The sequence below is a fragment of the Thunnus thynnus genome, chromosome 16 (genome assembly GCF_963924715.1).
Source record: "Thunnus thynnus chromosome 16, fThuThy2.1, whole genome shotgun sequence".
In the NCBI taxonomy this organism is placed as follows: Eukaryota; Metazoa; Chordata; class Actinopteri; order Scombriformes; family Scombridae; genus Thunnus; species Thunnus thynnus.
The window spans coordinates 11,477,732-11,541,542 of NC_089532.1; the positions used below are offsets into that span (position 1 = coordinate 11,477,732).

Below are 63,811 nucleotides of genomic sequence, written 5' to 3' on the forward strand. Positions count from 1 at the left end.
AAATACGATCCAGCAAGTCCATTTAGAGTAACAGATTATTGTGTTTAAAGGCTGATCAGAAAAACACTGCACAATGGTTTGTAATACTCACAGAGTGGATTTTACAACTCTGGAGAGTTATCACACTGCAACCCTGTTTACTACTACACATATGTGGAACGTGTCTGTGTCGGCGGACCCCTGATTGAAGTATGAATGGAACCTTGTGCACGTCTGCGGTCCCCTGTCTACATGCAAGTCCACAGTTGTCCACAGACATGGAACAAAGAAAGCATGAATTGGCCTTAAGTCCCCCTTCCTGATGAGCCTACTCTGTTCAGTGAAAAGTGAAAAATGAAAGTCTAGTGTTGGCCAGCTCCCGGAAGCAGCCACTTGGCAGACTTCCTCCGACTCAGTATTTTGCTTCTTTTTCTCATTCTTTACTTGAAATACACACTTCTCAATACATCCGTATGTTTGAGCCCAAATCCAATCCAAAATAGAGTGGACAACACCAACAGCCTGTGGAACAACCTTAGCAGCAAAGACTATGGAACAGATGGCCATTTGCAGGCATGAGTAAATGATCTGATGTCAGTTCGATAAAGAAGTAGAGGTAACTTTGCAGTGTTCAGAACAGGCTGAAACCTGGGCTTTTGACTTGAAGACTGCATTTTTCCACACATGCAGGGTTTAAATCACAGGGGAGCTAAGGGGAGCTTGGCTCCCGTGAAAAGAACATGAACTACCCTGAAGGCCTACTATGAGGAAGTTTAGAGGGAGCTATAACCTGTGTCATAGGTTATAGATTTTGATTTTCTGTACATTAAGGTTCTTGAAATAAATGATAATAGTGAAAATATGTCAACGTTGTGGTTATTAGCTCATTACATTACAATTTCCGAACATTTGTCTCCACTATAAAAAACACAATGCTGTGGCCATCCATGTGTGGCAGTGCACTCAAATCACTACTTTTACGTTGCCACGTAGTGAATAGTGATGTTGCCTCCAGGATGTTTTACTATGCAATAGCAGTGCTGTCAAGCGGCTAGCTCCAGGTCTGAAAAGTGGAGCCAATGCGGAAGTGCCTTATACCTGAATTCTTTCTAATGGCCAGCAGGGGGCGACTCCACTGGCTGCAAAAAGAAGTCCAATAGTATAGAAGTCTATGAGAAAATGACCCTACTTGATTATTACATCAGTAAACATTTTCCAAATGAGTTTATAGTCTCAATCCCCAGTTTCCTTGAAGTCTTCTTCAATACAGCATGATGTTAATTTTGTAAATGATAGTCCCATTCAGAGTAAAATAGACGACAAAGCAGGGTATGCTTTAGAGCGTTGCTACCTTGTGATCGATTCACCTTGTGATCGCTACCATGGCAATGTTGGTTATGTATCGTAACCCCAGAGTATAGGCATAGCACTCTAAGAGCTGTCGCTATTTCAGTGTGTTTTCAGTTCATGAAAGTTAATTGTAACATTTTGGTTGCCTAAAAAAGTCTTGTTCAGTGTTGTAATAAATAGACTGTTGTAATAAAAGACCCTCTAAGAAGGCAGCTGTTCAGTTTTTCTGATAAGTACATTTTGTTTTAAGCCAGTTTTTCGCTAGCCAAAATTAGCATCCCAATTAACATTGAATCTTGAATTAATAGTGAATTACGGATGCACCTTGCTAACAAAGCTAGCTGACTAGCGCTAGCATTGGGGTTAGCTCCACCTTCTTGTCCAAAACAGTAGTGTTTTTTGCAGTAACCCTGCAACTGACCACGCATGTCCATGTATGTTCATGAATGTGTTAGTAGCGCACTAGAAAATAGGGTTCTCCCAAAAGCCACTGTGTAGTTTGAACCCTGCACACATTCATATTAAGTTTTGGAACTTTGATCATGTTTAACATAGACACCCAACTTTACAGTATATAAATGGCAGAAAATCACAAAAAGCATGATATGTCCCCTTTAAGTTGTCAGACAGATTATACAGATTAGCTTACATTATTAGTGCTGCTGCTTATTATTGGTCACCTGAATGTATTTAAATTGCCTGCTGAGATCTACTGAAGATCTACTGAGACTGATGATTCTGCTGATTTTATTATGTCTTGATATGACCAAGATGAAAAAAGCTAGTCCTTTGTTTTTGCTAATCAAATGCTGGTTAAAAAAAAAATCATGGATTTCCCACTTTATAATAACCCATTACACATGTCATAAATAAGTTCTTAAAGAGTTTTTACAAAAATCCATCATATTGATGAATTGAAGAGCTAAAAAAACAAAAACAAGCTGCTGTACAGCGATCAAGAACAGAAAAAGGTTTTTTTGTTGGTTTTTTTTGGGGGGGGGGGTTACATTTATATTTACAACTTATAGCTACAACTAAAGATTAGACAGTGGCACATATTTTGTCTGTCTTTGTTAGCCCTGTACATATTCAGTATCTTATTTTTGAATATCATGAGTGCTTTAAAAAACATTTTAAAATAAATAACAAGGTAGCTGCACACCAAAAAATTAAAAATATTGTTAAATGCTGGCTTGTCAGTTAGAAGAGCAAATTACAGGTCTTCATTTCTGATTTTTCTTCACAGCCAGTGCCTCATGGAATAATACTACTGTGCTTCAGATTTTAACATTGTTTATTGTGTTTTTGTTCCATTTTAAAATTGTACTGTGCTTTAAAGTGGTTGTAATTGTGCTTCATATTAAGCCTGATTAATTATTAAAAGGATATATTTTTCTGCAGGGAAATTTCATGAGATAGTCACACAGTTAAGCCCAAACCATTATGAAAACTTAAGACATGACTTAGATCTCTGTTTTGTACACAAACTGCACATAAACTAAACCAGGGCAACTGCTATAAACACTCATCCACTTACAATGTGATCCTTTAGAAGAGGTAATTCCCTTTTTGTGCGACAAGACAAAAAACATTTTTAATGCCAATGAGGATATAAACACATTCCAGCAACAGCAAACATCAGAGGTCAACAAGAGTCTTGCCAAAACAGTTCATACTGGAAAATGAAAATGTTCCAGTTGCCACATCATTCTGCTCCTCAGTCAGTGCTTCCAAATAGCATATTGGCATGGACATAATTTCTGTGCGTAAAATGTACACAGTGGAACTGAGATGATGTTTAATACTAAGATGCTTTCTGGAAACTGAGCCAAGGACTGTGAGGAAACCAGAAGTTGTGCCGCTAAGTGGATTATCACGGTCAGTTAAAGAAAATGAAAGTCCAGTCTGGTGCAGGCGAAACTGAGCTTGCCACAGAGATCGAATGCAAACAGGTGCTCGGTGTCCAATCCAGTGTTTTTGATACGCTGTTTGATCTTGAGCGAAAGAGAGTAAGAGAACGACTTCAAATGTGCGCCTTGAAAGAGGGTGAGGTAAATAGAGTGAGGCTGATGGAAAGAGGGAGAATGAGAATGTATGATTCAGTGTTTCTACGAGGCTGAAATGAGAGAAGGAGAAAAAGAGCTTCACAACAGTCAGGTGTAATACAGCAATAATCAAACCAGAGGGAAGAGAAGTACAAGTTGAGCAGGTAAAACTGAGAGATCTTGGAAGCAAAGGAAGCTGCTAGAATGATCAATGTGCACATGTCAACTGGTAAAAAAGAGGTGCTGTATGTGTATGTGTGTGTGTTTTATAACTAGCCCATTATTTGAATAACAGAAGGCACAGACACAGAAGGTCTAAATGCAGATCTCTGGAGGTGCTAATGCTGCATTTGCATTGCAACATTTAAAAAACCCTTCTGGGTTGGAATGACTTGAACAGAGCAGCACATTCTGCTCTGCTGAGTGTGCTCAGCTGTGCAGTTTTCGGGTAGTTTGCTGCGTATTTATTTAATTCAACAATTGGGTATCGCAGCCTTCTAACCTCTTGCGAAGTTGCAGGGTAATCTTTCTTATAATTGCAAATTCACTGTCATAAGAAGTTTTGTCGAGCTTGAAAAATGCAGAATAGTGCATTTAGTTCAGATCTGGATGGCTTAATATATTGAAATGATTTACCGCAGCACCTTCAACTGCTGCAGTCAACATCAGCAGTGCCCCAGTGTCCCACTGTCTCTCATCATCGTGTGAATGAGTGAAATTCATTTTGCCATCAACTGTCCACATGTGGCTGAAGTATGCGAGAGCTGTTTCTATTGAGGAAGAAACAGTGGGGGAGAGGCAGAAGAAGAATGTCCTGTGGAGTGACGGAATGAAAGAGGAAAATAAAAATGAGGGCAAACACAGCAGACACTGAAGAGCATTTCAAACAGCGGTTTTACACCTTCCAAAAACACCTACGGCACCACTCTTAATTCCTCTTTACTCATTTAAAAAAAAAAAAACCCCACTGTAATCAAGACTTACACAATCTGTTACACTCTTAAGTCTGTAGTGCTGAAACAATTAGTCAATACATCAGTTGGTCAATCAACAGAACATTAATTGCTAATAATTTTGATAATCAATTAATTATGTCATTTATTCAGTAACAATCGCTGGTTCCAGTTTCTCAAATATAAGGATTTGCAGATTTTCTGTTTCATCACTGTAACTCAATATTGTTGGGTTTTGGACTGTTTGTTGGACAAAACAAGCAGGTTGAGCTCTGTCGATACTTTCTGACACTGTATAAACTAAACTCAAACTGTGAGGCGCATCCCCCGTGTCCCGTGTCAGGCGGAGAGGCACTGCGGGGGAACCATGACAACCAGGACGTGTAGTGGGACTAAAGTTGGAGGAATCCATTTCACACGCTTCAACGCTAGCAAAGCAGTTTTCGGATTAGCAAGCATCATTCAGACAGCCCAAAGACATGTTAAGTACAAGATGATGTTATGTGAGTAGGAAGAGAAGAGAAACAGGTGACGCTCATCATGCAAAAATGCTGTAAGAAGGTCAAAACCAAAGTCAAGAAATTGTGATGAAGTCTATGTTGCTAACGGGTTCCTATGACAACACATTACACCCAAGTTAAGCCAATAAGCCACTTAAAGATCCCCTCCAGACATGTATTAAGACATACAAAAGTACTTGGAACAATAATGTGTATCTGATATGTTTTTTCCTTAATAAAAGTATAATTACTACGTTAAAATGGCATCTTTTCCCTCTCCCTCATTACAAATTCCAAAATCTCCACAAATATATTTATTCTCAGGAGCAGCTGGACACAAGATGAATATTGGACCAGGACTGGCTTCAAAACTAATTGTGATATCACAAATCATACTTGAAGGCCCGTTGCTTAAAATCCGATTTACAATGAGAAACTTTCCCTCTTCAGCAGATGAATGTGAAAACATCCTTCTAGTGTTAAACTCTGCACATACATCATTCTGCACAGTAAAGATCAAACATCCAACTGTAGAAACAAGAGGAAAACACATTTTTGGGTGGAAGGGTACTTTAAGCTTTTGCAGAGAAAACTTCATAATACTGTGAGCAGGAGCCAGTTGCACCAGCTGTTCGCCACACAGACCAGTTCAGACATAGAGATGAATTGTTATGAAATATATATTCACACCTATGAACTGCCAAGTGGAACTGTTGCACAAGCTCGCTGAACAAACCAACTGACAAAGCTAACATTAGTCTGCTAATGTTAGATTGATCCGTTTACATTGAAGAGTAAAAGTAAGAGAGGGTAAGAATATGTTTGATATAACTGTCCTGTCCACTTACTTACTGACTTATACCAGTAACGTCAGACTAGCTTAAATGACCAAATAATGTCAGTTAGCTTAACATAATTGGATAGTAAACTGCATGAATACTACTAATTCTAAAACACTCCAGGTATATAGATATAAATAAAATAAAGTCATACCAACATTTGCAAAGGACTGGAAGTTACGTTTATTTTATCTTTTAGACCCTAAAACTGATTTTTGGAAGTTTTGATGCTTCAGTGACTTGGTTCCTTCTTATTGGACGGAGCTTAAGATGTTTCCTAGCAAACGATTTACACATTACTAAAGTGTTTATTAGCTAAGATATTTCTTACATTTTAACCTGATTCAGTAAATCACTAGTTTGAAACTAGCTTGTAGTTACTAAGAACTTAGTTATGGAGCAGTGCAACCCAGTCCTTGAAACTCGCTTTTTAAAAACTGCATCAGCTGATTATTTTTGAAAAACTTGAAACGGGCAAGGTTTAACTTATTTCATTTGCACAACAGAAATAGAAACTGAACTTAATCTTTACTCATTTTGATACTAATTTCCACAATATGAATGGTTGATAAATCTTAAATTAGTATGGTGGGATGGTGAGGTGCTTCCAGAAGGTGGGCGTGACAGAAAAACCAACCATTGGAAAAAATAAAAAACAGAAAATAATTAACAGATTAATCAATTATGAAAACGTTTGTTGCAGCCTTGCTGCTCGCTTGTCAAGAAACGGACAAAAAGTACTTCAATAGTCACATTGAGGGTGTAATCAAGTCATCAAATTAAATTGATCGCATTTTTGCAAGTGTGTTGGCAGGAAAGAATTGGTAGCCTGAGGAGGAAATCTGCAGCAGCAGCAGCAGCAGCACTAAAACACGAAACACTCAGCTCATGAACTGTGAACACTCCCAGCCTCTGGGTTGTGTTTGCTATTGTGGCCCCCGATCCCATTGTCCCACCATTGTTAATGATAATGTCAGCAGTGACGGGTGCAAGGTGTGTGTGTGTGTGTGTGCTTTACAGTGTGTTTGCAAAGTGTGCAAGCCTTTGTGTGCACTGTGTCGGTGTGTATCGGAGCAGAGAGAGAGAGTGTGTGTGTGTCTGTGTGTGTGTGTGTGTGACCAGAGGTGACCCAGTGGTGTCCCTGCTGGTCCGGAGCAGGGATAACACCCTCTGGAGGCGACGCTCATTAATCATCACATTCAAACACGCAGAATGCAATCCATCCTCCCATCCTCTCCTCCTCCTGCTCCTCCTTCCCTCTCCTCCTCTTCCTCCTCCGTTCCGCAGCACCAACACTCCGTAATGGGGTCACTGCTCCCATTTAACAGAGACAGACAGAGGAGAGAGAAAGGAAAAGGGATGGGATGGAGTGAAGGGATGGTGGGGTGTAGTAAAAACGAAGTGAGATTAAATAAGAAGTAACAAAGGGGGATGGACGGCGAGGGAGGCAGATATAATAAAAAGAGGGGAAGGCAGGGAGGGAGGGGGGGTGAAGATGGGGGGGAAAGAGGAAGGAAATAATTACAGAGGGAGGTGTTTGAAAGTGGGAGCGATTAAGAAGAGAGGGAGGGAGAATAAGTAAAGAGGGAGGAAAGGGGGAGTTAAAAAAATGTGCTGGAAAACAGTAAAGTCTTTTCCCCTGATTAATGTCGCGCAAGAGAGAAGCAAAACATTGTGTTCTTTGGAAATGTGGAGAAGAACCTTTATAATATGCCACTGTGGGGACCCAGCACTAATTATATGACTCTGTGTGTGTGTGTGTGATTCATTCTAGTGCTGGAGGACAAGCATGTGTACATAACCAGCACACATAGAGATGCTCAAAAGCTGGTAGACGTGCACAAACACACACTAGCTAGCAAGCAACGCCAGGGGACCTCAGTGGAACTAGGTTCCTCCTCCTGCTGCATTATTCTCTTTGGAATGTTGTTTTTATTTCCTGGTTCGAAACTGCGGTGCATCGCCCCCGGTTATCCTGCATCTCTGTCTCTCTTTCACACACACACACACACACACACACACACACACACACACGCAAACACACACACAGACTAGAGCGCTTCACTCATCCTCGTCCCAGAACCACTTTCGAGAAAACAGCCTCTGACAGATGCCCCAAACAAAAGAGGAAACTAGAGGCCACAAAAACATCAGAGCCTGACAAAAAGCGTCACTTTCCCTCCCTCCCCCCGCGCGTGAACTCGAAATAACAAGTTCATTCTGTTTTCCTGGTGGACAAAGGCCCCGGAGATGTCGATGATGTTGTCCCTCTGCAGTTTAAAGCGCATCGGCCGAAGAAAAGATCACGGCTGTTTCATGTAGTCGCAGCGATTCCACCCATTTGAGAGCGGAGAGAGGTCTAGGCCTTTGGTGTCGACTCAGGAAGCTCCGTCTGCCAGAGACGAGGAAGCTAATTTATATAAGAATGGGATGGAGATTAAGACCTCTGAGGGTATTATGGATTTGGGGAATTAAGCATAATGGATTTCATGTAGGGCTTTCTTTTACGAGTCCCCGTTGGAGAGAGGTACGCAGTCTTGAGAGCAGATCTGATTCATTCCACGGCTGGAGAACTGGCACGTGCACGAACCAACCGGCTCTCATTCAGTAAAGCACACACACATGCACGCCTTTTCTTACGCCCGCATTCATATAAACAGAAGCTCCCCAGGATGAGCCAGGGTTCCTAAACTGTCTGAACTGAAATGCCTTTTGTCATCCTCAAGTGTATATTTATGAAGATTTTACACTTCTATTTCACACTGCTCTGGTTTTTGAAACATGGATTGGTGGAAATCATCGAAAGCGCAAACAAATAAAACGCACGACACAGCAAGTGTTGTGTTGTGTGAGACAAAGTGGAACCACCAGGAGTAAAATCAGGCAAGGTTTTTTCTTTGTGAACAGCCTTAAAATTGTCTCCCCATCAACAGGTTTTGACGACTAACTGTTAAAAGTACAGCGGGGTGGACACAATAATATGGACACCTGTGATGTTTAATGCTACCAAGTGCAGCAACAACACAAAGAATGGCTTCAGAAATTACCATAGAAATGAATTTACTGAATGCTGCAGGTTTCGGCCGAGTATGAGTCTAACATATAAATATTACTATTAAACATTAAGTGTTACTATTAATTATTGCTTTCAGTTGTATTAAAATTGCAATTAAACCATGTGTACAAGGAATACTGATTTGTACTGTTTTTGTTCCTGTCTTGCTTTATCTCACACACACAAACACACACACACACACTCTACTCTGTAAAATACATAAGGGTAAACTTGTTTTGGAGATCTTGTTCTTTCTGAATTTCTCTGTTTGGTGAAAACTTGGATAATGCAAACTAGCATTTCTTTTCATCATCTTCTCACATCAAGGCTAATCCATGAGTCAGTTTTGATTAGTAAACAACTGATTACCATTTTCTTGTATTGATTATTTTATGGTGTTCCTTCTCTATGATGTTTAATCCATTATTAAGTGGTAATTGGGGTTTTTGGCCACTTGGAGAGAGCACTTGGCTCTTTAGCTGTCTGCTGTAGCTGGAAACAAGCTTGATGAGAGCAGTGAGAGTGATCTAGAACAGTAAAGCCACAGCCAGCAAACCAAAACAATGAGCTGAAAGGCACTAAAACACTCTGTAGAGCTGAGAGGAACTGCAGAGTTGGGTGATGTTTCTATGTGAGTTTGTTAGTACAAGTAACCACTTCCACATCACACATTTGACCAACTGTTGCTAGTGCAGATTTAAATGTCTTGATATATGTGATGGTTTACAAGAAAAGGTTGGTGAGGGCTGCATATATATATCATGTTGATGTAGATATTTACAACCAGTTCACTAGTTATTTCATAATGATGGATAGATAGATAAAGTAGCAGCAGATGTTCTTATTGCACTGTTGCACTGAATGCATATATATATCACAAGCGAACCCAGCATTTGTGTGCATGAGAGAGAAAGTTTTTGACATTAAAAAGGTTACATTTAAAGTATAACAGTGGGATAGCGGTCCATGATACATAACACATAACTACAACATCCTCAAGAGTTCAAATCTAGCCTGAGCCCCTTTCATTTTTTCTCTGTCCCGCAGTTTTTCCGTCTGGTTTCCTGGTTGGTTCGGGTTAAAATTTCAGCACCCGTCTGTACCCGTTTGAGGAAAACATTAAGCTTCACAAAAGTTTATATTTATAAAGTTTATACTGCTATTCATTTCAGGATTATCAAATTACATAGTATTGATCTGCATGTTATCGTTTTCACCCCCCGTATGACCTTAACAGGGTAGCAAGCAAAACCAAGGAAGTTTCTAGAACTGATCAGTAAATCAAAATGTGAATTTTGCATTGCGGCTGGGTGCTTTTAGATGTCTGATGTGCACAGGACCCATAAATCACTGTTACGCCCTTGCACCCAGACACATAAACACAATCACGCTCCCAGTTTCAGAGCGGCACTGGGAGGGAGAGAGGCAAAGATATTCTGGGTTATCTCTGTGAACGAGTGCCTTCCCCTGGCTCCCACTCCACTCGCCTTCCCCGCCAGATAAACATGTTGTTCCAAACACTGGTTCAACACACGGCGACGGGCGGAGATTAATGCCGACTTAAGTTTATCATAAATGAAGTGCAAAGTCGACAGTTGTGTGGCCCACTGCTTCTCAATACTAAAACTACCAGCTGGGGTATTTAGAAGGTGATGGGAGCTGTGCGTTAGCAGCCATCAGGCATTCCAATGCTGAGGTAGGCTCTAATCCTCTGCTCCTGGCTCCCTCCTGACAGGGGAGGAAACAAGTCGAAACAGCAGGGAGACACGTTCCTAAATCAGAATTTATGGAGCGATTAATGCGGTCTTATAGTTGTTTCAGAGAGATACTGATCCACAGTCTTTGTGTTTTTTTTTTTTGTTTTTTTTTGGTAGGTCTAAATCCAGTGAATAATCGGCATATAGTGAATATTAAAAAAGGGTAAAATTGGATTTAAAAAAAACAATAATACCAATGTCTGAGTGAAAATCACATTTTGAAAATACATTTGTAGCAAAAACATCTGTAGTTTAACTATTTATTGCTTTTTTATTACTTTCAGGGATGTATGATCAGCAGGTTCACATTTCCTCCAGATTTTCTCTTCACTTTCTATCAGTGGGAATATTTTCTGAATGTGGCAATAAAGCTGAGGTGAACAGTGTCATCTTGCAGCAGGAAACACGACACCTTTATGGATGTGTGGGGACTTAAAATGCGGGCGAAAGGATCCCCTCTTTCGAAAAAAAAATGTTGCTATTTTTCTGTGAAAATTGAAAAAGAAACACCCTGTTTGCCATTCTCTCATCCATTTTTCTTATTCTGTGTTTCTTTCCTTTCACTCATAAACCCTAAAATTCACAGAAACATGCACACAGACATAAAAGCGCACACACACACATTATCTGAATACTGCCGCACAAGGCCTGTGATGTTCATGTGATGTTTTCAACGTCAACCTGGCCCGGTCCCTGCCATCTTAGTGTCTCCACACCAGCTTACTGCAACAGCAGAATGACACAGTAACAGACACATATCAGCTTACTATAATAACACCTAGCCAGCACGCTGAATAATCCACCATTTTGCCTCAAAACACTATAAATAAGTATTGTCATGTTACACTAGGAGGCACAGAAATCTTCATCCTCTGACCGTAACTGTTTGGCAGACACGTAATTGAGTCTGAAGTCTTTTCAGAGATCATGTGGGTGGCGTCGCATGCCGGAGAGCAGACACAAAGCGAAAGGCGGCAAGAAATGTGTGGAATCACACTGGCAAATATGGTATCTGTCTCTGTTTCACATGTACTGTAAGTGCTTTTTCCTTCTCTGTCTCTCTACCTACAGTACAGTAACTCTCATCTCGCACACAAATTAACAAGTCTTCCAGCAGCCTTAAGCCTGGAAACACCCGCTCGCTGATCTTTCTCCCCTTCTTTTCATCTCCTCCCATCCTCCCTCAAATCTCCTTCTGTCCTCTTTAGTCCCTCTTTCCCTCCCTACCTTCTCATCATCCTCTTCCTTCCAGCATCCTCCTAACCCTCCCTTTCTCCGTCTCCCTCCCTCTCTCTCTCTCTCTCACTCTCTCTCCATGTCTCTTGCTCTCTTTGTAGGTATTTCCCTTGCTGATGTTGTCCATTGAGAGCCAGTGATTGTCTGTGGGTGAGAGCAGAGGAGAAGAGTGGAGCCGATTACTGCAATGCAGAGCAACCAAACAACACCATGGCGCTGCAGCAGACACCGTGTGTTTGCATGTGCGTTTGTATGTACAGTTTGTGTACATATTTATGTGGACTTTTGCTTACTTGTGCATTCGTATTTGTATATAGAAAGTGTGCACACATTTGCAGCACTGATACAATAATGTAAATGTTTACGTGTGTGTCTGCGTGTGTGTGTGTTTGTAAGCGATGACCAGCTCTACCACAACTATTTGTCATGCCCAAACACCAAAGCTTCTGCAGCTATGCACCATGACTTTTAAATAGATCTCTTTTCACTGACATCAAACCATGCCCAACTGTGCATTTTTAATACCCTGCATGTTTATGCAGAGAAGAATATAGTTTCATGCCTTCACACACACACACACACACACACACACACACACAAACATACACACACACAAGCTCAGAAAGGATCCGCCTATCGCAGCTCAGCCTAAATCTATTATGCAAAATGACAGTGTTTTAATCAGGCTAATTGTCCAGCTCCTCGCCATGTCTCTGCCATCTCTACTTAACCGATGCCACAGCCGTACTGTTTTTTTAAAGGAATAAATGACACAGCGGTGGAGGAAGAGCGAGAGGCAATCTAAGCCACAGAGGCCCACAGGCGTTTGAAGTCTAAAGACTCTTTCATCCTCGACTCTGGGAAATGAATGATTTTTTTCACACAGTGACAGGACAGCTCTGACAGGACCCAAACACATGAACCATGGCAAAACTGTCAGATAGTCAAACACACGCGCATACACGCGCATACAGGGAAACACAAGTGCAAAACACATACACACACACATACAGCTGGAACAAGTCCAGAACTGTAAGTGTTGCAAAAATCAGGCAGCGAGAGGGAGTGAGAAGTGAGCGTTAAAAAGTGAGAAAGACAGAAAGAATAGGACAGAGAGAATGATGCTATAATTAGTCGTTTGTTGCTTTAACTGGCATTTAGTTTTAACGGGGCTTCTTTGTCTGGAGACACAATGGGGCTGATGTGGCACGAGTGAACTACACAGCTTAGAGGATTAAGGCTGGACTGAGGCTGTGGCGCCGCACTCACTCTCTCAGCCTCGCACACACACACACAGACAACACACACACACACAGACAACACACACACACACACTCATCGAGCTGCACAAACACCTAGGTTCACACACTTTTCTTAAACACACACACCTACAAACAAAGGCACACCCCTCTGTATACACACACAGTCCCGTGTGTGCGCACACACAAGCGCGCCCACAGGGGGATTATCTGTGCAACAGAGTTCTGAACACTGTGAGTGAGGAGGCGTCTGAAGAACTGTACTCATCACCGAAGGATGGAAAGAGCACAGCCGAAAAAAACAAAACACGTACACACACGCACGCACACACACACACACACACTTCAGTGTGAGCTACCTGTGTGTTGAGCAGCATATAGAACAGCATCTCCCCGTGTCTGTCCTGTGAGGCTGAGCTGACAGCCAGAGCAATGAGAGAGAAAGAGGGAAGGAGAAATAGAGGAGAGAAGAAAGAACAAAAGAGAAAGGTGAGGAGGGGAGGAGAGGAATAAAGCGCCGCAAAAAAAAGAGGAGAGACAGGAGGGAGCAAATCAAACGGAGAGATGAAAAGAGATCAGAGAGGGAAGATGGAGGAAATCATTTAGAAAGAAACAGACAGAGAGAGAGAGAGATGGAGCAATTCACGACCTTGGCCTCAGGGCCATCAGCGTTACATGTCCTTATTTCACAAATAGATTGTATTGATTTTATACCGTTAATGTGGTAGATTTCACACTATTAGCTTCTATCGTCATCCTTTAGTGTGAGGAACCCTGGAGGCTCTCAGCTTTGCTCAACTCTCATCTGATCTCTCCAACATGCTGCGTGGACGAGCTTACAGGCTTAGTATACCTCGAGCCGTTGCTTTCATGCACCATTATGGTGATGGTGACAGAGAGAGTGAGTGTGCATTTATGGGGGTTAGGGCATATGTGCTTGTGTGTGTATGTGTACGTGAATTTGTCACACAGTAGCTCCCATCGCAAGGTTTTTACGTAGCACCCTTTATTGTATTTCGTGGGTCGGCGGTAAGAAGGCTGAACCAGATGCAGAATCATCCTATACATTAATATAACATGATCCCTTACAGGAGAGCTTCAACACGCAAAAACTAAGAATAAATATATTCACAACTGCCTCTACTATTGGTAGGAGATGAAAGCATAAAAAGGTACCTCTGTAAAAGATAATAATCGATAGTTGATAGAAGTGTCTGTCTCTTTTTTTTTGACAAAAAAAAAAAAATGCCTTCGTCCTGGTTTTTGTCCATTGTTTTTTTTTTTTTTTTCTTTTTTTGCCATTCAATTTTCCTCTGAGAAATACTTAAAAATCAATACAATAACCTCGGCGCCTTTGTCCGATCAAAGAAAACGTGGAGCAGAGGTCCTCGTGGCCTCATTAAGTCTGGGTGAAGAAATCCAAAATGCATCCATTGCCACTATGTCCTTCTGTATGTTGGCCTTCCTTTGTTTTGTCTTGCATTCAAAAAAAATAATTTCTATATCCTTTGCTCCATAAAAGCAGAACCTTTTTTTCTTTCATTTCACACAACTCACCAACCATTCCTGAATAAGTCAGAAAATGTCCTTCATCTAGCCCTGTAAAAAAAACAACTTGATGTACGTAAGCAAATTAAGTTAACTGGATGAGATGAAAATGAACTGAACTGCATACAAACAACTCCAATATTGACTGGGTATATTATTATTTTTGGCTCATCCAGGGAATGCAATTATTCGGCGGCTTTGATTGGTTTTAGTCTCAGTCGTCCATCAGCGTCCCATCCGTTGGTAGTCAAACCTCTTTGTTTAGATAAATAGATCTGTATTCATAGAAAAATAAGCATTGACCACACTGCTGGCTGTTCATTGCTAAGGCACTTGGCTGTTTTCAGTCATCTCGTTCTCTCCCTCTCGCTTTGTCTCTGTCGTTTCTCCATCTTACGTGTCCGCCCAGCTCGTTCCACGCCTTCCGGCTGTCACAGTTTATGACTCTGTGTTTGATGTTGCAAAGAGCTGGTGTATTTCACCTCCACGCAGGTCTTTTGAGAGTGATAATATGAACATTTACGCCCACCACCACCACCAACACCACCAACACCAACACCAACACGCCGTCTCTCCCTCATTGTGGCGCTGAGTAGAAAAACGGAGCCCATAGCCTCAGAGCTTTATGATTGTGAGGCATAATGGAGGAAAAAGTACTGTAGTAGCTGCAGCTGAAGTTTCGCCTCCAGGCAAAGATCTGGGATCAACTAACCCTTGCCAAATACCAACCTATACGCCAGTAGTGGGGAAAATACAAAAACTGACCTCAGCCCGTTATCCAGGAATAAACATAGTGTGTAGTGTAGTCCCGCTCCCCCACAGGCTCCTCTCAAAGCCATGCCAGCCTCTGTACAGGAGTCATTGTTACTGTATGATTCATCACCAGAGAGGGAGATGATGAGACAAGAGAAGAGGGGTAGCAGAAGGAGGAGGAGGATGGAAAGGAGGAAGAGGAGTGTTAAAACTGGTATGAGCGGTCCAGCACCTCCATGTAGTCTGGTGTGGTCCTCAGTCTGGCTCTCTGCTCTCCTGCTCCCTGCTCACTCTGGCTGCTACTACTGCCTGCTGTGGAGCTGGCAGTGGTGACCACGAGCGTTTGGTCTGGTCTTGCTTCCTGTTTGGAGTCTTGGGGGTGAGGGTAGCGGGGCGGCGGCCTCGCATACATGTCTGGCAGGTCTCTGAACTCAGGGGCAGGGAGTCTGAAGAGGCAGTCCACCAGTTCGACCTTAGGCGTGGGGCCCTGGCTGTCGATCACTGTGGGGCAGAGGATGCCATTTCTGTGCAGGCCGGCGAGCGGTCCCATCGCCTCCGTGACAGTGCTGATGGGTGACGAGGTCACCTCCAGAGTCCATTCCCTCTCCTTCTCTGCTGCAGAGCAGTATCCAGCCTCGCTCTCATTGGAAGCTGCAAATGTTTGCTGCTGCTGCTGCTGCTGCTGCTGCTGTGGTCGCTGTTTCACGGCTGCATCCTGCTCCTCTTTGTAGATGGCGTTGCTACACATGTGCGAGGTTGCAGCGGGGTCGGGACCTTTGGACGCCGCCTCCGGGGGCGAGATGGTGTCATAGACGTGGTTGTGTTCAGGTGGAGGTAGAGGCGGCGTCTCTGGGAGGCCGTGGTGATGGTGGTGGTGATGGTGGTGGTGGTGCGTCTGCTCGGTGAAGATTCCACACTCCATCTGGATGCCGGCCAAGTCTACCTCTCCCTGGCGACGGAACGGCAGCTTGTCCCTCCTCCTCAGGGCGTAGGCGATTAGTGCCGCTGCTGCGAAGAATGCTGCGACAAATAACACCAGCAGGCTGAGCACTAACACAGACAGAGGGATTGAATCCTTCCCCGGAGGGATCACGGGGCCCAGGCCTGAGTCGGGGTAGCCAACCGATACGCCTCTGTCTGGGGCTGTGGAGGTGGCCGTCTGTTCCTCCTGCTCCTGGTCCTCCTGGGGCTCCAGCTCAGGGCAGAGTAGCTCCATGGAGAGGGAGCGGAGATCTACGCCTTTGGTCTTTTCCGGGGAATGACAGACCACCTCTCCCACCACCACCACCGCACTGAGCCCCTCCAGCCAACGCTTCAGTGGAGCTGCTTCACAGTTGCACTCCCACGGGTTCTGCTGCAGGTCCACCTGGAGAAATACATAACACCACAGCACGTTGTCATCGTGTAATAGTACACTAATTACTGGTCTGCCATGCAATAAAAATTCATGAATCACTTTGTGGAATGTAAACACAAAATAGATAATTTTCTGACATCCTTGTGGTGTATATTAGTAACTTTGTCTCTTGTGTTGAAGAATAAGCCAGTAGCTAGCACTCTAATAAGGTGACAACAAGAAAAATGATGTTTTCTCTGCTAACTTTGCCTTTCATGAGCAAGATTATATGCAAAATGAGTTTTTGAGCATTAGCATAATATAATATAGCTTTCCACGCTGGCCAGTGTCACTATACATTTTTTTTTTTAAATATGCAGGAGATGAAGAGCTCTGATTACAGTAAATAATGCAATTATAGGATCAAAATACTGAAGTGCTTACATTAACTGAATGGCTGTGCAAAAAGCACGATATCATCTCAATAGTAGCTAAAGATCTGAGCAGTGACCAATTCAACTTCCACCACCCACAAGTGCTCTCTTTAGAACCTGTTCACACATGTACTACAGCAGGTTATAGGAATATTTTAGTTTACAATAAAGACCACTCAGAGTTTACATAAGTGGTTATTCACAAAACTCACCGGCAGGTTTGTGCGACGAGCATGTGAGAATAATACAGCACTTTGTTTTTAACAATAGACGGGATGTGATATAATTCTCCCTTCTGCTATAATCCAATAGGTAGGTGCATAAATCCATTTTCTCATTGCCAACTATTGATTGCGTGTCCTAAAACAAACTAAAATATTCAGTTTGTCAAACTTCAAAAAGGCTAAAGCTGATTATGCACAAAAGGAATCACTTATATCACATTGTATTGTCTGCAGAACTGATCTGTTCCATATTTTTAGCGATGATGTACAGTGATGAAAGCTGATATTCTCTCTGTCACACTTCCAAGGAGCTTGCACAAATGTTGTCATGCTAATTTGGTTAGGCCATCTCCCTGGCCTGCAGTAATAGATGGATGCTTTTTTTTTTTTTTTTTAAGAGAGATGATTCAGCATTGCTGTTGTGGGAGCCATAGTACGACAACTTCCCCCTGTCTCACACTGAACAACAGGATGCTCCTTCACTTTACTGAAGTTAGCCCACTGTGGGCTTTTTGTGTGGCTTTGATAATGACATAATTGCAGCTGGAGGGTGAGTAGAAACAACACTCAGTTTGAGCATTTCCACTGTATTAAAATTTAGTGTTCTATGTTTCAGCATGATTGAGCCACGCTGAACATTAAAACTCGAGATTTGTGACATTTTAAATAAACACAGCGTGACCACAATGTCAGCTTGTTTTTGTAGTTTCATAACATTTATTGCTACAATCTTACATCTGCTTGAAATTCTTGAAGCATTTTATTCCCAGCTATTGTTTGCTTTCACACAGATCCCAAGGGCTCTATCCCCTTCTCTTTTGTGAGCATCTATCCTAACATGTCTAACACCGTTTACAATTTATACACCTGGACACCAAGTGTTTGATTTGCTGTCAACTTGTCTATCAAGGCTCTGTTGTGAGGGGAAATTACAGACCCTCAGTTAGCCCGACAGGTGCTAGTGTCAGGGAAAATGCAAGCACATGAAACTATTATATATTTTTTTGGGAACATGGAGGCTTTTAGTAAATTCATTGTACTTGAAAAGTCACATACAGGATGTTAATGTTGAAAAGTGGAGTAGTGACAAAACCGACAATCTTGAATCTTGTTTAAATGTTACAGTTTTGAGTGTAATATTCACTGTTTCGATGCAACTTGTGAACAGATTCAGGAAGAAATCTGTAAGAAGCACAGAAACCCCTTTTGTCAGAAAATATACTAAGCTTAACTTAAATGATGGCATCAATTTTAGATGGAAACTACCATGCCTGAGCCGCAGAAGAGTAAATTTGCTCTTGTGGGTTTTATCACTATTATGGAGATCAAGGATCAAGCAATAATTGTCCAGATTTTATTTGGGAGCTATAAAAAAATCACATCAGGGGAGAAATTTAGGATGTTCTCACTGAGCTATGTGTGAGAGGATCGTCACAGAGTCTAATAATTGATCACTTTGCCCAAACAGCAATATCCTGTCAGTCATCAGAACAGCTCCAGTTAGTTCACAGAAATATAGTCAATACAAGCAGGTTTTTGGAAGTTCTGATTGCAGGGATTTTGCTGTAGTCTCTGGTGACGTGACACCCCTGAGCTTCAGCTTGCCGAGCATTCTCCATACTGATGAATGCGTCTTTTGAATAATACACAGAGTGAAAAAAGTGTATTTGAAGAAGAATCTGCAGCATATGCAAATTACACTGTTGTTTTTTTCCCTGAAAAATACTTATATCACATATAATGTAGCCATGAAGACTGGCTACATTATATGTGAAATGTTATACACATAGAGCCATAGAAATGCATCAAAGGAATTCACTCTTTCACTGTTAGATTTCATTGGTCTATGATGTTGAGTACATTCCAGAAGAGTTTTTTTTTAAGTTTTGTAATTTACTTTCATAGTGTACTCACGCTCTCCTTGCCTGCCTCGTCGACTTCTACCTCAGATAGTGATTTCCCATATTTCCCAGAGCGACTTCAACAACCCCTTGAGAAGGGGCATGAACTTGTTCTATCCAGCAGTTTGTGTTTCATGTAGGTGGAGAGAGAGAGCGATAGTAATAGCAAAGAGCAAAGAGCAAGAGTTTCTGGTCCATTGAGGCTACTGTCAGTGGAGAAATTGGCATCTCTGCCTCTGTGTGATTGCTGAACATCAGTGCAACATGGTGAGTCTTGAAGGAAGCCCTTGATCCTTTATTCTGAGGGAAAACAAACACTGACTTTTAATAGATTTCTTTTAGATATCTGGATTTTTTGTGTTCAAAATGTGCCGCAACTGCTATGGAAGTATGTAGACATGACATGAGGACTATGTTTAGCCTGTTACCTGGAGAAAAGTATACTACTAAACAACAAAACATCCAGAAATTTAGTTACTGTATCTTTTTTTTCTTATAGTTTGGTCATTTTTAATGGACTGTACAAACTGGAAAGAACATCAAAAAAGAATCTTACTTTTTCACAATTGCTATTAATAATTTAGGACTCAACAACAATCCAATATTATCGTTTATTACCTCTCTATACATAATCATACCATGGAAAAATTCTAATTTTAAATTCAAAGTTTTCATGTTTAAATAAATGTTAACAACTGACCAGAATCTGTGTTATATCTTAAATACTTGAAGATATAAATTTGTGTAAATTTCACATAATTTTGTTCTTTTAAAAACAGAATAACACCAGAAAAAAAACATTTGACTCAGCTGGATAACAATTACCTTTTTACTATGTGATTGAGAATACTAATAAATACCATAACATGATGATATAATAATGATACTAATTATGTCAGGACATACCATCCATCCCTTCGGATAATTGAATACAAGTGGTTGTTCTGTGCACCTCAATACTAAATTACTATTTTCTTCCAATAATGATTAATTACAGCACAGTAAACTGGTTTTAATGGCATTTAATGTTAAATCATACTGAGACAGTTGATGAGATTAAAGGCCATCTCCTGCCCTTAAACAGAAAACACATTTGTATGCTTGCCAGATGACTGCTCAAACTGCTAAAAGCCTGATATTTTCCAGGTGGTTTTATTGAGATACTGTATTTATGTCTCAAACACCTGTCGTGGTTTTTGCTGTGCTGTGCAAATTCAAGAGAAATCTTGGCTCATACTCATAAGAAAATATAACTTGTTTTCAGTACATAAAAAGGTGGAGAGTTTGCACCTGTATGGTCAGAATGACCACAATTATTAGAATAATACCCAGGTTGAAAATACCATAATTTACCCTTTACACTGCTTAAATAGTACAACTCCTCCTTAAATAGCAAACAAGTATAACATACAGTTTACTGTAATGCACAATATCCCTGATTCTATCATAAGTGTGTATGTAACAGGTTGATGATGTATTAACACCAATTCAAGCTATGTTGGGCATTAAATGCAATTTTTTCTTGTCAAACCTGCCATCTGAGAATGCTGTGTTGTTTTTGTATCTGACAGTGCACAAGGTGAGACGTGGCTGTGGGCAAGTTTCTTGATTGCAGTTGGCAACGATGAGAGAGTGCTGCCCTACTACACAACATTTCCTTTGCGTTTACTGAGAAAGACATATGTATTCCTGAACTGTACATATTTCTGGCATCTACTCAGATGCTGAGTCACCTGAGATGATTTCTTTTAAAGGGGACCTATCATTTCCAGCTCTATATTTTTATTCTGAGACTCCACTAGAGTAGCTTTGCATGATACACAGTTTAAGGAACTCCTTATTAATCCTACAGTAGCCCTTTATGCAGCTCCTCAGTTCAGCCTCTGTCTCTTAACAGGCAGTCTTAGCTCCTGTCTCTTTAAGGCCCACCTCACAATGAGCCAACTCTGATCTCAGCTTCCATTAACGGTGCTAAAAACCGGTCAACACAACATATGGAGATATTTGGAGCTATTTGTTCAGTGGATAAGTTAGAAATAATGCAGGGAGGAATAGTACAAGCAGACACAGCCACAGTGAGATGTTTGATTAAGAACTGCAGACGAACAGCATACTTACAACAGGTAAACAACGTATTTTACTTTACCGTACTGTGTAATGGAAAAACACTCACAGCGTGCCAGCTCGACATAAGTCATAGCTCAGCAAGACTACCCCCAAAACAAGGGAAAAATGCCATAATGTTAGCAGAGCGGAGCAGTGAATTTGTGCACTGTGCGTGGTGCAGATGACCATATAAAGAAATCCGTCACAAGCTGATGTCAGCTCAGGCTGAAAGTAGGCTTGCCGTGGTAGTCAGTGTCACCAGTGTTACACAGTGTTCAGGTATACACCGATTACATTACTTGCTCACTGCCAATGCCGTCGGTTTGCTATTTTTTATAGAAATAAAACTAATTTAATTCATTCATCAGTGCCCACATTCACCAAATAAAAAAACTCTAATTCATAAAATACTTAGCATGTTATCAGTACTTAGTCGGACAACGGATGCTACAATTATAAACTCAAAGTTTCTGCTCCGTTCACAACAGCAGCAGCAGCAGTCTTGCAGCACAGAGTAGTGGAGTGAGATGTCTGTCCTCCCTCCTGCTCTCTGCTGTAAACACACGTAGCTGTTAGCGAGCAGCTGCTCTCATGTCTCGCCGGGTCTCGGTGCTTGTTTTTGGCAGAAACTCTCCCGCTCTCTGCCTGCTCAGCCTGCTCTCGGTGTGTCTCTCTCCAGATGGCAGGCGGGTTGCTCCGGTTCTGGTTCTAAGCGGCGGTCGTCCTTTGGCTCGTCCCCGCATCTGTTTTCAGCTCAGACCGGCTGTACATGGAGAGGACAACCCGCTGGCAGCAGCCTGAAGCCCACTGTCACTAACTTTTAAGTAAGGGGAAGATCTAGACTAAAAATCTAACGTTAAAGATCAACGTAAGCGCTCTACAGATATTCAGTGTCACTTACTTGTAAAATGTCCAGTGTAACCGCTAACACCAGTGTTGTTACAAGTTTTTTAGCCAGTGGGAAAATTTCCTCACTGTGGCATCCCTAGCTTAAAGTAGAAAAAAACGTTGGAAACCGAGCATTCAGAGCAGTCTGATGCCAGTGCTTTTTGCTCACAGGGATTATGTCTCCATACATTAAACTCATTATTTGACACTTTGGTCACGTTTAATATGAACATCCGACATTGTAACATTATATATATGACTGAAAATATGAAAAAAGCATAAGAAGTCCCCTTTAATATTTCTTTTTTCAGTGGCTTTTATTTGGACCACTCTTTAGTACTTGTGGTGCTATTAAGAAATTATAGAGACAATAAGTATTTTACTTTTTTGTTTAATGTCTCACTAATTATTACCTTTTAAATAACAGGGAGTTATTTTTCATAAATACTGTATCAGTACATGTAAGTGGGTGTAGCTCTATAATCCTGTTCTTGATGGTGACAATGACTCTAAGCTATACATGCTGCTGCTTTATGATTATCAAAATGGACTTCTTTTTACAGCAGCTGCGAGCTTCACCCTGCTTCCATCTGTGTTACCCTTTGATTTTACTGTGCAAACCCTGGCTCCGAAAACACACGCCAGCGCCCAGACATCACACTTCCTGGGCTTCAAACAGGCCAGCAATAAGTTAACAGGTGATATCATTGTCACATTATTTTCTGCAGTCCATGGGCAGCACTAATGTGGCTTTGTCAGAGTAATAACAGCCCTGGTAAATGAATGAATTCAATTACTGTGCCACAGATTTTGAGCACTACAATGGTGATACCGCTGGGCTTTATGAATATGGCCCACAGTGTACTTCCATTTGGTGAATGCTTTAATGCTCTTGGACATCAGAGGCGTATAACAGCACAAAAACATAATATACTTCTACATGGTTCCTCCAGCTCCATAAACCACTGTCGTCCTTCCCCCCTGAGCAAACATTTAGAAACAGCCTCTGAACTGCCAGCCTCACCCACACTACCTAGGATCAGGAATTTTCCATGGAGCAAAGTAAAACAGAAATTCACAATGACATTCGGGCTAATCCACACCCACCTTACCTCATTCTACTCCGGCTGTCTAAGAAAAGCCTGGTACTCTAAATTTGCTGAAGTGAGAGGAGGCAGGATGGAGGAATGTAATACCTCGGGTATCAGTGCATTGTGTACAGCACCCAGTCACATAATGCTGCAGTCAAATGTGTGAGGTAAGGTCTAACGCTAACTGTGCATTCAACACATACTTTAGTTTATACAGTCTGTTTACCTAGCGGTTTGCTGATTACAACCATGCCCAAAAACTCGAGGGGTTCAGCTTTCTCCAGTTTAGCTCCTGATTTATTAAGACCACTTATGCAAATCGAGTCAATTGCAATTTCCCAATTAGAATACCTGAGGCGCAACCATAGTCCCACATGCCACAGCAGAGCTCTCAAAACAACAGACGATGCAGATGACGGGGAAAACTGCAGCTGTGCTAGAGGCCAGGAGATCAGGGTCTGCCAGAAGTTTTAACTGCGGGTATCGTTTCATCCAAGATTTCGGCTTGTTTTGTTTATTTCATCAAGCTGTGATAATATAATGTGTCTTGGCAATCTATTAGTTCTTTTAATCTCAGCCTCGGCTGACATTTGAAATAAATATATTCTCTGTAATTATGCACATTTTCGTTTAGTAAATCAACAGGGGTGATCCAATTCAATAATCCCTGTTTTTCACCCTGCCACTGTCACTCAACAAAATGCATGTTATTTGGCCTAAATTTGCTAAAAGCTTCTTGCCAAGTATCTGACTCATTTACACACACGCAGGTTATCAGATCACAGTTTTTTTGAGCATCCACCACCTGCATAGAAACAACTACAATTCATTCAGTGAGTACAGTCCTCAGTTTGTGCACCGACCTGTACCAGTCCGGTGAGGTGCTCCAGTACGCCCTCCATAGGAAGATGCAGAAGGTGGTTGTTTCTCAGATTGAGGCGTGCCAGGTTAACTCCAGAAAACACACCGAGAGGGAGGCTCCGCAGCAGATTGGCATTGAGGAACAACAGCTGGAGGGACGGCATGGAGTCAAAAGTCCCACGGTCTACCTCGCGGATCTCGTTGTATTCAAAGTAAAGGTACCTAAAGGAGAGGAGAGGCCAGTGTTACAGTGTCTTTGTACACGTGCAAACTGATAGGGCACTATGGAAATAGAGGTGTTCAAGGAAACTATTAGTATTTAGTGACATTTGACAGCAAAGAAACATGAAATACAACATTAAAAAAGCCGATTCAGTCTTTGTTTTAATCTTGTATAAATAAGTAAGACTTGCCTCTTGGTTAGAACCCAGCATGCATTTTCCCATTTAAAAATGACTAAGTTTGAAGTATTAAGTAGGTAATTTATTTCTCCTGCATCCCAGCTCGATAATTACATAAATTAATATATATGTAAAGACGTCATGACATAAATTTAATTTACTCTGCACTTTTGCTGTTCACAGCCGATTAGTTGATCAGTATCAGATGATACTGTGTGATTTCACTCAGATGACTACTTACCCTTGCTACGGCATGCCCGATCATCGTGTTAAATTTAAGAGGCTTTGAATTTTTAAGGTTTTTTTTTCAATAATAGAAATCAGTGTGAACTTAGGGAAGAAAAGTATTAATCGAGAGTTTTCCTTGCATCCAAGTCATCCAATATGCTTCCATCGCTGAAATAAGTAATAGGTCTGGTTTAAATTACTTAACACTCACTTGCCCTAGAGTCACTAACAAAGGCTAAAGAGAGGTTAAGAGGAAAGATTTTTTTGAATGTCCTGAGAGAATCTTTATTATTGATTTATAGTCAAATTAATGGGTCTGTGGATTTTCCGAGCCTTATCTCAAAATACAGACAGTGGACCTGAGAACTAAGGGCAAAATTATACTCTGAATTTGATGGCAACGTGTCAGATTTTGTCACTTTTCTGTTCTCATTCTCTATACAGCGAAACATGAAAGATGAGCCGCTGCCTTCATCAAACACCACAATGTTTAATTCAGTGAATAAATACAATTATTGACTGTAGATACTTGCTAAGATTTGTATACATTATTTGCAGAATTATCTGTGTAAGCTTAATCTGACAATGATACATATGTATCATTGCGACAACTGTTTTTTTCATAATAAGCCTTTCCCCAAAAGCAAATTTCTGGCTTCATGCAGATGTCTCACTGCCTTATCAACACCTCTGTATGCACATGCAAAAAAACATTAATTTTCACGTTGTCACTCATACCAGGCTCACACCTCAACTGAAGCATGCCATCAGGCAGCGTGACTAACAGATGACACTCCTGGAAGAGAATGGGCACTTTTCATTTCAATCAAACTCCAGCAAAATGGTAATCAAAATGTTCTGCTCTGTGCTACGCCAGTATTACGGTGAAATTAATTTCCACATACTTAAAAACGAATGTCTAAATACCCGAGCTGACATGTGGTTTCAGTTTATGAATTTGCTTGAAGTGCAGCGAAAGCAACGTGCTTGAAATGCTGTCAGTGATCCAAAAATCCAAGATGATCCGAAATATTCTACCTTAGATTCTGCAGCCCCAGGAACATGTCAGGGCTGAGCCTCTCCAGGTTGTTCCCGTTCAGGTAGAGGCTCCTCAGGCTTGTCAGGCTGGAGAAAGCCCCCTCCTGCAGGTAAGAGATGCGGTTGTTTCCCAGGTGAAGAAGATCAAGGCTGGAGAAATTCCAGAAGTCTGTGCGGTAGATCCTCTGGATTAAATTTCCACTAAGGTACAGCTTACGGCCATTGAGCGGCCGCGGTGTGAGCTGAGACACGTTGTAGAAGCCGTTCTCCTTGCAGTTGACGGTCAGGCCCAGGTCTGTGATGTGCAGGTTGCAAGTGCAGCCCAGGGGACAGATGATGGGAATGGGGGGTCGTGTCTGGTAACCAGCCACGGGGGGATTCTGGTTTGGCATCAGACTGCGAGATGTGGGGGATGTTCTGGAGGGTCGAGGTCTCTTTGTCGGCCTCGGGTGCCTCTCCCTGTCTTTACGCTCTGCAGAGGAAGAGGAGGATGAAGTGGAGGAGGTGTGAGTATTCTGGCGGGAGCCGTGGACCATGGAGGAGGGTTTAGTTGGCCTGACACGCCCAGGGTGGGAATTGGGTTTAGCGTTAGGGGGCAAATGTTGGGGCTGTAACCCCCCTGATGGGCCACCTCCTTCTGCTTGTAACTCTTTATCTGGGAGGTCAGCGCATAGCTCTTTGCGGGGGATTTCCCTCAGGTCCTTGCCGTGAAGGTGGAAGGGATATTCGCAGGTAACATCCCCGACTACAGCGGTGTAGGGGATCTGACCCAGCCACTGTTGTAGCTGCACTGCTTCGCAGCCACAGTTCCAGGGATTCTCCTCCAGCTGTAGCTCCATCAGGGAGCGACCAACATACTCCAGGGTCCCAGCATATGCAAGGCTCTTCAGACGGTTTCCCCGCAGGTCCAGATGAGTCAGAGACACAGATCTGGAGCAGGAGAAACAGAAGGGGAGATAGTTAGCTAGGTTAAATGGAAGGACAACGTGATAGTAAGCGAAAATAAAGTTTCACACATTCCATTGCTGAGAAATCTGCTTTTTTTTATCTGATGATTAATCCGTCTTTTACGATATGAAATAGTATGCCATAGACACATTAATTCGACAACAGTTCAGACTGGTTAATTGTGTCTGACACTGATATTCCTGCAGATCAGCCCCAACATAATTCAAAAGCTTTGCAGTGCAATAATCAGATTCTAACCTGAACAGATGAGCAGGCAAGACAGGGATCAGGTTGTCGTTTAAGATGAGAACTCGGAGCTTGTAGAGGAACCTCAGAGCACCGCTGTCTATTCGTTTGATCACATTGTAGTCAGCCTGCAGGTAGGAAAGGGAAAATCTGATGAACATATAATTGCTGCAATTGGAAAATAGACTTAACTCGGCAGGAAAACTGCAGCACTTGCCAACTCCATTTGAAAACACACAGAGATCTTGAGAAGGGTCCCTCACTGGGGCCGCCTGCTAGCCATTGACTATTTTTGTCACAGCTTTCTACTGTAATCTTAAACAAATTTCTCAATAATCCTGTCAATCAGGGATAATCAGCATGGATTAATCCTACCTGGAGGTATTCCAGAGCCTCTAAGCCAGTGAAGGTATCATTTCTGAAGACCTCCAGCTTGTTCTCATGGAGGTACAGACGTCTCAGTTTGGCCAGCCCGTGGAAAGCTCCCACTCGGATGTCCTGGAGTGCATTGTTGCCAAGGTTTATCGACACTGCGTTGCCAAGGTGCTGAAACCCGTTGCTATAGAGACGCCTCAGAGAGTTCCTCTGGAGGTTGAGTTTGAAAGGGCGGACCCACGACTGTGACACCTGAATGATTAATTAGTGGTCTGATTAGTTATCTTATTAATTACATGAATTTAACAGTTAGAAACACCCATAAGGCACATTAGAGACAGGATATTAGACTTGGAGATACAGATCACCTGCCATGACAGCGCAATAAAGTGCAGTTCCACGTGCACAGCCAGATAAATGAACAGGAATGATACCTGGCTGACATTAGTGAAGCCCCGCCTATCGCAGTGCACGTGCAGCACGCCTTCTTTGACCTCGCACGTGCACGGCTCAAAGCACGGCTCGTCCACTTCCTCCTCGGAGTTGTCCACCAGAGGGGTGTGTGTGGAGGTTGGGGTAGGGGTGGGGGTGTGCGACGGCCGGGACAGACACACACACCCCAGGGCCACTGCCAGAGTGACCCACTGCATCCTCCTGCTTCTCCCTCTCAGCTCAGCAGCCTGGGGCTACAGCCCAGCATTGGCCCTTCTCCGCACTGCATGGAAAGACACAGCACATGCACGCATACATTCAGACAGACGTGTGCCACACACACACACACACACACACACACACACACACACACACACACACAGACACACACACGGTTAAAAGAGGGCAAACAGCCAGGGAAGCAACAGAAAAAGTTCAGGATGAATCAGATTGATGATACATCACAAGCATACTAAAACAGACAGAAAATAAAAGTTAAATCACACAGACTGGAGTGCCATGGGGACAGAATTACATTATATCGGAATAATGATGTACAGGCTAGGAACTGGAGGCTATAATATTCAGTGATATGATTAGGATCATGGTAAACATATGTAAGATGTGCTCAGCAAAGGAAAACACAGCTTGGGATTTACAGGGTTTACAAAAGCCTGAAATATTGACTTAAAAACAGCAAGCTGGATAATCTCTCAACTGCTACAATGTTGCTTTTGAATTAAAAAAAAAAAAAATCAAATACTGACATTAAAAATGCAAAACAAAGGTAAGCAGGGGGGCTAGTTCACCTGCGAATCACATTTTATCATTTTCAGAGTGGCTTTTTGGACAAGTGGATAGTGAAAGGGGGGGGGGACTTTTGATGAATATATTCATCTGTTTTCTCAAAAGCCCGGTGAAGCTGAAATGTCACGCATGTGTTGTTTTAATGCATGCAATATGAATATGGCTAAATGCAAATCAGATTCATAATGCTTCTGTCTAATGAACTACTCCATTTAATAAGATGAATGGCAATCAGAGAACAGAAGGATGAAGTACGAAATACCTCATATTATAAATCAGCAGAATATTCTGAGGTTATCAACAGCCATCGAGTCCTGTCATACTCATTATTGTGATAATGACAGTGGAGTGAAAGCATCGCCGCAAATCAAAACTTCAAATTTTTCAAAAGCGCTGATGTGAAGGCAGTGAGATGACAGACAGAAACATGAAATGATGGTGATAGTGATGGTGGTGATGATGATGAGAACGGCGCTGCAATAACAACAGATTGAGAAGGGTGTTCGTTGACAGTTGCAGTAGTCCTGGAAACAAAACCAACAAAAAAATAAATAAAAAAAAAAACCAGCTGAGATGTGAGTCTTGCATGGGGATATTTCCTCTCAAGTCTTAATGAGATCTAAATTGGATAAAGCATCTCGATCTGCTCATACAGTGTTGAACACTGCCATGCGAAATGCAATAATGATCATGATGGTATGGTAGCTGTAATCATACAGCAATAATCTAGCATCAGCGAGTTAGACAAGGAGGCAGAAGTGAAAACATCACCGCCCGGGAGAGGAAGAGCAATCACAGAGATGATTATGACGGGGAAGATGAAGGGAGAGGTGGAAACGAGAGGAGGAGGAGGAGGAGGAGGAGGAGGAGGATGAAAATGGGAACAAGGCGAAGGAATGGAGTAAAGGAGCGACAGACAGATAAAGGAAGAGTAATGGGCAGAGAGTAGGTACAAAAGAAGAGGAAACGGGTGAGGTGGGAGAGAGAGGAGTGGGATTGCATAAGCGGTAAGAAGTCAGTCAAGGCTGCCACTCAGTGAAACAGCTGAAATCTGATATTGATTACATCAAAGCCCTCCTCTCGCCCTGCACACAATGTACGCCTTCCTCGCAGAGAAACAGCGCTGGAGCCAAGTTACATGCGTGAAAACAATGTGAGGAAAGGTCAAACCATATCCAAAAAGAATGCTTTTATAGCCTGCCAAGTAAAGAAACAGGTAGCTAGACACGTGTAGATGAGTGTGTGCTTTCATAACAAACCAGTGTAATGCAGCAGCACTTGTTGGACAAGCCTACAATTCTTATAAAGCGTGAACAGAAGTGAAAAAACATGTTTTTTTTCCCCCGTACGATGGGGAAAATTCACCCATTCAACTGGATTTTCTACAGAGCATGTATGCTTCACATAAAAACCCGCAGGACAATCTAGGCCAGCATGCTCAATAGTGTTTGACAAATTGGAATACTATACAGAATACAACCCTTTCAGTGTCCCAGTAGGTCTTTGGTGGAGAGTTACGCAGTCGTCCAAGAAAATGCATTGTTTATCACTGGGCCCGAAGCCCCCCTGTATAGAGGAGATCAATACTGAGTCCAGATAGACCACTGGGATCCCTCCTGTTAGATTCTGCTTTGGTGGACGGCCATCTCTCCTTAATAAGAAGAAACACAGTCAACACTCAAGCTCTTTCCTCCAATCAGCAGAGTGGACTAGTCAGCAGTCGGCATAGCTCTGCATCATTATGTTAACAAGAAACGAAAGGACTTATGTGTTGACTGGTGACAGCACAGCAGAATTTAAAACTCTGTCTGCCTGACCATCTATCTATCCATCTATCTAACTATCTATCTATCTATCTATCCATCTATCTGTCTATCTGTCTATCTCTCTTCACATCCAGTCCATCTGAAAACAGGCCTGACACAGGTGTGGCTTCCCTCCCTGTCTTTCTTGATTCTTTCTGGCTCTAAGTTCCCCCCCCCCCCCTCCTCTCTCTCCTCTAGACCTGCACACTGACGCAAGCGAACTAGAGATGACGGTCACTGCTTATTCTTCACCATATTATTCATGTCACATAATTCCCGTGTCTACCTCTCCGTCCTCTCCGTCCGTCAAGACTACAGAGAGCCTCACCAAGCTTCACACTGGCTTTTACATGGGCCCCTGCTCCCCAGCACAGACCCGCACTATCAGGCAAGCAGCAGCATCACAGATCAAATGTATGGGACTATCAGCCTGGATAGCCCATAGCACTCCAAGAAAATCAATTAGCCCCCAACATTACAGCACACACATTGTAATAGTTAGCAGAATTAAAGCATGACCAATTAAACAGCCTAGTCATTAACAGAACCTATTAAGACATTTACCAGGCTATGTATGAAAATCCTTGGCAGAGTAACGCAATCCAATTGCATTCCCCATTGTCTGTCTCTCCCCACCAGCCTCTCTGATCCACACAGCGACGCTTAGCAGAGCAGGGATGCGGGTAATACTCACTCAGTCCGCCGCCAAAGAATTAGGGAACGACCGAGAAAACACTTTAGAGGCTGACTGTCGACATGTCGTTCACATTCAGCCGCACTCTTCTCCCTCTCTCTCCTCTCCTGTAGCGGCTGAGGCGGATGGGGAGGGAGGCAGGGGGGTGGTGGTGGAGGGGGGGACCAGAGCAAGGGAGGGGGGTGAGGTGGGGGGGGACGTGATAAGACTGCAATGAGGTGGAGGATAAAAAAAACGGAGGGAGAGAGAGAGAGAGAGAGAAAGAGAGAGAGAGAAAGAGGGAAAAAAAACCGATTGGCTTTAGGATGCAGGTCCGCTTCTCCACAGTGCAGCCCGTGGGAGCTGCGGCACTGGACCGCTGGACAGGCGTGCAATGCGCGGAGTTGTAGCCTGCGTAATGATGGAGAATCCTCTCTTCATCTCAAACACAACTGAGTAATTCATAGAGGAGAAAAAGGAGGAACGGAGGCGCCGGAATTAATCATGCAATAAGACGGCGTGCAACTGTTAGTTTGTATATGAAGCATAAAGCGCGCAGGGTGGGTTTCTCCTCGCCAAAGAAGCCAATTCAGTTCCTCATCATAAACAGATTACTGAAGACACAACAGAGTCACAGACAATGGGCCCCATAAACTTTCTCCTCACGTTGCCCGCGTTGCAGTCTGGTAAAAATACCCCGACTGTTCAGCTATACCGACAATAATTTATAATCTCATTAGTTTATTCATCTCTCCTCTTGCCCTTAAGCACCGACGGGTTTCGTGAAAACGGTGTGTGTTGTTACCATGGCGACTCGTGCCAGCTGGCTTCGTCGCGCACATTCACACTCTCGCGCGCGCCCGCGAGCACGCACACAAGCATCAGTCGGGAAAACTCGGGTGTCTTTTATTGAGGGGAACAGCGGAGATTACAGGGAGGCCTGGAAGTTGGCATGGCCTACATCAAAACACCTGTCTTGCCAAATGGAGGTGGTGGGCGCAACAGATGCCGCAAAGATTGAGCGCGATGAAGCCCCCACCACCACCGCCACCACTGAATTTAGCTTCCCACGCCGGCTAACACCGTACAGTCTGCTAGGTTGCTGCTGCTCCATCGATGATGCCTCTAAGTAACAGGTACAGGCCCCTTGTGAGGCCCTGGGTCCCCGGTGGACCAACGGCCCCAAGGACACCGCGGTGCCACGATGTTGAAAACAAGCATTCAAATATCAGTCAGCCGGTTTCATGGCTATAGGAAAAGATTTAATAACAACATGTCTTCCACATTACTGAGCTGAAAGTTCAATTTTCAGTTCAATTTCACATTGATTTCAGCGTGCATTAAGGTGAATCACCTTGAGGAAATGGAGAGGTGAATCTCTCCCTCGCACGTCTCTTTCCTTCCTCTCTCTCCGTACCTCTCCCTACAGCAATGGAGAGGAGAGCTCTCCCTGGAGATTCCTATCAGAAACAGTAACAGAGACGGTTCCAGTAATATCAGGAAGATGTAGATGATGGTTATAGATTTCAGGGCTCTCAGGTGCATTAGGCTGTATTACAGCTTCCCCACAAGGCTACTTACCGCTCTGCTTGCAATGGAAAAAGGCTGGCATATATGCAGAAGCAACATGAACACATGCATTTGAAGAGATTGCTTGCACACACACACACACACACACACACACACACACAGACAGACACATTAAAGTCCCCTCTAACATGCAGTGTTGCAGCTGATGTGTATAAATAAGTTTCAACAATGCATATAGGCTTTTGTTGAGATATTATTTTCAGCTTGGTGATGCCAGATCTGTGGCAGGGGTAATGTGATCCCAGACCTGAGGCTATATCATCTACCTCAGAGTGTAACAACGTTCGTGATGGAGAATCTGGGAGGAAAAACATCCACTTTCCTCACTATAGTGTTGTTGCTGAACCGTGGAGGCTCCCTAAATTAAGAAAACAAACGGAGAGGAACTGAGACAAGATGGTTATCAGGCGCCATCAGATACCTGCGTGACTGTTCTCTAGGGGCAGAAGCCGCTCTGAGCGCATAAAGCACTTTTTTGGAGCGTTGACGGGGCCTCTAAAGTAGGGGATCTATTTATACTGGCCTAGTGCCGTCTGTGGAGCTGTCCAGTGCTGAAATGGATGGGGACTCATGCTGTTTCATTTCAGCCACTTCTCCTTTCTTCCTCCTCCGCTTTCGCCTTCTCCAAAGCCTTTCCTTTCTCCCATCTGAATTATTTCTGTCAGATAATACTTAGATTCCCTCTATTTCACGTCCTATTCATTCTTCCTTCCCTGTCTTCCCTCTTTACTTTCTGACTTTAATTCTCCTGTGGGCACTTGTCAATTCAGACTGGTTTACATGCCACTCTTTCTTTGTTTGCATCTCTTTTGTTTTCGTCTTCCTGCGCACTATTTCTTCTCCTCTATTGTGAACATATAGCTGAAAGTAGTCATCCCATTTTATAGCTCTCTCTCCAATTACGCTTTTGTCGACAGGCATTGCATGCACGAATGCACACACACACACACTCAAGTCTCATAGACAAGCACACACACTGACAAGAGCATGGTTAAGTCCTCTCCCTGCCAGTCCACGGGTCAGAAAATCTCCTCACAGCTACATGTTGTTCACATAGCGTTGCACTGTCCCTTAACACGTGTTTGGGCTCTTTGGGGCCCGCACTGCCCCCAGTCTCTTGTTACTCAGTGGGATGAGGCACTCAGAGGCAGGCAAGGGCACCCTGCACACTGTGGGAAGGAGTAGAAAGTGAGGGGAAGAGAGCAGAGAAGAGAGGGTGGGAAGGAGCAAAAGAAAAAAAAACAGGCCAGTTGTGGCAGAAAGTGAAAGGGAGACAATGAGCAGTGGGAATTTGGGGGTTCGTGAGGGTTAGCTGAGATGAGTTTTGAAGGCAGAGAAGTGAACAGATAGAGGAATAGATCGAGGAGAGGAGGGTAGGATGGCCAGGAAGGCAGGTGTTTCTGTCATTAGCTCCAGATTAAAGCAGAGGGCAACTCCAGAGGACTCACCTCTGATTCACACAGTAGTACTGCAGGCAAGGACAAGCCTCCCGGGAGACATGAAACACACACACACACACACACACACAAGCACACATGCAGAAGACACAGTAGTGATTCACAGGATTACCCACAGGCACATGAACACACACACAACCATGCACACATATAGACATATAACACCCCCTCCTCATTTAGCATAGCTACACACTAGATACACCGTGACTCACGAGAACATGCCGACTCCCACACACACACGCCAGCCACATAGAGAGAGCCAACACACACACACACACACACATACACATCGTTGAACTAATTAATCAAATCTCCTGTTTTAATTAGGATTCAAATCAGTTGCTATGGGAACCTTGCCCCCTTGGAATCTTAAGGTAAAGACTCTCATTGCTGCTGCTGCTGCCTCCAATGACTCTACAGGAAGCTGACTGAGGGGGACAAATTCATAATACCTACAATGATTCAGCTGGCTGCGTTCTACATTGCGTTTTCACACAGACACATTTTTCTGGGAAGGCCTTAGGTGCCCGATCTGAACATCAATTTGGGCTCAGTCATAGAGAGGGCCACAAAAGTGGGAAAAAAGTGAAATTATGACGGCTCACGTTGCAGCTGTGCTAAAACAACATATCTCACCAGGAAAAGGCCATATCTGTTGCCAATAAAAGGGGGAAGGCTCATGGTTTGCAAAGGCCTATCCAATCGATCACTAATGCAAGCCTGCCATTTCTGGCAAAAGTTTTCACATGGCGACTCATGCAGAAGCACTTTCGCACAGTTCTAATAGGCTGCTTATCCTCGCTATTACCACAGCTGTGCAATTTCAGCCCCATAGCGATGGCTCTGTGCTCACACCAGCACTGCTACTGTATGCCTGGTGACAGACCTTTACTCTGAAAACATCATTCATGGTGTTTTCACAGTGATCAATAGGCTATGTTTGTGAAAATCAGCTCAGGGCTTTCGCTTTCTGTCTGACTGCTTTTAAGCAAGACCATCCATATGCTGGCCATTTAGATTAATTTTAATCAGACCGGAGAAACATTTATTCAGTTGCTGATATAGTGCTATTCTAAGCCATGTGGAGGTTTTAGTGTTAACAATGCTTCCTCTCACACGCTGATAGACGTACTATCAGCATCTTGAATGACGCAGAGAGGGAAACTCAAACCATAAGTGGAACGGCGCCACATTCATCAGTCTTGAGTGTCTTAATATCAGCTCAGGTGAAGGCTGGACTTGATGAATTAAAGGAAGAGAGGAGGAGGATGCCAAGTAAAGCCATTAGGATACAGGAACTCAGGCGTGTGTCTGGCTCACCGGTTGTCATGGTTGCGGTGTTTATCACCTCTTTCTGCCGACAGAAGCCCAGGGGCAAATCAGATTGGCTTCAGACAGAGAGACACAGAGAGAGAGAGTTGGTGAGTGAGGGGGAGGACATATTGGCACAGCGGAGGGGTGAAATGCCAACACGCTGCAGAGGGGAGGCTGAGGAAGGGCACTGGACAAATGTCAATGTGGCTTATTCATGATAAGATTCTGTTTTTAACCATTTGACCGTGATTAGACGTGTAAAGTACAATATATCAGTGTTTTTAGTCCTTTAAAATCTTTGTCTATTCAATTCATGTTTTGAATTGCTTCTTTTTTTTTCCATTTCTGGCTCTACTTTGCTCTCCTTGTTTAAAAACATTTTTTTTCTTTGCTTTCTCTTCCCTGTGGACTGCTTGTAAATCTGTTGAGAGAATTAATGATTTTACAGGGTTTTTTTTGGAAGCCTTTGAAATTCAATGAAAAACAAATATTGGTGGTGTATTAATCGAGCATCTACATGCTATACAAGTCTCAAAAAATCAGGTGTAGAATTTGCCCTACATCCCACGTGGCCTATGTCTGCCACCTAGCGGCATCTAAACCAATCATCCCAGTTTGCAGCTTTGTGTACAGGTGCATTAAGTGATGTGGGGGTTCAACTTCCACGGAGAGCAGTGGCAGTCATGTGGCTAGCTGACAAGACAATTGACATCCATTTGAGCTGACACCGGTTATTTAGTGGGCCTATTGGCTAAGGAGATACAAACCCAGTTTGACAAGTGGTCGGCTGAACATTCTCAGTCTAGCAGTCATAATCATAAACAGATGGCAGGCAGCAGCTGCTGGGTGCATCCAGGTGTCTCGTCCCTCCGGCTTATTACAATGTAACCACTCCTGACTGGACTGCACAGAGCGCACGTGTTAAAGCACAAACCACGCCTCCTCGCCTCCGGAACCAATCAGAGGGCGCTATAATGAAGTGCCCAAACTTCTCAGCGAATCAGAGCGCTGTTTGTTGGGCAGACACTCGTATGCACATATGCTGAGGCCCCTTCTGCTGTCAGCAGGGAGGAAGGTATGGATACATTGTTGATGCACCGGCTTCAGTAACAACTTGTAAAAGTTTCGTTTTGGCTTTTCCTCGAAAGAAACTATTAGCTAACTGAACCCGCTAAAGCTTTTTTTTTTTTTAAGAATAATTTTAATATGTTGACAAAAAATTCTGGTAGCCTGTAGCACTCATATGGGTTTATCTTTCTCTGTATGTAAAGGAGAGTGTTTAATTTCTTCTTGGCTGTTTTTATAGACTTCTATGGTTCATGTGTTGTCGTCTTGCTTGTAGACGAGAGCTTCAGGTTTTGTTGTGGTGCTCCGGCTGGGTCACATTTTAGCTGACATCCAGCTGAATAGGGCGAAACCACCAGACAGCCTGTGTGAATAGCTGTATTGTGGGCGCTGGCTGGTGTGTGTCACAGTTCAGGTTCAAACCTATAGGCCTCTAGGTCTTGGTAAATCCGTGTTGGTTTTACTGGTTTTTGGGCTTTCAGTTTTGCCATACACGTCTGTCAGTTAGGGTCTTCATCATAGCTGTGTGCAGGCTGACAAGGTGTGTTGCTGTGCTGAGGAGTAAATTACCGGTGACAGCGAGCTGTCCAGTTGTTTATGGTCGCGCCTTGCTGTCAGCCCGCAGTGCCAAAGTCTCATCATCTCTGCTAAGGATGCCGCAGACGAACAAATCCAGAAACGCCCCGGCGTCGGATTCTTTAGGCTCGGTCCAAGCAGGGGCCTCAGCAGAGGACCCAGACCCGGTGCGACGGGAGGAGAGCCTGGCTGCAGGGGACACAGGAGGAGGAGAGGACAATTCTGGAGACAGCGAGATCATCAAGTCACCAAGTGATCCCAAACAATACAGGTAAAACATACTTCCAAGTTAAAGGAGAGGTTCACTTTTTTTTCCAAGTCTGTCTTATTAATACTCACATACATTTATGTGCACTGACATTTCTGCCTGCTGTAATCATTCCTCCTGTCCATACAAAGATCACTGCCAATAAAAGAGATAGGGGACAAAAACTACAGTTATCAAAAAAATATTTTAAAGTTTGTTTGAAGTTGATATGAGGCATATAAACAGGGCACTTTCTTAAGTTACAGTCTTTTTAGAACATAATTTCCTCGTTGGTAGCACAAAAAGGATGATTTAGTAGGATTAGTATGATCTGGAAGAATGATTACAGCAAGTAAAACTGTTTCACTGTTCATATGGCCACCTGACTAATGTTTTAAGACACTTGAAAACAAATCCTTTTCCAATTCCTGAGATGTTTCCATCCTCCCATGTATTTAAATTATGAATTGCTTTCCTGTTACATCATTAATTTCCTCTATTCTGCAGTTATTCTCACTCATTGTTATTAATATGATTGTATGTGCAATGAAATACATCTGAGGATACTCTTTTCTTGTATTTTTGAGCATTAAAGTGCTGAGGAAATGACCCAGATCCACTAACCCAGATCCAAAAATGAGCCTCTGTTCCACCTCTGTGCAACATTATTGTTCTGTATTGTAGTTCGGTGGGACGATTTCATGCTATAAGCACACACCAGTGCCTCAGGCCTCTGTGGGGCGTACAGAAATTGCTGCGAGGAAGCACAAAACAAGAAAGTCTCAAAGGGTATAAGATGCAGTTTGCTAGGAGACATTTGAGTTAACAGCTTGTTCAAAATAAGACAATGAAATGAGAAGCACTGTGTCTTCAACCTCCGTGTGCTGTTTCACCTTTGACTTTGACTCCCCTCAGGTACGTTGTGCTGGCCAACGGGCTGCGAGCTCTGCTCATCTCAGACTACAGCGGTCCAGCAGCAGCAGCATCAGATGATGAGGACTCAGAGGAGGAAGGCGAAGAGGAAGAGGAGGAAGAAGATGAATCTGGAGAGGAATCGGAGGACGAGTCTGAGGACGACGACGATGAGAAGGGCAGTGATGATGACGATGAAGACGACGACATGGAGGGGAAAAAGAAGAGGGGAAATGCAGAGAAACAGGTATCACAGTGACGTGTAATGTGGAGGTCTTCTGTGTCTATTAAGTGTAACAGGAGAGGAAGAAGAGAAGTTAAGTCATGTTGAAACTGAAGAAATATGAGCTGAAATCAAATACCTGGGCAGTCGAAATAAATGACACTTATTTAGGACTGACACCACTATTTAAACAGGAAACCATTGTACTGTTAAATAGACAAACTTCACAGGGCGTCCGGGTGGCAAAAACGCTGACCATGTAACTTCAACATCCCCAATTCGAGTCCTGCCGTAAGGGGATACAGGAGAGAGGACTTTTGTAAATGTCCTGTCTCCTCTATACTGTCTAATTATCAAAGGCAAAAATAACCCAAACATATTTTAGACAAGACAAAGAGTCTACAGCCATACTAGCAGCTCTGTGAGGCTGTACTTTGGGACAGCAGCGCTTTGAGCTGAACTCTCACATCAGCATGCTAACATGCTCACAATGACAATGCTAGCATGTGTACCATGTTCACTATCCTAACTGGCCTGATGATGGCACTAAATGGAAAATCAGGATGATCAGTTTGTTATAATTCATCCTAAAGGGGACATGAATGTGTGAACTAAATGCTCTGGGGACCATGAATGTCTGTGTAAATGTCATGGCAATCCATGCAATGATTGTTAAGATTTTCAGTCTGAACCGAGGTGGTGGACGGACAGATCGACCAACATTGTCATCCTTAGCGCCACGCCGCTAGCATAGTTAAAAATACACAAACTGTACCCAAAATCTTGTGAGTGCATTGCAAGACTTGAACATGTCCTTATTGTGTGTTTGCCAGTCTGCAGCAGCCCTGTGTGTTGGAGTGGGCAGCTTCAGTGACCCCAGTGACCTCCCAGGTCTCGCCCACTTTCTGGAACACAGTGAGTAATTTACCAAAGAGGTCCAAGTCATTTTTTTCTCATCGTTATTTGTTCAAGGGTTAATTAACCCCTGGATTCACTTACATTGTTTTCTATCACCAGTCAAGTCAAGTGCATATGATTCATGTAGCCCCAAATCACAAATTGTCTCAGAGGACTTTATAATCTGGTCAACATATGACAGCCTCCATCTATCCTCAGACCCTTGAGTTCAACAAGACAAAAACCCTTTAAAGTGGGGGGAAAAAAAGAGAGAAACCTGAGGACGAGCAAACCAATTTACATATTAGAGTAGTTACTTTGTTATTTTGATTATCGAGGGTACCCTCTTTTCTTTAGCCTGTGTTGTCTACTTCTACTTCATTTAATAATTTCTGACATTTCCACAAAATACCCTTCACCAAGCAACAGAGAATGGGCATGAACTTGTTGCATTCAGTATGTGTAAGACAGCAAGAGGTTCCTCCAGCCAAAAAAACGCAAGACTTTCTCTTGAAATGCAACAAATCTTCCGAATTGGATTCCGCTTTATTGATGCTACTGTCAGTGGGGAAATTGTTATATCCGTCTCCTCTACTGATGTGATTGTGGGAACATAGTTCCTGAACAGCCGGTCTGAAAAGAAGCACTTGCTCATTTTTACAGACTGTCATCAAAACTGACACCAAATTTTTACAACGATATTTAGAGCTTTTCTTTAAGGCTATATCTAAAAAAAGCTATCCCATTCCATTCTTGCTTGGCTGGAAATATATTGCCATGCTATCTGTGTTTGGCCAAGGTACATCACCAAGTAGCAGTTGTGGATCTTTATATTTTGATTTACAATCTCTCCCCTCCTTTTCTGTACTCCCCCACTCTTTTTTCGCAATGTCCCAGTGGTGTTTATGGGCAGTGAGAAGTACCCCTCTGAAAACGGCTTTGATGCTTTCCTCAAGAAGCACGGGGGGAGTGACAACGCCTCCACCGACTGCGAGAGAACTGTCTTCCAGTTCGACGTCCAGAGGAAAAGCTTCAAAGAGGCTCTTGACAGGTGAGGAAGGATCAGAGGGTTTTGTTGTCGGAGCAGCGGCTCTGAAGAAGTGGACTTCTAAAGTATCATGACTTACAGATAAATACAAAAACACAGTAATGGGAAAAGGAGAAAATAAATGTGATAAAACATTAAAACAGTTATTACATACCAGCTGAGAGATGATAACTACTTGGACACAAAGCCTTGTCCTGGTATTGTGTTATGTACAGATGAAATACACTCATGTCCTCAACTTTTACCCTTTTGGTCACTGACACACAAGGTCAGGATTGTCTTTCTTAGTAACTACTAGCTCGTTATCAAACTAGTGATTAACAAAATTGGTTTGTACCATTAAAACTTAAGAAATGTCTCGGCTAGTTAAGTAATGTGTAAATTGGTTGCTGGGAAAAATCTGTTGCGTGGTTCACTCAAAAGCAGTCAACCATGTAAACAGGAAGTCACTGTAGCATCACAAGCTGTAGTATAACTTCCATGAAGTTTGAACTAACAAACCACCGGAGAAACTGATTCCTGTTGTGTGAGAGATTCAGACAAACGTTTCACGCTCAATCAGTTGCCATTCTGCTCTTGTCTGTGTTCTGTATCAGTCTACATCTGATTGTTTCTGTCTGACCTGTGTCCTTTCTCTTTCTTTCTCTCTGGCTGGTATGTGGCCCCTGATTATGGCCTCTCTTTCTTGTCCCCCTCTTAGGTGGGCTCAGTTCTTCATCTGCCCCCTGATGATCCGAGACGCCATCGATAGGGAGGTGGAGGCCGTTGACAGCGGTGAGTCTCGGTGCCTCTGTGCTGTGAAGTTAAATTTCAGCCATTGTACTCGGAGTTAAACTTTCCATCAGCCACAATCGCTGTGTTCTCCTCACGCATCCCTTTTGCACATCATCGATCGCCGGCTTTCTTTCATCGTCTCAAGGTTTTCTGTCTCTCCTTCTGTCTATCAGAGTACCAGCTGGCTAAGCCGTCGGACTCCCACAGGAAAGAGATGCTGTTTGGCAGTCTGGCCAAACCTGGACACCCTATGGGCAAGTTCTGCTGGGGTGAGTTGGTAAACATAACCGCTGGGACACAATACACATAGGGCCTCCTTGGGGTATGTTCAGCAATAGTAAACAGGAGCACTGAGACAGACGGCAAGTTTCCTTTCTTCCTGATATCCAGGCATTTGTATACAAATTACCTGCAGTGTTTTATATTCCTGTTGAATTGTGACATTACCAGGGAACGCGGAGACACTGAAGCATGAGCCAAAGAAGAAGAAGATCAATGTCTATAAGCGGCTGCGTGCCTTCTGGAAGAAACACTACTCTGCCCACTATATGACTCTGGCAGTGCAGTCAAAAGGTCAGGAAAATCTATATCCATTTATTATATATCAAGAACTAGATTGACAGAAATTTAATTGATTTCACTAATTTCATACATCTAATGAATTGATTAATTGAAAAAGCAATCTGTAGATTAATGAACAATTAAAACAATCAGTAGTCGCAGGTCTAATAAGGATTCACTTCATCCGTGCTCAGCCGGCTGTAATCGTTCACGAATCAACTCAAATTGCCATATTTCTCAAAACAAAGCCAGATACAAATTATGTAACACGTTTTTTCAAGGTTTCACAGAAAATATCACACAGCTAATTAACTGTTGCATAGAAGTCAAATGATGACTAGTGTTGACATTTGTGCTGAGAAAAAAAAAAAAGCTCCTTATGAAACAGCTGAATTGCTTCCTGTTGACACCTTGAGCGTTTGATAAACGCTGTCTTCACCTAGAAAATCAACCACTGTGAAAGTTTAACATTTTACACAAACATTTTATATAACCTGCATTTTAGTGGGAAAATAATGAGGCATTTAAGCTTTAAAAGCGATATTGATAAAAGCAATGTTTGTCTTCCTGACTGGAGGTTTTACTGTATTCTTTTAAAGCTGTCATTATTGGTAGTAACAGTATATGTTTTTAATAATCCAGATGCCAGAGTTTTGCTCCAAATGACATGTGTATCCACCACTCGCCTTAGCCAGCTACTCTGTCAGAAATGCAGAGAATAAACTCCTGAATCTGGTTACAATACAGCCACACAACTTGCAGAGAGGATTCATTGTGTGACGTTTTGTTAAAGAATAAAGTCAATAACTGGCCTTTTTCCACCATGCTGTGAGCAAACACGATCTGATCTCACGCTGCACGCAGGACAGAATCAGGAACAGTTTCGCAGGCAAAGAATACAAGCACAAAGAGGAGTGTTTATGTTTCCAAAGTGTGATCTAACATGAGATGAATCCTGTAATACATAGATTTTTTTGCGCCAATCCAATTGATGCTACTGATCATATTGATGCCCACCATGTGTTGATAGTATTGATAGGTATCAATGTATGCGCTGAGTAAACAGAGAGGCTTTTATCAGTGAGATAAAATGATGAACAGTAAGAGTGGAAAAACATGCATGCAGCATTTTCTGTGAATCCCTTGTGTGTAGGGCTGCAACTAACGATTATTTTCATTGTCGATTAATCCACCAATTATTTTCTCGATTAATTGATTGTTCGTGTGGTTCATAAAATGTCAGTAAATTGTGAAAAATGTCCATCCCACATTCCCAGAGCCCATGGTTACTCTTCAAGATGTCTTGTTTTGTCCAACCCAAAGATAATAGTTTTGTTATCATAGAAGAGTATGAAAATTAGATAATATCCACATTTGGGAAGCTAGAACCAGTTCATTTTTGCTAAAAAAAACAACAAAACATTGCTTAAATGATTATTTGATTATCAAAACTGCTGACTAATTTTCTGTCGATCGACTAATGGACTAACCAACTAATCGTTGCAGTTCTGTGTGTGTGCGTGTGTAATTTGAATCCTGCATGAGGAGGGAGGACTCCACCATTTACAATTAAACTACTATATAGAATTACACAATGTAAATATGCTGAACTACTGAATGTTTATTGCAGAAACAAGACTAGGTCAGAACCTAGCATAAAGCTGTACAAACTGTGTATGGTCTATGTGTGAAGTTGTTTTTTTTGTTTGTGTTATAGCGATAGTCAGTGATAGTGTCGATAATGTGAATTCCTGGATATTAAATGTTCACCTGCATTTTTCTGTAGTGGTCCCAGAAATATTTGCTGGTAAAGTGTCCTGAAGTAGCATATCACATGACATGGTTAAGCTACGTTTGAGTCAGAAAAAAGGTTATAAACACAGTTGCAATAACAATACTTTCCACTCATATCTTTGTTTGTTTGTTCTATGTTTGATTTAAAAGAGAACTTGTTTTTATTCTAATTATAACTTTTCTAAACATCTGTTAATTCTTCCTGCTCTTTCATCTGTGTCTATCTGCGGATGTCTCTCGTCTTTCACTCTGCATTGAGTGTTTTGTCAGATTGATTGTTATTTGGGTTGCTTTAGCTGTGCATGCAGCTTTTTTCTGCCTCTTTCTCGGTCGATGACCATGGACGCTGTGGTGGAAACTGCAAATGAAAGTTTTGATAGCATTTTGGGTGCAAATTCAGGAGGCTCATCTCGGCCCGGTTACTGCAGTTACAGTCAAATCAAGCACACCTGCGGAGCAGCTGCCCCACACTAAACTGATATAACAACCTATTTGAGTCATATATAAGTTAATGTTTTATCGGCAAGACTCGTGTTTTAATGCTGTCGTCTATGGCTGGTAGAGCCAAAATGCCAATCATACATGGTACCAGAAATCTATGCAAATGCAAATAAACAAAAAGGATTTCTGCACCACCAAAGTAAATACACAACTGGAACCTCCTATCACACCCATGTAGACTGACATTTTTTTAAAATATATGCACAGGCTCACACTATACAACAGCTTAATTGACATTGTAGTGTTTTTTTATTGTTTTGTTTACATTAGTAATGAGAAAGCAATAGTAAACCAGGTGTATATTTTCAACATTCATGTTCATTTGGTTAGAAAGAAAGTATTGTTGTATTGTATATGTTAACTGCATAATCATACATGTGAATTCAACTGTAATCTATAATAATAAAACAGTTGACGGGTTGGGCCTCCAAGGGGTAAAACTGTAGTCGAAACTTAAGTTTTACTCAACACCACAGGTGCTCTGAAACAAATATTCTCCTCGGAGTCTGTAAATCTGAGTTTTCAGCTTGAATTATTGAGACGCACTTGAGTTCTAATTTATCCTCCTTCACTCGGTCTGTCCTTTAGAGAAACTGGACACTCTGGAGGAGTGGGTGAGAGAGATCTTCAGCAAGGTGCCTAACAAGTAAGTATTGAAGAAGAGGCACTCGTTCACTGAGAGGAGGTGCCGTTGTGATATAAATTTAGTCTAAATATCCTTCGAGATTGAGCTCAAATGTAAATGTCAAGCCTTCCTCTGTTTCTTTTTCTGCTTTATTTTTTTGTACCTCTCTTCATCTCAACCTTTTTTTTTCTAAACACCGCACACCTGAAAGGGATCATTTCTCCCTAAAGTCAAGCTGAAGTCGTGTTTTCTTACAGATATCCACCTCTGTTTGCGTTATGAGTCATTGCGACAGCATCGACATGCATATCACAGTTAACCTCCAGGTTTTAATGATTTCAATTAAAGGATTACACGCTCCTGTATGGGTTGATTAAAAAATTCTCCCATCTATGAGCTTATAAAATCTTCTCAGGCTCCTTCAGCTCCTTTTAGATTAAGTTAATTTATTCTCATCAAGTGAAAATCAAGATTTTTAGAGTTACACCTAGCAGCAACAACATGCTGTTTTTGTGAAATGTAAACAATAAGTGGAGACAGTCATCTGCAAACTTCTGCTAGCAGCTTTTCATGTATCCCTTCAGTGTAATTACAACAAAAATATTATTTTCTCTGTGGTATATTATTGTTTAATTGGTGTTAATTAATAAAATATCATGACTGTTGCCTTTCATAATTCTGTTTTTTTTTGTCTACAGTGGCCTCCCCAAGCCAGATTTCTCCGATATGCCGGATCCCTTTGATACATCAGCTTTCAACAAGCTCTACAGAGGTATCCATCTTACTGTGAATCTCTGAATATTGAACACATCTGGGGTACTCTGAACGGTGGTTCCCAATCTGGGGGTCACAAAATAAATCATACGGGTTGTATGATGGTTTAAAGGATTATAAAAACAGAAAAGAGAGGTTTATTTTTTCACGCTTTCATCTAATTTGTGCTTTTTTTCTTATGAATTACTGGATAATTTTGTCCCTTCAGGGCTCTAAAAAGTGTTCAAATAAAACAATCTGAGAAGGAAATGTTACCCTGTGGTTGAAATGCACACAATCTGTAAACATATGCAGACTGATAAGATGTAGCTTGGTTTTAATGGATCACAAGCAAAAATAAATAAAAGGTTAGGAGGAAATAGAATCCATCAGCAGTATGAATTTAAACACTCACTAACTTTTGTGTTTGTGTGTTTGCAGTCGTTCCTGTTAGGAAAGTTCACGCTTTGAACATCACCTGGGCTCTTCCCCCTCAGGAGAAACACTACAGGTGAGCCAATGCAATAGATATATAGCACAAGGCACATACAGGCAGATTTAGATGGTTCATAACAGGCTGTTATGAACCAGACTTTAGAGAAATTGCATAAAATGTGTTTCTTTCTCTTTTTTCCATGTCCCTGTCTCCTTTCTCCAGAGTGGTGCCTCTTCATATAAACATAGAATTAGACAAGCCAAAAGATAGCATGATTGTAGAGGGATTGCATCAATGTTTTTTTGTTTCTCCTTTTCATGTTCATCCCTCCTCTTTTCAGAGTGAAGCCTCTCCACTACATCTCGTGGCTGATTGGCCATGAAGGCACAGGAAGCATCCTCTCAGTGCTCAGGAAGAAGTGAGTGTTATTGCCTCTGTCTGTTTGTTTTTCTGTTTCGAGGGTACTCCAAAACCCAATTAAAAGGTCTTCAATTTGCTCGGTATACATGAGCTTTTTCAAGCTCAGAGGGAGCCCTGAGTGTTTGAGCCCAATCTTCAAACTATACACTTTGCCAGCCCACTTGTCAATGTGATTCATACATTCTCATCCCTGGATGTGGTTTTACAAGAGCATTTCAGCCTCTTGTTGATAAGTGGCAAAGTGATTCACCAAACCCTATAGTCCCACAATACCAAGAGCCCATCCAACAGTCCCTTTACCATCAGCACCACTTTGAGCATTTGATAGAATATTCCTGTTTACTGTGTCTGCTATTTTCATGTGTTGATAAATGACAACAGTGAGATTTGAGTGTACTCAGTCTCAATTCCCATTTGAAACAAACTGCTGAGGCAATAGAGTGGTTGTTTTTATTGAGTTCAGACAATTTCAACATCAGGGGCTGAGAGGCTGGTTTCAAATTGGGCCATTATTTTCCCCATCACTGAAATCTGGGAATGGTCTGCCCGCACATGTGTCTGGGACGCCACCAATTGGCTGTCGCAAAGTTTAAAGGAGCATATCAGTGTTTTTTCAGTGTATTTACTATACAACAGATTATACTCTACATCTGCATATCATTTTAAAAAAGTATACTATACATTTTTTTTGTCATGCTTTTCCTGCTACTGGTTTTCAGTTCAGTCCAGTATGAATACATTCAGATATTTAAAACTTGCTTGATGTGATCCATCACAGTGAACATCATTTCTCCTTGAGTGAAAAGGTTTTAAAGGGCATCAACACACAACAGAAACATGCCTTTTATACAGATAAAAGCAGATACGACGTTCACTGTGATGGATTGCCCGACTCAAGAAAGTTTCAAACATCTTCAAGTTGTTTTTCATTCTTTAAATGAATAAAAAGCGATGGCTGCTGCGTGGCAGGACGAACACAATAATCGCATCTTATTTATTCATTCTGGCGTTTTTAAAGCTGAGCCGACTGTCCCAACGGGAACACAAAAGCATTTGTGAAATGGTCTGCAATCTAGAAACATGAAGTGACACATTTTCTACTTACTGCCCTGCTCATATTTCAACACTTAATGTGCTTTCTCTTTTCCAGCCTATTGCAGCAAGTGAATCATCCAGCAGTCCTGTTTTTAAATCAATGTTAATTTATGTTTGTGTGTTTTCGTGTGTGTGTGTGTGATTGTAGGTGCTGGGCTCTGGCTTTGTTTGGAGGCAACAGTGAAACTGGCTTTGACCAAAACACCACCTACTCCATCTTCTCCATCTCCATCACCCTCACTGACGAAGGTTTCCAAAACTTCTATCAGGTATCTTTTTTTTTTTTTTCGTATTCTTGATATAGTGAAACACAGACTCAGGCCTAAGCAGAGAAAAACATGTAAAATATTTAACAGTGTACACATTCATCTCTGATTTATAGGTATATCATTCATATCATCAGTTGTTGAATGTTGACATACTTGACTGTTCATTCAGCAGAGCCTGGTAGCAGTGTAACTTAGATATACCCAGCCGGCCTATTTGTCTCTGTTTTCAGTAATACAACAGGTAATTTCAAGAAAGCAATCTGTGTGATCAGTTGCTATAACAACTCTTGTGTTAACCAGGGAGGCAGTTGGTGATCATTCAACAGGACTGTTTTCTAATCTTAAGTTTTTAATGGAAAATGTTTCAGTCAACAAATTGAAAACTACTGTATAAATGCTGCAGCGGCCTTGAGGACATAGTTTTTTGTAATCTAGAGCACTTCATCCCTTGCGTCTCAGAGAGGATGAACCTGGAGTTGTTTGGATCACAGGGTGCTAATTTTCTGAAACACAGTGCAGGACACAAACTGCAGTCAAGTGTGGCACACAGTGCTCCAATTAAGTCATATATAAGTTAATACAGTTAAAATTTGTTTTTAAATATACTCTATGAATAAATTGATGTCACTTATAAAGAGAATCCAGTAGGTTCTGGTAGATTGACGGTCATCTCCTCCCATTCGACACACAGCAAGTCTCTACAATATGAAACTGGTGATGGAAACACAACAAAAGAACTCTGCACTTGCACCTCGGAAAAATGCTACTTAACTTAATTGCAGTTACAACAAACATTGTTAGGAACTTGTTTAAGTGCACTCATAGTAGAGGACAGAAAGGACAGCATTTAACACAGCATACAAAAGAGCCAGTTGCCAAAGGTTTACAATTCAAGAGAACCTAAACATATTAGAATACATAAAATATGACTAATCATTACAAAAAAAAACATAAGAAAACAACTAAATGTACCCTAAAGTACCAAAGGTTTACCATTTTAGAGTTGAATAACCTCAGGGAACTGTTCAGATTTCAAAGAAGAGTTGCCTATTTTCTGTTGCATGCACAGCAATTATGAAAGGCCTGTGTTGGCCTGTATTCTCTCTCTTAAAAACAGATTGGTCAGGACTGAGGATTCCTTTGTTCACAGTTAATGATTATTCCTCTTTATTCACAAAAGCAGAGGTGACATTTTCATTTACATGCTTGAATCTCTAAACGGGGGGCGAATAAAGACACGCATTACTGTCTCTTCAGTTTTTCTAATGAAAACATCTTTTCCAAATGAATTGTCATAGCTCGGTGTAATAACTGTAATCAAATAATCTTAGTGAACATGATTGGCTGCCTCTTTCTGACATCAGTGTAATTGTTATGGTTTATCAAAATCAACAATACATTTCACATAAACTCTGTCATTTCTAGTAACAAAGAGGGATTTTACCAACAAATGAATGTGGTAATGACTCATTTAGGCTCAAGCTTTTTCATGTCATAGTGTCTAATCTCTGTGCGTCTGTGGGTTTTTCACAGGTGACTCACCTGGTGTTCCAGTACCTGAAGATGCTGCAGACACTCGGACCACAGCAAAGGTGCTGTCGCTCACACACGCAGTCTCATAAAAAGGCACAAGAGAGGCACATTACCTACAAAAAAAATGCTTTTATAATCAAACACAACCTCTATATTCTGTCTGTGTGGCTTTTTAGTACACAGTAAGATTGGAAGTAATAACTGTGACATTACACAGGTTATTGATAGGTTAATGGGTATTTGTTTCTTCAATTATATATTAATAGCTTTATTGTTGATGTTTTTGTTGTGTTCCTTAATCTGAGCGTTGATGATGTGACATCTGAGCTTCTGTCTTGGATGAATAAGGGTAATTATTCTGTCTGTTTGGTCATGCACTCAGAATATATGAAGAGATTCAGAAGATTGAAGCGAATGAGTTTCACTATCAGGAGCAGGTAAGAATCTATATATTCATGTGCTGCTGTGTTAGATGCTTTTTGGATAAAAAAGTGATTCAATATTGTGTTTTTATAAGTGTAACTGGGAGGTTAAAAGCTATATTTGATTTCCTCTTTCTCAGATTGATCCTATAGAGTACGTGGAGGACATTTGTGAGAACATGCAGCTGTTCCCAAAAGAAGATTTCCTAACAGGAGATCAGCTGATGTTTGACTTTAATCCAGAAGTAAGTTAATTCGTTCAGGGTTCAGGGGAGTGAACCAGTTCAGGATTTTATTCTAAAACTTCCTTTTTTAGACTGAAAAAGGGTATTAATGAATTAGGTCACTTGAAAAAAGAAAAATATAGATGTATTTCCTGTCTGATATGTTGATGATTTATACACCTTAGTAGAAGTTTGGTGTCAGAAATATATTTGTTAGAGTTGGTATAGTCTCTGATTGGTGGATATTACTTTGCATCAAAAATTTAAGTCTAATTGTGGCTTTGCATTTTCTGTGATGAAAGTATCTTCTGCTCAGATTTTCTGCCTCTTACTGTGATTGACAGCTAAAACCGTTCTCACATAAACAAGTAATTTAGCAACTGAGAAAACAAAATTTGCTCTCCTCACTTGCTGAAAAGTTGACTTTATTTGCCTGTATGTCTGTGCGTGCGTGTGTGTTTGTGTTTGTGTGTGTGTAGGTGATCAGTGCAGCTCTGTCCCTCCTCACCCCTGAGAAGTCCAACCTGATGCTGTTGTCACCAGAACACGAGGGCCAGTGTCCCCTCAGGGAGAAGTGGTTTGGCACACAATACAGCATGGAGGGTGTGTTTCTGTGTGTGCTTGTTTTCAGTGTAACAGCTCCTTCGCACAATGTAGGCATTCAGTGAATACAATGTCTTTTTTTTCCCCCCTTGTGCAGTGATATTCACCCTGATATAATGCAGGCAGCCAGCAGCATAAATGCCAGCATTTATCTCTGTCTTTTAGATGGCAAACAATAGTGTTGGAACAGCATTTGAAGCAAAAATTTACAAAACAAATATTTCATTTTCAATAAAATGAAGGGTTTAAGCTCCTCATTCAAATTATAAATGCAAACCGCAAATCTCTTTTAGACGTTTACTCATGGTTTAAAATATATAACTTAAAATATTCACAATCAAATGGAAATTTAATTGTATCTGTCCTGTTTTTTCCTCCTTCACACAGACATCCAGCAGGAGTGGATGGAGCGTTGGACAGGAAACGTGGAGCTAAACAGTGACCTCCACCTTCCCGCTGAGAACAAGTTCATCGGTGGGTGAATAAACTTTTAAAAAGTTGGTTGTTGTTGCCTAAAACTGCGGCAAGTATCTGAAAAGTGTCCAATGAAATGATCATGAACAAGACGTGGTCCAGTAGTTTGTACTTTTGCTCTCCATTCATCCGTCCAACAAATGCAGTACTCAGATATATCGACCAAACTTGGAGGAACAGTCGCCTATTTGGCAGTTCATTGTTAAGTCACTGATCTAATGGAGATGTTCTAATTCATTGTTAACTTATCCTTTATATCTTAAGCCCCATTCAGAGGGGATTTATTTCTCAAGGGGAGGTGGGGTGATTTCTATATTATTGCGCCGGTCACTGATTTTAATCCCATCAGGAGCACACATGTCTGTGATTTTTCACTTCCCAACACCCCAGTAATGATCACAGCGCCACTCACCAACTTTTTTTTTGGTGAACTCGCCAGTCCTCACATAATTACGATTCTGTCTTTGCTGGTCTACCTTTGTATAACCAAACCTATTTTAATGTTTATTGAGCGACATCAATTAAATGTGAGGATTTTTAATCATATCTCTGGCATCTCTGCAATGCTGGTGCAATTCTGACCAAACTTTCAGGGCTAATGCATTTTGGCACCGTGATCGTCTATACGTTTTGGAAGGCGACAGAACGGTATGGCCAATTTTGAAAAAACGTGGAGAAACTACGCGTCTTCACTTATTTGTCCCAAGAGTTCCTGAATCATTTATTTGGAGCGGGTGACATCTTCCTCTGTGTTGACAAGTGGTTGTATGTTTTTCCCAAACTGGACATACTGAATTTTTGAAACTCACACATTATTTATGAGATTGGACCAAGTGGAATGATATTTTTTTATTGTTTATGTGCATTTTGCTCAGCCACTGACTTCACCCTGAAGCCCTCTGACTGCCCGGACACAGACTATCCTGTCCGGATAGCCGACAGCGACATGGGCTGCCTGTGGTACAAGAAGGACAGCAAATTCAAAATCCCTAAAGGTGTGTGTGTGTGTGTGTGTGTGTGACAGTGACTGCTTTTACTGTGTGCATCATTGAGCATGCAAGATGTTTCCAGAAGGACATTAAATATCATCAGGGAGATGTTGACACTGTTTGTCCTTTCTCCTGTTGCAGCCTACATCAGATTCCACATAATCTCTCCTGTAATCCAGCAATCTGCTAAGAAGTGAGTTCAGACTCAAGTATGACCTTCAGAAAATAGTGTTTGTTTTCCTGCTTTAAAATTCATTAACATTTCTTGCTTTTCTTCCATCCCTCACTTCTTTTTCCTTTTGTGTGGTTTCTCTTCTCCACTATTTTCCTCCCTTTTTCTCTCTTTTGCCATCATTCCTCTATCCTTCCTCCATCCTCTACTCTTCACTTTTTATCTTATTCATCACTTTCTCCTTTGTTTCTTGTCTTTCTCTGTTGTTCCCTCATCTCTTTCACCCTCTCTCTCATTTCCTCCATCTCTCCATCCTTTCACTTTGTTCACCTTCCTGCTTCCTGTTTTCCTTCTCGTCTTTCTCACCTTTTTCCTTTTCTTCCACCTCTTGTATTTCTCCCTTCATCCTTCCCCCTCTCTTCCCTCTCTCCCAGCGTGGTCTTGTTTGACCTTCTGGTCAATATCCTGTGCCACTACCTGGCAGAGCCGGCCTATGAGGCTGAAGTGGCCCAGCTGGAGTATAAACTAGTGGCCGGTGAGCATGGCTTGGTCATCAAGGTTAAAGGGTTTAACCACAAGCTACCTGTGAGTAAATGCATCTGGAAGATGGTACACATGCAGATTTCAAGGCATTTCATATCCAAAATGTGCATCAGACAAGTCCATAGTGTATGTAAAAGTTTGTTTTTGTCTTGTCATCACTCTGACTTTAATTTGACTCTTGGCTATATTAAAATTGCAATATTTAAATATCAAGCCAACAAGGAGGCGTGATATTGAGTAGACTGAACTTAATAGAATTGAGGCAATAAAGTGACAAATTTAAAATCCTTTCACACTGATTAAAAGCTATTAAATTACTTTCCTACTTAAAATCTACTCCATAACACTACATTTCACTTTATTGTCATAATTTCTTTAAGTAACCATTGATCACATTTTGTACGTTGTATATAACTGTTTGGTATGGCTCTATAAAAATTAATACTTTTAAAAAGTCTATAAGTTGTTACCAATAGCTTTGTTAATGGGTACTAAATAATTTCTTAATGGAGTGTAATAAAAAGACAAGACAAGACAAGTTATTAAATGTCACATAGGTCAGTACAAGATTCATTCATCAATATTAAAGCCAGTCAAGACAACGTACAAACAATTTGTTTCTAATAAGTATGCCTTATTAAAAAGTAGTTCCCACTATTAAATTTATTTATATATATATATATATATTTATATATATATATCAGTGGCGGCTGGTGACTCAAAAAATTAGGGAGGACAAGAGGAAAAGCAACATGGAATCTCACAACAAACTGCATCAAACTATATCATTGTCCCCCACCTGATGAAATCGGAGGGTTGGGGGGCAATTTTATATGCCAATAAAACAATTTGCTTGAGTGGTGAAAAGGCTGCTTCTTTAAAGACATTTAGCATATACATAATGTCTTTAAACAAAGAAGTGCTCATTTTAGCCATGGAGTGGATCAAATGTGTCATTTTACCAACAAAGTGAAATTCGAATTTATAGTACTGTTCTATTGTGACAACAAATTTATGTTCTCATCAAAAACAGACAACATATCACATGATTTACACGTGTTTCCTATATATTTTCTTGGTATACAGAAATATAATGGGGGTGATCAGTGCGGATCATGGATCAACTACAATCAGTTACTCCACTAGTTAACACTTGTTATTCAATTACTTTAAGTTTATTACTCAATATACGGCTCAGCTTAAAAACGGAAATGGTCAGAAGCAAGCAGCCAGACCTGAATTCTGGAAACTATCATTGGGCCAACTCAATGTCAATATTGCATTCTGGTTGTTGATTGGTAAGGGAGGACAGCCTCCCTTGGAGCGTCATTTTACGTGTCATGGCCAATCACAGATTAGCATGAAAAAAAATGAAATACATTGACTCCAATGTAAGAGATCCCGCCATGCGGAGGACAGCAGGCCCCCCTGCTGCTCTAACACTGATGCGCCCCCCCCCCCCCCCCCCGACCCCCCCACCACTTCACCACACACTGCTCTTTATCCTCCCACCTTGCAGGTGTCACTGTTGAAGCATTTTAAACAGAATTTCAGTAATGGATTTTTTCCAAAGAAGAGAGAAAAAATACTTTATAAATAACACTGAGATTTGTAATGGTTTATTTCAACCAAATATTCTTTTTTATATTTTGATCTCCCTTTTGCCTCTCAAAAAATAGAGGAGGATCAACCTCCTCTGCCTCTATGGACCAGCCTCCACTGATATACATCCAGTGGTAAAATTATTATTACAAGACTTAGTGGATTTTCACAAGAATTTTTTTTTCTATAAACAAAAACCTTTAGATCTTTGAGAATGATGCACATAAAAAATCCACACATAGAAACTTTAACAGCTAATCTGAGTAAAATTACTCATACACTGTATATGCATTGTCACATAAACATCACACACACACACACACACACACACACGTATGTTGGGGTTTGTTTTCTATTTTGGAGACATGATAATGATGATTTTCCATCTCTTCTGCTTTTCTTTCCCTCTCATTTCTCTCTGTAGCTGCTGTTCCACCTCATCATTGATCACCTGGCTGATTTTTCTGTCTCGCCTGATGTCTTCAGCATGTTCGCGGAGCAGCTCAAGAAAACCTATTTCAACATCCTCATTAAACCTGAGAAACTCGGCAAGTCAGTTGTTTACCTTCTATCTCTTTATTTTCCCCAGATAATATCATCCTGCCGCTTAAGTCATCTCCAAGTCTATGATGCCTTCTAGTGGTGAAATGTGTGACAGCCCTAAATAGAAAAACCTCCTACTCTTGTTATCCTCTTTTCCTCTCTCTCTCTCTCTCTCTCTCTCTTTCACTCCTCCTCCTCTTCCTCTTCCTCTCATCCTTTCCTCTCTCTCTCAGGGACGTGCGTTTGTTGATCTTGGAGCACTCTCGCTGGTCCATGGTGGAGAAGTATCAGGCTCTGACAGCTGGTCTGACCAGCGATGAGCTGATGGAGTTCATCCGGAGCTTCAGGGCTAAGCTGTACGCTGAAGGACTGGTGCAGGGCAATTTCAGCAGCGCTGTGAGTGGATGGCAGTCAATAAATGGACATGTAGATTGATTAACAATGAAATGAAATTAGCTAATTAGTTAATGCTCATGTCTGTACTTGCATCAATTGATTATGAGTGTACTTGACATTGTCCTCATGTTTTGCTCGCTCCTTCTCCTCTCTCTTTCTCTCTCTTACGTTGTACCTGTTCAATATCCTTTATTATATTTCCTCCACAGGAGTCAGTGGAGTTCCTGCAATATGTCACAGAGTAAGTCAGCTATTACTCTGAATGCACTTCGTAATGAGAACACCAATACTATACAATCAAATGGATTTGTTAGCTGGCATACACAGTAATTTGCATTAGCTTCAGTTGTTGAATCCATGATTCACCTTTCACTTGCTCCACTCTGTTGTTTTTTTGTTTTTTTATCTCTCTTCTTTCTTCCTTTCCTATGTCCCTCCTCACTTCTTTCATTCTCTCACCCCTTCTCCCATCCTCCTTTTTTCTCCTCCTTTCTTCTCCTCTGGCAGCAAGTTGCAGTTCTCCAAGCTGCCAGTGGAGGTGCCGGTGATGTTCAGAGTGGTGGAGCTTCCTCTGAAGCACCACATCTGTAAAGTCAAATCACTCAATAAGGGAGACGCCAACTCTGAGGTCACTGTTTACTACCAGGTACATACACAAAAACATGTCTACAATACTTCTTTAATATCTTAATATCTACCAATTTAACGTGCTTTGTTTTTAAAGGCACGCTATTTCACTCCTATTTTTCTTTCTCTACACTTTTTATCTAGTCTGGCCCCAAGGCCTTGAGGGAACACACACTGATGGAACTGTTGGTGGTGAGTGCTGAAGTGTTTTACCTCCTTTCTCCATTTATTCCGTTTGTCTACTTGTTTATCCCTCCATCTTTGACTGAGCTGTTGTTTTCTTTCAGATGCACATGGAGGAACCCTGTTTTGACTTCCTCCGGACCAAAGAGACTCTGGGGTGGGTGTCTAATTATGTTTGCTTTTTTTTTACTTTTGTTTAGCAAAATACAATTTGAATCATGTTTCCATTAAAACTCATCTTTTCAAACTTCTTTTCACCTAGAAATGTTTACTATATTTTAACCTCACCTATAATATTAATTGTAATTTATTTACAGTAAATGTTATTCATCTTTTGTGAAGCATATTGTATTACATCTTTTTGTATTTATTTGTATTATATCAAGTTTACATAACTGATCATGTCCCACTAAATCTGATACATCCTGGCATTTCATTGTTGCTTTCCAATATGCCAACTTTTCCAACTCTGTAACACTTATTTTTGACTTTGTTTGACTTATTTAAATTAGTTTTGCGAATTCCACTCAGGTTATTTTATGCAAAAATTGAAACTTGAATGTGTATAAAAACAGATCTATGTAAATGTGCTTGCTGTCTCCGCCACATGTCTCTGTCTTTAATATGGATTTTTATTTTTGCTTTCCAGAAGAACTAACTGATCTTGTTTGGAGACGGGAGGATTTTTGTTGTGCATGTCTAAAATTTGCAAGCTAGTAATGTTCATAAGCTCGCTCCAGTTACATTGGAAAATTGTTTTTCCATTTATCCACAGTAAATAAATCAAGTCTCTTCTGCAGGTACCATGTCTACCCCACTTGCAGAAACACCTCAGGCATTCTTGGCTTCTCTGTCACCGTGGAAACACAGGCCACCAAGTTCAAGTGAGTCTGCAATACAATTGTAACCTTTCATTTCATTCGCTCAAAAGCAAGATATGATTTATCTTAACTGCTTTCCCAAAACCAAAGTATAATTTATCTTGTTGTTCACCCAAACCCAAGCTACAATTTATCTATGTGGCCCCAGAAAGAGAAGCCAGCAGAACTGATAAATGAAGAAAAGAATCAAACACAGCCTATAGCCCATATATAATATACAATATCTCTTACCTCACTTGAACTTTTCTCTCTCAGTACCGAGCTGGTGGAGTTAAAGATTGAAGAGTTCTTGACTTCTTTCGGGGAGACGCTCAATGAGCTGACTGAGGAGGCCTTTAATACTCAGGTCTGTGTCTGTGTGTATTATTTTGTGCGTTTGTGTGCTTGTGAGTTTCCCATAGATATAGAAAAACAGAAAAGTCACAATAGCTGATATACATAGATTAATAACACATCAGAATCAGGTGCGCATTCAGATCTGCTGTTACACTTCAACTTATCAAACAATCAACAGTGTATAGAAACTGTAATGTACTGTATGTGTGTTTTGTACAGGTGACTGCTTTAGTGAAGCTGAAGGAGTGTGAGGACACACACCTCGGGGAGGAGGTGGACAGGAACTGGGCCGAGGTGGTAACACAGCAGTATGTGTTTGACAGGCTTAATAGAGAGGTGAGGATACATACATGCATATTTCCTCTTTATGCTCTCAGGAAGCTTGTTTTGACTCACAATTCATTCTTTTACTTCCACATGGGGATAGTCTGTCTCTGTTACAATGGGAGTACATTCTCAAAGTATTGTCAACCTTTGGTTAGCCAAATATGGAACACCAAATTCACATAAAATAAACTCTTATTTCAGCTTACGTCAAAATCTTGAACCTAATACTGCCAACTAGAGTAGATTAGTAGAGTTGATCTCATCCCAGATGGTTCAGTTAGAGACAGTTGTCAAAAAGAACAGCTTATGGATACGCATTATAATATAATATGCACAAAATTAACCTATAGAAAGCAACATACATGTAAACCAGGGGACAGCCCACTGTCACAGTAACACCTTTATGCCATCATACTCAAGATAATTTTACATAATTGATCTCGCCCCACTAAACTTGATGCATCATAGCATTTCATCATTGCTTTTTTTTTGCTATTTCCACTTAGGTTATTTTATGCACATTTACAACAGGTAAAGGAATATTACACTTAGTTTAAAACGGATATAACTGATGTAATAAAGGAACTCATAGAGACTGTAGAGAGATAAAACCTCTGTCCTGGTGGACGTAACTTGTACTGAGTCTGAGCTCAAACTTGACCTAATTTTACAGTTTCCCCCTGTTAATCTTTGCTCTTCAGATTAAATCAATTTGTCATTACAAATGTTAACATTTACTATTAAAGTAGTACTAATCTATTCAACATTCAAACTTCTTAGATTGTGTAAGTTGAACAATCTTTGTTTTTAATTTTTTTAAAACAGAATCAGTGTTTGCTTTGAAACTACAGTTTAAACCACAGAGTGTTACATTTTTATTTGATGATTGTGTCTCTGTGTGTTCAGATCGAGGCTCTGAAGCAGATAACCAGGGATGAGCTGGTCTCCTGGTTCCACGAACATCAAGGACAGAACAGCCGCAAACTCAGCGTGCACGTAAGCAATGCTTTCATGTTTGTATGCCTGTGGATGTTCAGTAGAGCAAGAGAGGGATATGCAGCTTTTTTATTTTACTTTTCTGTGCACCTGTAAACACTGCATTTAAATAAAACTCTCTCTGTCTACCTAAGGTGGTGGGATTTGGTCCTGAAGAGAATGATGAGGAAGGTGGTAGTAAAAAACAAGAAGGAGAAGAGGGCAGACAGGAGGATTTAAGTGGCTCTACCTATGGGGAGGTGTCAAAACTCACCTTCCTTCCAGCCTCCCCCAAGATGACTGCTGCCGTAGCTATCATGGACATTCCTGCTTTCATTGAAGGCTTGCCCCTCTTCCCCTACCACAAGATACTTGAATAAACTCTTGCTCAGACTGTGAGACAGACAGATGGTTGTGCTTTGCCTCTTACAGAGCCGCATTTGGGGACTCTGCCTCATTAGAGGTGCAGGCACTTAATACGTGGAGGTGAATGAAGGTTGAAACAGCTTCAGCTCCTCTCTGGACTGGATTCTCTTTTCTGGGGCTCAGCTTTAGATTTTACCAACACAGTGTGCATAAGCAAAAAGCCTGGAAGTGATGATAGAGTCTTTTTTAGCTAAGTGATCATCTATTCTGCTTTCTCACACTCAATTATTTTATATCCTCAAACACCGAGAGTGTGGGAGCGCTCTATCTATTTCTCTATCCCACACTGACTGAAAATCTTTGAATCAAATTCTCATTTATTTGGTTCTCCGAGCTCTGCTGCTAATACAAGCATGAATACTTGTCTTTCCCACTGTTTGTGTTAGAGCTCAGACTGAATTTAATGCCATTTGAAAATACTAATCAACTGTGAAAAGTGCAGAGATTGCAGAAATGCCAAGTCCTTTGAACCCCAGATGTGTGAATTTGAGTAATCGTGTGCTGGATTTCAAGCTCTGGTGTGTGCTGCTGCTGTTAACTTGACCTGGATCATGCTGTGGTGAAGAAATAAATCAATGAGTGGTGAGTGAATGTATGGAAAATGTACTGTACTGACTACAGAAAACATACATGAATCTCTTCAGCTGTCTTCACAGTAAAAAGTACGCTCAAACTCAAATATTCAGACTGAAATTCAGTTTTATTTTTGCTCATATTTTAGTGCATTTTCTCTAATAGCTCATACTGAAGGTGGAAGGAATTTACAATGACATAATTTTTGACATTTTGTTTATTTTTCTTTTCTGTAAATGCCGTCTGAACTGACACACCTGCAATTTTCTTAACATACAAACCATACAACAGCATTTAACTACACATTTACTTGGATCTACCGAGTGACAAACGGAGAGGTCACTTTAAATTGTTTGCATGCTTGTGACTCAGTATGGCGTCAGCTGTTTCATTTACACAGGTTTCATTTATGTGAAAATAATTCTCACAGACTCTTACCTGCTCCCTAAGGAAAAGGTTGTTGCTTCAGGTGTTGTGCCTGGCTTGTGGCTGATGACACTCTGCACTATTGAATGTAATTAAAAATTAATCCAGAGCCCAGCACACCAGTGTTAACAAAATTAATATGCCCAAAGGGAAGTCTCATACTGTAGCAGTCTTCACCTGCAGTAGTCTCACATATCGTATAATGATACTACCTGAAAGATGGATGGCAAAACACTTTGTCCGCATTGAAAGGTCACTGTATGGCCAAAAGTATGTACACCCAAATATCCACGTGTATGTGATTGTTCATCACCTAATTCAAAACCATGGCCATTAATACACTGCTATAACAATGTCCTCTCTTTTGGGAAAAAGAAAAGACAAGAACATGGAGCCTAGCTGCAGGGATTTTCTCCCAATTAGCCACAATGACATTATTGATGTTGGGTGATGAGGCTTGGCTCAGAGTCTGTGTTCCAGTCCATCCCAAAGGGGTTGAAAAAAGTTGAGGTCAGGGCTCTATGCAAGCCTGTCAAGTTCTTAGACACCAGAAAACATTCCTTTTTCTGTACAAGGGCTGTTTAAACAGCAAAAAGCCTCCCCCAAACCATTGATGCAAGGTTTTAAAAACACAATTGTCTAAAATATCATAATAAACCACAGTAGAGTATGAATATATCTCTTAAACCTGCAATAAATTTTTGGCCACTTGGAGGCAGCAAAAGCTGGAAACACAACTCCTGACATCACCATTTAAGAAAATATGATGAACTTGTTAGCTAGCAAATAACAGTTGCCTAATTAAGATATGGAGCAACATTAGCTAACATTCTTTTAGAGTCGTGTTTCTGGCCATCTGACGAACTCCATTATTCACTTTCCTTTTAATTCTGTTTGTGGTCTCCCCTAACTTCCTGAAGAGTATCTGGACTTTTAGGTAGCTTTTTAAATGCTGCATAATTGTAGCCAGTTAATTAGTTGCAAACTTTGTCTGTCTGCCACTGGGTGCTGGGCAGCTAGCGTATAGTTGATTTTTATAGCTTTCTCACTGAAAAGTGCCTGTTGTGGCCAAAAAGGACAAATGAAAACAGTAAAGTTTAGGCCAAACCAAACAATATGCTGAAAGATGTTACATTGTATTGTATAAAGCTGAGGGCAACAGTGTCAATCATTTCTCTTCCTCTATTCACTGCATCTGAGCCCTTTCATGTACAATATGTGTTTCATTATAATATAAAAAATTTGATTATAGTGGCCTCCATTGGAACTATGAAGAGCAGTCCCAAAACAAACTGATTTGCATTTCAGGTAAGACATCTGCTACAGAACATCAAATCTTGAAATAACTTAAATGTCAGTGGAAATTCTTTTTTAATTCATCATCATGACTCCTTTATACTATAGGAAAGTAAAATTGTAGTGCACAGTAAACTTAAAAGAGCAGGAATAGACTCAGTGTGCCTTTTGATAGAAATACAGTAGAAAATAAAGGGAAGCCATCTAAAAAGAAGTGAAAATATTCCTGTGGGATAGATGGTGTTATTACTACACTGCTTAATGACACAATGTGGAATTCATCTGATAAGTTTTGGGTATGTGGTAAAAACATGCTGTACTGTACAGCACCACATAACATTCATTGTCATGACAAACAGATCTAATTAGCTTTCAGTTTGTTGTGATCTTAGCTGTGTCTCCCTAGTTGATCAGCTGCCTTAATCTTCTCTGTTGAGAATACGGGATATTAAGGATAGGCTACGTGTCCTACATTACACCAAACCACATGTAGCTTGGACACTGATAGGAAAAAGGAATTATGTGAATATGAAGTACTACACACTAATAGAGGCAGTTGTAAGCTTCAGGAACCCTTCAGTCCTTGTACTGCTGTCATACATCACTTGAACTGTGTCTATTAAAATCCAAGAACATCCTTAAAGAGGTAAAAGCCTGCGGTTCTTTTAAGGTTGAAGCACTTGAAAATCTATTTTCACTCTCTGCACTCCAAGATTTACCGTAAAGTTTTAGTGATGTTTCAATCTGGTGAGCTCAGAGGCCACAGGCACTTGACTTTATCTTGGTGTTTATGAAAACACTTCTGAAGACTATTTGGCCTCTGGAAAAGGCAGAGCTCTTTTAAAGTAGGTGCTACCTGACTTTCTGGTTAATACAGTTACTTTACCTTTTTTCATGTGATGTTCCCATTAGTTTTGTTCTCCTGCTGTATAGGCGCCGTGTAGAAGACGGAGTTTATTGAGAAATAAATCAGTTTGCGTTTTTACTGGTATAACAAGATTTACTGTAGCTGTATTCATTCCCCTTGTCGCCATAACTCACTGTACTTCAGCAGACCATTTCTGCCTGTCACTGGCAATAAAGGAGTTCATATTTCCGTAGTTTATCTTGAGCTTACAGTGAGACATATGGACTTCTACAGTAACGCTTCAATTTTAGCTCTGTTAAGAAGGTCTTGACATTATTGCCCTTCCTCCACAAAGAAAAAAGACCAAGACTCTACAGCCATGCAAGTGGTGAGGCTGTACTAAATGCTAATATCAGTATGCTACAGTGCTCACAATGACAATACTAACATGCAGGTATAATGTTTACCATGTTCACCATGTTAGTTTAGCATGTTACCATTTTCACCATCTTAATTTAGCATGTTCACCATTTTATACTGTGTTAGCATGTTCACCATCTTAATTTAGTGTGTTAGCATGTTCACCATCTTAATTTAGTGTGTTAGTATATTCATCATCTTAGTTTAGCATGTTCACCATCTTAGTTTAGCGGGTTAGCATGTTCACCATTTTAATTTAGCGTGTGAATGTTTACCATCTTAGTTTAATATGTTAGCATATTCACCATCTTAGTTTAGCATATTCACCATCTTAGTTTAGCATGTTCACCATCTTAGTTTAGTGTGTTAGCATGTTCACTAAGGCATCAGTGAATTTAACCATTAATAAAGCCATTAATTAAGGTTAAGGTACTTTATGAGAAAGTGGAACCCCATAGAAAACAGATTGTTGGTTCAGATGTTTCAATATCCCTTCCTGCTGTCAAGACAAGTAGATAAGCAGTAAAAGTTCGGGTGAACACAAGGTGCTGTCCGTGGTGCTGAAGTTCACTGTGACAAAAGGGCAAACACAAGGGTAATCATCTTTTGTTTTTCTTTTCTTTTTTTTTTTACCTCACATGAAACTTCACATGCACCTAAAGGATCATTTCATAAATCTTTGTTACAATATCTTCCTCTTTCTAATTCCCTAAACCAGCTGGAGCCAGCCATCTCAAACCGCTTCAGCAAACAAGGTCCATCTTGACTATAATACCCATATAATGAGGAGATTTAGCCTGGCTACACTTGTTTAAGTATAATCTTGATCCAGAAAAATGGCTCATCTCTTTAGCCTTTCTCTGCCTCTGTGTGTCTCTGGATACGTTAAGCTAGCTTTGTAGCAGGGGGCTGATGAAGGCAGGCTATTGGGGAGTTCTAAGATTACTGCTCAAATTGAATAAAGGAGTCGACACATTACAGCAGCTTAGATGATACACCCCACTGCACTGATTAATTTAAAACCAGCACAATGTTATACACATGCACACACGAGGCACACAAACAACAAGCGTAAACCTGGCCAACCCCTCTCTTTAACACCGTCTTTTCCCCCCCATTTACCTTCTCTTTCATCTTCTCTCAGGTACACGCAAACACACACACTCACGCACGTACACACACACAACGACACACAAGCTCCCAGCATGGCCTCTGCCTCATGACTTGAGTTCATTATTGCCTTGGCAGGGTTCCTCAGATGAAATTAGAATGACAACAGGAATGACACAGAGTGTAGCAGTGGAAAGTTTACACAGGGTGAAGTCGAGAGCATGCGTGTGCGCGTGCATGCGTGTGTGTGTGTGCGCT

General features: G+C 41.4%; 2 protein-coding genes across 7 annotated transcripts; one reads left to right on the forward strand and one right to left on the reverse strand.

Moving 5' to 3' along the window:
• Window positions 1–13,918: 13,918 nt before the first annotated feature.
• On the reverse strand, window positions 13,919–36,344 carry LOC137199385 (SLIT and NTRK-like protein 3). Of its 4 annotated transcripts, XM_067613647.1 has the most exons (9): window positions 36,197–36,344; window positions 35,436–35,503; window positions 32,423–32,528; window positions 27,786–28,066; window positions 27,352–27,603; window positions 26,989–27,104; window positions 25,783–26,712; window positions 24,118–24,337; window positions 13,919–16,640 (listed from the first exon to the last, which is right to left on the reverse strand). In XM_067613647.1, the coding sequence occupies exons 4-9, from the start codon at window positions 27,999–28,001 to the stop codon at window positions 15,480–15,482; spliced, it is 2,895 nt and encodes a 964-aa protein (XP_067469748.1). In that variant the 5' UTR covers window positions 28,002–28,066; window positions 32,423–32,528; window positions 35,436–35,503; window positions 36,197–36,344; the 3' UTR covers window positions 13,919–15,479. The 4 variants fall into 4 exon arrangements, with proteins under 4 accessions (XP_067469748.1, XP_067469749.1, XP_067469750.1 ...); XM_067613648.1 differs by lacking the exon at window positions 32,423–32,528; XM_067613649.1 differs by lacking the exons at window positions 32,423–32,528; window positions 35,436–35,503.
• A 69-nt stretch (window positions 36,345–36,413) lies between these two features.
• On the forward strand, window positions 36,414–59,472 carry LOC137199383 (nardilysin-like). 3 transcript variants are annotated; one of them, XM_067613646.1, is made up of 32 exons: window positions 36,414–36,504; window positions 37,147–37,341; window positions 38,233–38,476; window positions 39,286–39,367; window positions 40,247–40,400; window positions 41,098–41,171; window positions 41,345–41,440; window positions 41,622–41,744; window positions 44,616–44,673; window positions 45,351–45,424; window positions 45,847–45,916; window positions 46,182–46,259; window positions 47,505–47,625; window positions 49,159–49,217; window positions 49,541–49,595; window positions 49,721–49,825; window positions 50,284–50,407; window positions 50,795–50,881; window positions 51,757–51,876; window positions 52,012–52,063; window positions 52,477–52,627; window positions 54,612–54,739; window positions 54,964–55,126; window positions 55,336–55,367; window positions 55,634–55,772; window positions 55,898–55,945; window positions 56,041–56,093; window positions 56,737–56,820; window positions 57,073–57,163; window positions 57,373–57,489; window positions 58,387–58,476; window positions 58,611–59,472. In XM_067613646.1, the coding sequence occupies exons 2-32, from the start codon at window positions 37,148–37,150 to the stop codon at window positions 58,833–58,835; spliced, it is 3,291 nt and encodes a 1,096-aa protein (XP_067469747.1). In that variant the 5' UTR covers window positions 36,414–36,504; window position 37,147; the 3' UTR covers window positions 58,836–59,472. The 3 variants fall into 3 exon arrangements, with proteins under 3 accessions (XP_067469747.1, XP_067469745.1, XP_067469746.1); XM_067613644.1 differs by having other exon boundaries at window positions 36,443–36,504; window positions 37,113–37,341; XM_067613645.1 differs by lacking the exon at window positions 36,414–36,504 and adding an exon at window positions 36,515–37,035 and having other exon boundaries at window positions 37,113–37,341.
• Window positions 59,473–63,811: the final 4,339 nt, after the last annotated feature.

What these genes read in the sequence shown, in the direction of transcription:
- LOC137199385 (XM_067613649.1), bottom strand. Translation starts at nt 28,001, where the DNA reads ATGCAGTGGGTCACTCTGGCAGTGGCCCTGGGGTGTGTGTGTCTGTCC. An exon ending in AGGCTCTGGAATACCTCCAG is followed by an intron (nt 27,105 to 27,351) that starts GTAGGATTAATC and finishes TCCTACCTGCAG; the next exon opens with GCTGACTACAATGTGATCAA. An exon ending in TTGCCTGCTCATCTGTTCAG is followed by an intron (nt 26,713 to 26,988) that starts GTTAGAATCTGA and finishes CTCCTGCTCCAG; the next exon opens with ATCTGTGTCTCTGACTCATC.
- LOC137199383 (XM_067613646.1), top strand. Translation starts at nt 37,148, where the DNA reads ATGCCGCAGACGAACAAATCCAGAAACGCCCCGGCGTCGGATTCTTTA. An exon ending in ACACTCGGACCACAGCAAAG is followed by an intron (nt 49,218 to 49,540) that starts GTGCTGTCGCTC and finishes TCATGCACTCAG; the next exon opens with AATATATGAAGAGATTCAGA. An exon ending in AGGTCACTGTTTACTACCAG is followed by an intron (nt 55,773 to 55,897) that starts GTACATACACAA and finishes CTTTTTATCTAG; the next exon opens with TCTGGCCCCAAGGCCTTGAG.